This window comes from Musca vetustissima, unplaced genomic scaffold, assembly GCF_032173495.1.
Source record: "Musca vetustissima isolate MV318-11 ecotype Yass unplaced genomic scaffold, APGP_CSIRO_Mvet_v1 utg21051, whole genome shotgun sequence".
NCBI lineage: Eukaryota > Metazoa > Arthropoda > Insecta > Diptera > Muscidae > Musca > Musca vetustissima.
In genome coordinates this window covers 64,823-136,911 of record NW_026877149.1, presented here as the reverse complement: position 1 = coordinate 136,911, position 72,089 = coordinate 64,823, and the positions used below count along the sequence as shown (strand labels likewise).

Here is a 72,089-nt window from a genome sequence, read left to right as displayed (position 1 = left end):
AAAAAATAGTACTTTATATAAAAACCAGTGAGCAGTATAGTTGGACGGGGCCGACCATACGATACCCTACACAACTACCACGGAACTCTATCTTTTTGCTGATGTTTATTCCGAGCATGGGCAATATTTCGTGATATTTGCCCTCTCTTTCCCGATTAGAGGTCAGCACAGCACCTCTTCCTTACACTGACATATATTCCGAATTTTACGAATATTCAGTATAGCCCTTCTAATTACTTGTCCAGATTTCCTTTACCGTGAGTTGTGTTGTGGTGTTCTGCTTATAATTATGGCCTGTAGATAGAGTCGAAAACAACACAAAAAATTAAGTTTTCGACCCACTTCATCCCAAAATTATTATCTGATCATCGCGGAAAATTATAGACCCCAACTGGAATCTTATGGAAAATTTCAAAGCGATCAGCGCAATGTTTCCACCCTCTAGTGTGACAATGGGTTACTAAATAATATCTCAGTACGTAAGCACCTGTAAATATATAAGAGAATATAATTGGTATCATTATAAAGGTCAACTAGGCCTTCATTGAGTAGAATCCATCATACATGCATTTAGTGAAGATTGGTCCATAACTGTGGCCAGTATTAAAAATATGGACAGACGGACGGACACACATGTCTAGATCGACTCAGCTGGTCGAGATATAACGATCGGTATACTTAGGTGGGCCTAGGACCAATAATTCGTGGCGTTACAAACTCTTGGGGCTGCACAAAGCTATAATATCCTGACAACATATTTGTGTAGGGTATAATTATATGTTTCATTAAAAAATGTTTTTTTTTCAAAATATCTGTTCGTAATATTTTTATAGTTCTCGCAGTGGTTCTCTGAATATATCTATATATATATAAAAATGGAGCCAAAAAAATGTATACTAACGCATCAATTGAGAACGGCTGGACCGATTTGACTCAAAATTGTTTTCAGTTGTCGGTAATTACGGTGGGAGAAAAATCCGCGAAAATCTTGCAAAAATTATTTTAAAGAAACGGCTGGACCGATTTGACTTAAAGTTTCTGTTAGTAGTCTGTAATTGAAGTGGAAAGGTTTTAATGAAAGAACATTTTAAGAAAAATCCGCGAAAAAGTTGCAAAATATATTTTGAAAGACATTAGCATTTCCACACATTTTATACCGAACATTTATGGTTTCATCTCTTCGTAGTTCTTTTTGGACATATTTTGGTCAAAAATGACAGCGTATATCTTTATGTAATTGTCAGTTATGGAAAATATGTTAATTTTCTACAATCAATTGGATTGTCTTTGACTTGAAAAAAGTTGCTGTTCGTTAGTCTCGCTAAAACTCGAGTACGGCTGAGCGGATTTTTCTTATCTTAGTCTTCAAATGTTCGTGGAGCTTCAGGGAAGGTTTAAAAGGTGAGAAAAAATCGAAAACCGCAAAGCATATGAAGCATATTTGCATTTCCACGAATTTAGTATCGAGCTATTATGATTGCACCACGTCGTAGTTGTTATTTTGAGATATTTGGTCATTTGTCAATTATTGAAAATTTTGATTTTTTCCAATGGTACCATTATATGGTGGTTATATGCCTAATCGTTGGTCAATGCCTTTGAACTCATAAACACAACACCTCGCATATATCCGATACCACAAATGTGTATCACAGAGAAAACTAATATACGATGCCACTTTCTGTGAAAAATTCATTAAGTATATATCAAAAAAACAAGTGATGTTTTTTTAGTATTGAACCTGTGACTATAAAATTGCAAATACCTTAATATATCAACTAAACTTAAACTTAAATCTAACTTTTCATATCTTCTAATATGTAGATTACTTAAATGGTTTGGGACATTTATATGGGAACAATGTTACAACACTATGAGATAGTAGGTTGCCCATGCTCTTTAAAAATAATGTACAGACACTCAGGTTGGAAAAAGGGTTAAGAACTTCAAATATGTATGGCGCCTTTTTAATACTTTAGACCAACTCTATGAGAAAATTTTGACCAAATAAAACATTACTACCACTTTGGTTGACACACTGGAACCAACTCCCCAAAATACCGAATATTTTGGGTACCGTTATATGGGAGCTACCTCAAAGAGTGGACCAATATAGATACTTTTAGTACGATTCATTCTACCAAATAAAACAACCAAATTACTGCCGATTAGATTTCAAAATTATATGAGGGATATTTGGAAGCTTGGGCGAATAAAAAATTTCAGCCAAATACCGAATATTAAGGGATATATATATGGGAGCTATCCGAATACTTGGGTCAATATTGATATTATTAATTATGGAGATTTTCTGCTCAATAAGTATAGCTAATATAAAATTAGAAGCAATTATGTTGAATATTGGGGGTACCGTTATATGGAGGCTAACCTTAAAAGGGAACCAAATGTTAAATTTTCAATATCAACTATCATATAAGTAGAACGCCGAAAATTATACATCAACAATATTGCTAGGCAAGACAACGTTAGCCGGGCCCGCTAGTTGTTTATATAAAAATTATATGTTTTATTACAAAAATTGTTTCTCAAAATATCTCTTTAAAATAAATACTAAATAAAATATTTTCTAAAAGTAGAGAATGTCAGCTTTCATATGGTACCTTTATATCAGGTGTATCTTTTATAATTCCCGCACAGTGGTTCTCTAAATATATTGCACTTAAAATTCTATTTTTTTGAAAAAAAAAATAATTATTTTCTCAAAAAAAAAAAAAAAAAAAAATTCTTTAGTTTCTCCAAATTTCTGTTTCAAAAAAATCTGAATAAAATATGTTCTAAAAATAGAGGAGATCAACAACTTTCATATGGTACCTTCAGATCTTTATTATGAATATAATTTTTTGTGGAAATGGTTAAAACAGTTATGGTAGATTATTAGCTCCTGATCGATGTTACGACTGCTAACGTGAGTAAAGTGCTAAAAATTGAGGATATGAGCTTTCATATGGTACCTTCAGGTCAGGCGTATCTTTCATAGTTCTCGCGCAGTAGTTCTCTGAATATATTGCCCTTAATTATTTTTTTTTTTTTCAAACAATAATTATTTTCTCCAAATTTCTGTTTCAAAAAATTCTGAATAAAATATTTTCTAAAAAGTAGAGGAAATCAGCTTTCACATATGGTACCTTCAGATCATTATTATGCATATAATTTAAATTTTAGGTTGAGAAAAAATAAATCCATTATTTTTTATTTATTTATTTTCGTGTAAATGGTTAAAACAGTTATGGTCGATTTTTAGCTCCTGATCGATGTTACGACTCCTAACATAAACAAAGTGGTAAGTAATGGAGATGAGCTTTCATATGCTACCATCAGATCTGGCGTATCTTTTATAGTTTCCGCACAGTGGTTCTCTGAATATATTGCCCTTAATTTTTTTGAAAAAAAAAAAAAAAAAATATTTTCTCTAAATTTCTGTTCCAAAACAATTCTGAATAAAATATTTTCTAAAAATAGAGGAGATCTATAATTTTAATATATAATTTCATAATAAAAATTAATTTAGTTTCCAGAGTCCAGAGTATTACAAATCTGTTATACTGAACACATTCACACACACCTACTGGTTTGTGTCTTTGCTAGTGAAATTCGAATAATCCCTCCTGTCTCAAAAATTTATTTGGCTAGATTTATTTTTTTTGTCCCATGTCAAGCTCAAAATATCCAGAAAAACAAAAATTACCACCGTTCCCAAATGAAACCCCTTCTGTTGCACAGTGACACCAACCACCATTTGACTGCATTTTGTTTGCGATTGGCCACATTAGCCACAATAGAGCAATTAAAGGCGAACAACCAAAACAATGGCAATAAAATAAAAAAAGGTTATTGCCTTAACGATATGCTAAATACAACGACCAACAACGGCCAACAACAAATACATAAATTGCGCAATAAATGTTACACTTAATAATAATAACAACAACAACGATAATAACAACAAAAAACCCATAAAAAATAAATTAACACCAGGGTGTTAAGATTTAAAAGAAATAGAAAAAATAATAATAAAAAATTGACATATAATAAATGGGCCCAAGCAACAGGTGTGGGTTGTTCAGACCAACAATTGTTATATTTTAAAACATCCTATATAGATTGTTCCAGTTATTTCCGCGGATTTAAAATTGTTAACGATTATATTATACGATAATTTTTTTGTGATGATTTTAAAGTTTTTAAAAGAACCTGGAAGAAATTAAAAAATGGTGCAAAAAGAGTTTAAAATGTGCTAAATTGGCAACATTGTTCACCAGACAGTTCCCATGTATCCCAACCAACAAATAGTGGTTCAGGATCCCCTCGACATATCCAGAAGGACATCAAGCGATATAGAAACGACATCCATGAAGTCATTTCATCTGACATCGATCGATTGTCTCTAGCTGAGCACTGTTCATTCTCAGACAGCTCTGCAATCTGTCAACGAGCATGAACCGAATCGTGTTATTAACGGTGAACCTCCAGCGGTCGCCGAATCATTTTAGCGCAGCTTCGGTCAGAATTCTCACACATCCTAAATGTGTATGATGCAGACCATTTATTTGCATGCCTAGTTCAGGCCACAGATCTTCGTCCCATTGATCTGTGATCGAGACCAGAATTGTTTACAGCTGCCAAACTAACAGAAGACTTCCCATTAATCCCACCACTCCATAGATAAACCAATAATCTTTCATAATTTTTCACATACACACACTTATCATCCACATTCAATTCTGCATCCAGCATCCGATCCCATTTAAAATCAAATGGTAGACACATGTTAAAAATAAAACCAGTAAGAGAGTAGTAAAGTCGGACTGGGTCATGGGAGCTATATCGAAATCTGAACCGATTTTCACGAAGCTTAGCACACATCATTCTGGACCTAATTCAGTACGCTATGCCAAATTTCGTGCAAATCGAAAGATATGTAGGGACTTTGGAGCCCCATTTACATAAAATCGGACGAAAATATATATGGGAGCTGTATATAAATCTGACCATATTTCCTCGAAGCTTGACACATGTTATTCTAGACTCAATTCAGTACACTATGCAAATTTTTGTGCAAATCGAAAGATATATAGGGACTTTGGTGCTTCATTTAGATAAAATCAAAAAGAACTATATATGGATGGGAGCTATATCTAAATCTGAACCGATTTCCACGAAACTTGGCACACATCATTCTGAACCTAATTCAGTACTCTATACCAAATTTCGTGCAAATCGAAAGATATATAGGGCCTTTGGTGCCCCATTTACATTAAATCGGACGAAAATATATATGGGAGCTATATCTAAATCTGAACCGATTTTCACTAAACTTAGCACACATCATTCTGGATCTAATTCAGTATTCTATGCCAAATTTCGTGCAAATCGAAAGATATATAGAGACTTTACCCCATTTATCTTAAATCGGACGAAAAATTTACATTAAATCGGAATCTAAATCTGAACCAATTTCAACAAAACTTCAAAGACATCAAACTGGACTGAATTCAGAACGCTGTGTAAAATTTTTGTCTAAATCGGACAAATATTGGGAGTCTAGTGCACCAATTTACATTAAATCGGACGAAAATATATATGGAAGCTATATCTAAATCTGAACCGATTTTCTCGAAACTTGATACAAGTCATTAATTTATTATTTTTTATACCCCACACAACTATGTTGTCAGGGTATTATAGCTGTGTGCAGACCCAACTGTTTGTAACGCTGCGAATTATTTGTCCTGGACCCACCTTTAAGTATACCGATAGTCATATCTCGACTAGCTGAGTCGATCTAGACATGTGTGTCCGTCCGACCGTCCGTCTGTCCATTATAATTTGTAAACACGATACATAACAGAGTTATGGACCAATCTTCATGAAATTTTGCAAAATTTTGCCCAATGAAGACCCTTATTGTGTTTTGTAAAGATCGGTGGGGATCCAGGTATGGTCATGGACAACGCCTATAATTTTCGCTGATGATCAGATAATACTATTGGGATGAAGTGGACCGAAAACTTAATTTTTTTGTTTTTTTTCAAGTCGATCTATAGACCACAATCGAAAGGCGAACATCACAACACAATACACGGTGAAGGGAATTCTGGACAAGAAATTAGAAGAGCTGTACTGAGTATTAGTAATATTTGTTGACCTCAGACGGTCAAGAGGATGCAAATATCGCCAAATATTGCCGAAGTTTAGAATGTAGTACCACAGAAACTTAGATTTTCGTGAAAGTTGTGTCGGTCGGCCTCGTCTGACTATACTGCTCCGCTCACTGGTTTTAAATTGAATATTTTGGTATCTTGTACGCAAACTTTTTCTACTGAGTGTATTTAGAAAATGTCATGCAACTGCAATTTTCTAGCTCCCTGTATTTAAGTGTCATATATATTGAAAATCGCTTCTATTTATTTTCTCAGACATCTATGATAACAAAATCTAGTAGATTGAAATATGAGATTTTTTTTCGAATATAACCATGTTTTGTTATTGTTTTTCCCCCTTTACTCTTTATCTATTATTAATTTGTCGAGTATTTTTGTTAACATTTTTTACCACTTTCCTTCTATTGTTATTGTTTTTCTTGACGTTGTTTTTTATTTCTATCTTTCACCAACAATATTCGCCACTTGTTGGCGGCTATCTTTAAACAAAACAAAGCAAAAATTAAGTTTAGTAACCCGCACAACTCAATGCAGTTCGTTAGGCAATTTGTACAAACAAAAAAAATAATTAAAGTAATTTGTCAAAAAAAAAAAGCAACAACAAAAAAAAACAACAAACAAAAATTGTATAAACTCTGTTAAGTGAAAATACAAGGAAGCCAAAGTGAAAGACCCGACCAGATACATTATTAGATTTCTTCCTCTGCTCAGGCTGTTACTTCTACTGTCGGCCATTGGCAGAAACTTGTTGCTGGTATTTTTATTTCCCACTTATATTAGCCTCCACGTCAACATGGTCATACTTCATTGGTATTGGAGTTGCACGCTCCACCTGCCAGACTGAAGAAGAGAAGGGAACAAATTTCAAATTTAACCAGCCATACAATTCATGCCGAAATTAATGGTTGGATTTTGATGGGTCTCTAAAAAAAATACCGATCCAAAATTTGTTTCTCTTTTTTTCAAATTATTTTTGTACCTCGCTTTGTAAGTATTTTTGTTTAAAATTAATAAAACAAAACAACGACCATCATTAAAACGTAACGAAAAAAAAAATACCATCGGGACAGCAACAACAACACTACCTGCTACTATTTGTGCAGACTTACTTCGTACCTCTATTAGAAATATTCGAATTTGTTTTCATTTCACTTCTTTATTTTTTTGACGAATTATTATTTTTCGTTGTTTTCGGTGAAAGTATTTCCCAAAAAAATATAGACAAAAAAACAACAACAAGACAAAAATAATAGCACGCCATAACCACCATTCGTTTCAGTACACAAGCAAATAGTAAAAACATAATTGTTTTTGCTATTTTGTTGTCGTTGTTGTTTTTGTTCGGTTTCATGACGTTAATTGTGATTAATTCAGTTGAACTGTAAAGTGTCATCATCAGCAGCAACAACAACAGCAATATCGGTAAAAATTGTTCAATATGCGGAACCAAGTGATAGGAGGGACAGTGGGTCCAACAATGCAGAACCAATATTTTTTAAACAACAACAATTTTTATAAGAGAAATGCGTGAATTTTTGTAAGACATAATATATATATATAAAGCAACAACAATAAGCATAGATTTTTTTTAAAAATCGTGTTGAAAAAATATACACAAGATTGGTTACACCTTGAAAAATTAATTTTAAAAAATTCACTCCTTTGGTTACACCTTGATTTTTAATACCCTACACAACTATGTTGTCAGGGTATTATAGCTTTGTGCAGCCCCAAGAGTTTGTAACGCCCCGAAATGTTGGTCCTAGATCCACCTTTAAGTATACCGATCGTCATATCTCGACTAGCTGAGTCGATCTAGACATGTGTGTCCGTCCGCCTGCCCTCCCGTCTGTCCATTATAATTTGTAAACACGATACAGGCCACATTTATGGACCAATCTTCACGAAATTTTGCATGTAGGATGGGTTCTGGCCAATTAAGACCCCTATTGTGTTTGGTAAAGAATACTTATTTTTTGACCGTTTTACTGGTCGCTCCAGGGGTCGCAATTATGGCCCGAACGTCGCGAAATTTTACATGGAGAAGGGGATCGGGCCAAAGAATAAGCATACATGTTTTGATAAGGATTGGTCAATATTTAGCGGGCTAAATGGACCCTGACTTTTGTGTGAAAAATGACAAAATTTGTATTCTGTAGCGTATATATTTACCCTTGAAGGACATAGACCTGAGAAGTTGATAGTATGTCCAAGAGGAGTGGTTGGCCTTTAAATTGATACCAATTATATTGTCGTATTATATTGTCGTATGTGGGAGTTCCAATTAAATATTTACAGGTGGTTACGTATTCATATATTATTTAGTAACCCATTACCACACTAGAGGGCGGAAATATAGAGCTGATCGCTTTGAAATTTTCCATGAGGATACTATAATTTTCGTTAATGATCAGATAATAATCTTGGGATGAAGTGGACCGAAAATATAATTGTTTGTGTAATTTCGAGTCGACAAGGGGTAACGGGAATCTGGGCAAGTAATTAGAAGGGCTGTACTGAATATTAATAATATTTGTTGACCTCTAGTCGGCCAAGAGGGTGCAAATTTCGCGAATGTTGGACTTTCGTGGAAGTTGTGTAGGGTATCATATGGTCGGTATCATATACTGCTCCGCTCACTGGTTTAAAATATTTTTCAAGCCCCCACAAATAGGCGTTTTTTATACCCTTCACCATACTGTGGTACAGGGTATTATGTCTTTGTGCATATGTTTGTAACAGGCAAAAGGAAACGAGATAGACCCATGGTTCCTTTTGAGAAAATGCATAGAATCACTTTCTGAGTCGATTTATGCATGTCCGTCCGTCCATCTGTCCGTCTGTTGATGTTAAATTGTAAAGAAAGTACAGGTCGCATTTATGATCCGAATTGGATGAAATTTGGCATAGCTAATTTATTTGGCCCAAGGACGAACCCTATTGAAATTGGGAAAAATCGGTTCAGATTTAGATATAGCTCCCATATATATTTTCGTCCGATTTAATGAAAATGGTGCACCAAAGTCCTTATTTATCTTTCGATTTGCACGAAATTTGGCATAGCGTAATGAATTAAGTCTAGAATGGTGTGTGCTAAGTTTCGTGAAAATCGGTTTAGACTTAGATATAGCTCCCATTTCTATTTTCGTCCGATTTTAGGTAAATGATGCACTAATGTCCCTTAATATCCATCGATTTACACGAAATTTGCAATAGCTTACTGAATTAAGTCTGGAACGATGTGTGTTAAATTTCTTGAAAATCGGTTCAGATTTATATATAGCTTCCATATATATTTTCGTCCGATTTTAGGTAAATAGTGCACCAAAATACCCATATATCATTCGATTTGAACGAAGTTTGGCATAGCGTACTGAAATGAGTCTAGAAAGATGATTGGTAAGTTTCGGGAAAATCGGTTCAGATTTTGATATATCTATCATATATACTTTTGTCCGACTTTATGTAAATGGTACACCAAAGTTCCTATATATCCTTCGATTTGCACGAAATTTTGCATAGCGTACATAAATGAGGCTAGAAAGATGATTGGAAAGGTTCGGAAAAATCAGTTCAGATTTCGATATAGCTCCCATATATATATTTTCGTCCGATTTAATGTAAATGGTGTACCAAAGTCCCTTAATATACTTCAATTTGCACGAAAATTGCGATAGCGTACTGAATTAAGTCTAGAACTATGTGTGTTAAATTTCGTGAAAATCGGTTCAGATTTATATATATATATATTCGTCCGATTTTAGGTAAATAGTGCACCAAAGTCTCTTTATATCCTACGATTTGCACGAAATTTGGCATAGCGTACTGAAATGAGTCTAGAAAGATGATTGGTAAGGTTAGGGAAAATCTGTTCAGATTTCGATATAGCTCCCATATATATTTTCGTCCGATTTTAGGTAAATAGTGTACCAAAGTTTGGCATAGTGTACTGAATCAAGTCTAGAACGATGTGTGTTAAATTTCGTGAAAATCGATTTAGAGTTAGATATAGCTCCCATATATATTTTCGTCCGATTTAAGGAAAATGGTGCACCAAATTAGGTAAATGATGCACTAAAGTCCCTTAATATCCCTCGATTTGCACGAAATTTGCAATAGCGTACTGAATTAAGTCTAGAATGATGCGTGTTAAATTTCCTAAAAATCGGTTCAGTTTTAGATATAGCTCCCATATATATTTTCTTCCGATTTTAGGTAAATGATGCACTAATGTCCCTAAATATCCCTCGATTTGCACGAAATTTGCAATAGCAAATTAAGTCTAGAACGATGTGTGTTAAATTTCGTGAAAATCGGTTCAGATTTTGATATAGCTCCCATTTATATTTTCGTCCGATTTTAGGTAAATGAGTCCCTTAATATCACTCGATTTGCACGAAATTTGGCATAGCGTACGGAATCAAGTCTACAACGATGTGTGTTAAATTTCATGAAAAGCGGTTCAGATTTAGTCCGATTTTAGGTAAATGGTGCACCAATCTCTTAATGTTTGTCCTATTGACACGAAATTTTGCACCACTTATAAAATTGAGACTGGAATGGCGTTATTGCATTTTATTGAAATTGTTGCAGATGCAGACATGGCTTTGAAGGGATGTCCGATTGAAATTATCAAGTGGACTATAAATCAATTTCCGTTAATTTGTCCCATTGCACGCAAAGGACTCTAAATCTGCCTGAATGAAATTAATTTTAGCATATGTTGCAGAAAGACATGAGTGTGTTCCTTCGAGGGAATATTGACATGAAATTATTAGGATAACTATGTACAATATACCCAAATTTGTGAAGGGTATCATAAAGTCTTCGACGTGTCAAGATCCATTTGGCCGACTCTGTCTACCAAAAGAACGCCCTCACTGAGGAACGTACAACCTTGACACGTAACACATCTTCTGACTGATTCCTATAGCCATCGATCTTAATTCCAATCTTACCTTTTTTTATATATTTCTGTAAGCTTCTCATCTCCCTTTATTTCCCCTTCTCCCCCTATAGATCTGTCCTTATCTCATCTCTTCTCGTGGATGATTACAACGGACCTAACCGGTCTTAGAATGCTGCAACCACATAAGTGACTGCACATCCACAAACCTAACCTGTCATATAGTCCGACTTTACTACTTTCCTTACTGTTTTTTTTTTTATTAAAGACAATGTTGGGAAAAGTATTCCCCATCTAATTTTTCACTATGGGTCTTCGAATAGAACTTTTCTCGAGACCTAATGCAAAGCTATAAAATATCTCCCTGAAAATGAGTTTCATAAAAAAACACTGGTTTCACATTCTACCCATTTCCCATAGTAAAGCCCATAATCTACGCAAAGGTATCACAGTGCGTGTTTATTTGTTGACCTACATTAAATTTAGTATCCTGCGTAAATATGTCAAGGATATTAACTGTTCAAATATTCTGTGGCCATAAAAAAGAAATTATCAGTTCTAATTTTAATTGGCTTGGCTGGCGGATTGATTGATTTCTTTTATTTATTGTAACAGCCGCCAGCTTTTTTTATGCCGGCTAATTGGATATTGGATTTTCATGGTGGCGTTGTTATTTTTTGGCTCTCAACAAAATTTTTGTTGGCCAAGGTTATGCGGTATAATAGGTGGATAAAATGTGCTACCGAATTTTTTTGTTATTTGTTTTTTTTTTTTTGATATAAATATGATGCCAAAACAATAACCATTGAATTTTTTCCCCGCACTTCCCTTTTATGTGTTGTTTTTGTTGTGGTCATTGTTACCAAAAATTTATAGCTTTCATTGTTTTGTCTGCCACTCTTCGTTTTGTTTTTTCACTGAAAATGAAAGGTGTTTCCAAAAAAAGTTGTAATCATTTAAAGCTTCATTCATGAAAGGTTTTTTGGGGCCAGGTGCGCCATTTATGTCACTCTTTTGGATTTTGATTTAATAATTTACTGAACAACTCTCGATTGTTTTATTATTGTATACATTCTTACTTGCTGGCTATTTGGCATGGTGCCGCTGACATTCAGTATTGGCTGGCAAGCATTTGGAGACCGACCCAAACACCACATGCCATTGGAACGGGGTCATTAACAAAAAAATGTTTATATTTAAAAATATTATGGTTTGTTTTCAAATTCGAAATTTTTATTAACTGTGGAAGGGAAATGAAAAAATGTAAATTTTTTTAGAGGAATTTTGAGAAAAATTATCGTAATCTTAATTAACCAAAATTGAATTCAAATTTCCAACAATTTTCCAATTTTCCCTTATCTAACTTCTCATTCTTTCTCTTCTTACAGATTCCACAACCAAACCATAGCTCATATGGCACCCTAGTAGCACATCGATCATGTTAAAATCAATATAATTTTCCAAAATTTATAAAAATTTGGAAAAACCCCATAACTTCAACCACACATTAAATAAGGTTCCTTAGGAGTATCTAAAAATTACTCCGGTTCTACAAACAACCAACTGCTACTTGGTCTTCAAACAATTAACAACAACCAGGTCAGACCGCAAGAAAATCCCGGCAATGACCCTAACAACAGCATCAGCCACAACTGCCGCCACAAATCAACCCACCTCGCTACCACTAACCGATACGACGACAACAAACAATAAAAAAATGGACATTAAATGTCCATCAAATGTTGCTGCTGCCGTTGTGGCTGAGGAAAATCTACCCACCTCTGAAATGGATCTCTTAGCAAAATTGGAAGCTGCCAATAAATTAATTGAAAGTGATGCCAAGTCATTGAATTCGTTGCATTCAACGCATAGTCGCAAAAATTCCGATACCAGTCAAATAAGTATTACAAGTCAGAGTGAGTTTCGAATTCGAAATTTAATTTCATTTGTTTTTCATTTCATTGGTTATTAATGTTGATTGTGTTTTTACCTTTCAGATGGCAATTCGGTGGCCGAGGAAGACATTTGGACCACATGGGCCACAATTCTAAACGATTGGGATGGTGCATTGAAACGTAAAAATCCATGTGTTCGTGAATTGGTGCGACGGGGTATACCGCATCATTTTAGGTGAGCATTAAAAAATGTCCCTGATGATCACAGAAAATATTCAGGGTTGCTTCTAGCATTAGATTGTCTACGAAAGACTCCATGACGAATGAATCTACAAAAACTTCCTCCATCTTGTCTATAAAGACTCCCTCCATATTTTCTATAAAGACTCCTTCCAACTCTTTATAAAGATCCCCCGAGCTCGTCTATAAATAATCCCCCTGATCGTCTATAAAGACTCCCTCTAACTCGTCTACCAACAGGTCTTTAATTCTCATTCAAAGACGCCCTGGAGTTTGTCAATAAAACTCCTTCATAAAGACACCCTTCAGCTCCTCCATAGGGGCTACAAATTGTCTACAAAGACCCCCTTCAGATGTTCTATAAATATGCCCTACGCATGGTTTATAAAGACTTCCTTCAGCACGTTTATAAAAATTGCCTTCAGCTCGTGTATTAAGACACCCTACGGCTCGTCTATGAAGACTTCCTTCAGATCGTCTACAAAGACTCCTTTTAGCTCATCTTTAAAGACTCCTTTCAGCTCGACTAAAAGACTCCCTTCAGTTCGCATATAAAGACTCACTTTAGTCCGTCTATAAAGACTGCCATCAGCTTGTCTATAAAGACACTCTTCAGCTCCTCCATAGGGACTACAAATCGTCTACCAATACCCTCTTCAGATGGTCTATAAATATGCTCTTCAGCTCGTTTATAAAGACCCCTACGGCTCGTCTATCAAGACTTCCTTCAGCACGTCTATAAAGACTATCATCAGCTTGTCTATAAAGGCTACCTTCAGCCACTCCATAAGGAAATCCTTAAGTTCGCCTATCTTCTATAAAGATTTCCTTAAAATCGTCTATAAATAACCCCCTCTCCTCGTCTACAAATACTCCCTTAAGCTTGTCTATAAAGACTCCCTCCAGCTCGTCTTTATACCAACCTAACCTAAGGCTATAATATATACTCACCCGTTTAAAATCTTCCTTCAGTGCTGTAGCATATTCTTCAAACCCACAAAATATTTTGGAAAACCATCCGTAAAGGCTATAAACCGATCCCTTGAAACCAACAAGATTAGAATCCTAGCCTACATCTCTAACAGACCCTTGAAAAATCAGCGATTACGATTTTAATAGCCCTTGTATATTTTTTATATAAATATACCAATAACAATATTTTCCTCATCCCCCATTCCAGAGCCATTGTTTGGCAACAGTTGTGCGGTGCCAGTGATGCCGATAAAAAACAATATGCCGAATACATAAAGGCCACATCGGCTTGTGAGAAAGTGATACGACGTGATATTGCACGTACCTATCCTGAAGTTGATTTTTTCAAAGAAAAAGATGGACCCGGCCAAGAGGCTCTGTTTAATGTTATCAAAGCCTACTCCTTGCACGATCGTGAAGTTGGTTATTGTCAAGGTTCAGGTTTCATTGTTGGTCTACTATTGATGCATATGCCCGAAGAGGAAGCGTTTGCCGTTCTGGTACAAATAATGCAACAACATCGCATGCGTGACATGTTTAAACCCTCAATGTCAGAGCTGGGTTTGTGCATGTATCAATTGGAGAATTTGGTACAGGAACAAATACCCGAAATGCATATACACTTCCAGCAACAGGTAAGGGGATAATTTTTTGCAAGATTGAGTTTACTGGATTTATTTGATTTTTTTCTTTTTCTTCTTGCAGGGATTCCAAACCACCATGTATGCTTCCAGTTGGTTCCTTACATTGTATACCACATCATTAAGTTTAAATATAAGCAGTCTTATTATGGATGTATTCCTTAGCGAAGGCATGGAATTCATTTTCAAAGTTGCCTTGGCCTTATTGTTGCTGGGCAAGGATACTCTGTTGTCATTGGATATGGAGGCTATGTTAAAGGTGAGTTTTAAGGCATTCTAAGGAAGAGGTCTTCTGTACATATGAAATATATTCAGTATAAAGAATATCTGAAGAGGTCTTCTATACAGAGACGAGATCTCTTCTATGTATGTAAGAAGTCTTCTATGCATGGAGTACATCTAATATCCAAAACAAATATTCTTAAAAAATGCACTATGGTATATTAACTCTACCTTGATATCGTCTTTATAAACTCCCTGTACCTCGTATATAAATACTCCCTCCTTGGACTCCTTTCAGCCCGTCTATGAAAGACTCCCTGACTTAATTTTTTTCTATAAAGACTACCTTCATCTCGTCTTTAATATTCCCTGACACCAGTCATGAAAATACTCCCTTACTTTAGCGCGTCTATAAAAGACTCCCTGACTTTAGCGCGTCTATAAAAGACTTCATGCTTCAGCTCGTCTACGAAAAACTCCCTCCAGCTAGCCCAAAATTACTCCCTTCAGGTCAACTATGAGAGACTCTCTTCAGCTCCTCTATAAAGACTCCCTTCAGCTCGTCTATAAAGACTCCTTTCAGCTCGACTATGAAAGACTCTCTGCTTCAGCTCGACTATGAAAGACTCTCTACTTTAGCTCGACTATAAAAGATTCCCTGCTTCAGCTCGTCTATGAAAGACTTCCTGCTTCAGCTCGTCTATGAAAGACTCCCTACTTCAGCTCGTCTATGAAAGACTCCCTACTTCAGCTCGTCTATGAAAGACTCCCTACTTCAGCTCGTTTATGAAAGACTCCCTGCTTCAGCTCGTCTATGCTTCAGCTCGTATATGAAAGACCCGGCTTCAGCTCGTATATGAAAGGCTCCACTTTAGCTCATATATGAAAGACTCCGCTTCAGCTTGTCTATGAAAGACTCCCTGACGTGTTCACGAAAGACTTCATGCTTCAGCTCGCCTATGAAAGACACCATTCAGCTCGTCTATATAGACTGCCTGTAGCGAGTCTATAAAGACCCCCTTCAGCTCGTCTATAAATACTCTCTCAAGCTTGTCTATAAAGACTCCCTCCAGCTCGTCTATAGATACTCTCTCCAGCTAGTCTATAAAGACTCCCTCCAGCTCGTCTGTGAGAGACTCCCTATCTTCATGTAGTCTATAAAGAATCCTTGACTCCAGCTAGTCTATAAAGAATCCCAGGCGTAAGACTCCCTTCAGTTCGTCTATAAAAGACTTCCTTCAGCTCCTCTGTCTACAAAGACTATATCATCCACCTCGTTTATTCCTATATACCCTTAATATAAAATATATTTGTTTCTATTTTTTTCAGTATTTCCAAAAAGAACTTCCCAAAAAAGTTGAGGCCGATCCCGATGCATTCTTCCAACTGGCCTATTCCATAAAAATCAATACCAAACGTATGAAAAAAATGGAAAAAGAATATCAAGATGTAAAGAAAAAAGAACAAGAAGAAATGGTCGAATTGAGACGTCTACGAAGAGAAAATCGTTTGCTTAAACAACGTAATGATCTTTTAGAGGCTGAGTCGGCTGAATTGGCCGATCGTTTGGTTAGGGGCCAGGTATCAAGGGCCGAGGAGGAAGAAACAAGGTGAGTTATCAAATTAAATATTTTTGTTTATTTAATATGTAATTAATTTGCGTACCTTTGCCTTCAGCTTTGCTATCCAAACCGAGCTAATGCAGTTGCGTCGCTCTTATTTGGAAATCTCTCATCAATTGGAAAATGCCAACGAAGAAGTTCGTGGTTTAAGTTTACGTTTACAGGAAAATGTAAGTTTTGGCGAATTGATATTCGTTTTTTTTTTCATTTTATTAATTTTTTTCTCCCTTAAAAATTCAATCATAATATTGTGCTCACACCCCTTTACCCCAAAAACCTTTTTTTTGATATCATATTCAATCATTCATTTTCATAATGCTGTATCTAATCACCAAAATTTAAATAAGAAATCAAAAAATACTTCCAATTGTCTGGATATGGCTAAACAATTTTTAAATGAAAGAAGTTGCAAAAGAACAAGGTTATTATGTTTATATAATCAAACGAAGTTAGAGTTTCCAAAAAATCGTAATGACCTTTTTCGTTTTGTACTTTTTCCTCACCCTTTGTGTATTTGTTTTTTAATACATTTCCTTATTTGTATTCCTTCTTCTTTTTTTGTAACAAATCAAATAATCTGGTTGTGGTTTACATTTTTATCTGTATATGTTATTTATAAAAACAACAACAACGAACACACTTTTTATATAACAAATACATACACAACATGAAATTCCAAAAAACGTAAAATACTTCAAATCAAGCAGAATGATCCAATGGGAAGCGTAAGTATATAATATATATGTCGGAACTGATTTCTGTGGAAGAAATACTTCCTCTTCTCTTTATGTTTAAAAAGCATGTATTTTTTGTTGTTGTACTAATCTATACAAAATTAACCCTTATGTGTAAAAAAGTGTAAAATTAACCCTTTGTTTTATGTTAATAAAGTCTGAAAGGAGATATCCCGGAGGAATTAAGGAGTCTTTTATATAACCGATAAGTAAGAGGGTTTATAGAGAAAAACTAATAAGATGTCAGGGAATATAAGCCAGCAAAGCCAAGTAAGCTTTAATAGACTATCAGAAGGGAGTTGTTATAGAGGAACTGAATGGGGTCTTAGAGCTGGAGGTAGTATTTTATAGAAGAGCTGAAGGGGGTATTTTATAGACGAGCTGATGGGAGTCTTTATAGACGAGCTGAAGGGAGTCTTTATAGACGAGCTGAAGGGAGTCTTTATAGACGAGCTGAAGGGAGTCTTTTATAGACGATCTGAAGGGAGTCTTTTATAGACGATATGAAGGGAGTCTTTACATACGAGCTGAAGGGAATGACTTAATAGAGTCGTTATAGACGAGCTGAAGGGAGTATTTACAGACGAGCTGAAGGAAGTCTTTATAGACGAGCTGAAGGAAGTCTTGATAGACGAACCGCATATTTATAGATCATCTGAAGAGAGTCTTTGTATACGATTTTTAGTCGCTATGGAGGAGCTGAAAGGTATCTTTATAGACAAGTTGATGGGAGTCTTTCATCAGCAGGGAGTTTTTCAAAGACGAGCTGAAGCAGGGAGTTTTTCAAAGACGAGCTAAAACAGGGAGTCTTTCAAAGACGAGCTGAAGTAGGGAGTCTTTTAAATACGAGCTAAAACAGGGAGTCTTTTAAAGACGAGCTAAAGCAGGGAGTCTTTCATAGATGAACTGAAGCGATGAATCTGTCATAGACAAAAAATAGAGCGTATTTGAATGAAGTCGTTATAGTCCTACTTACGGCAGTCTTCGTAGTCGAGCGGAAGGAAGTCTTAACAGACCATCTGAGAGATCCTCTTAATAGTCCAGTTAAAAGAATTATTTATAGACAAGCGGGATGATCTTATTATAGACGAGCAGAAGTTATCCCTGACGGACGATCTGCAAAAAGTATTTACAGATGAAGCAAAAGGAGTCTTTGTAGGCGAACTGAAGTCAAAAAATATAGGTTTTATGGAACAGTCGAAGTTATAATCCTCGTAGGCGAACAAAACTCAGGGAGTCCTTCGGAATATCCTTTCCTTTTTCAGTCATTTATTTTTTAAGAACTAACCTTATGTATTTACTAAAAACCTATGTTTTATGTAATCAATTATATTTAATATTGTTGTCCTTAGAATGCTTTAATCATAACAACACAACTCATGTTTGTAATAAATAATAACCTAAAACAAATCTTTACCTCAAATAATAACAAAAAAATAAAAATAAAAAATTATAACCCCTCTTTGATTGTTGCATGTTTTATGTTTTCTATTAATATCCTTTAAATTCCCTAATGACCACATCATCTAATCTCTCCCTCTTGCCCTTCTCTCTTCCTCCTCCACATTTAGAATAATTCCCGCCAGTCATCACTCGATGAGCTGTGCATGAAAGAAGAAGCTCTCAAGCAACGTGACGAAATGGTCTCATGTCTTCTCGAAGAATTGGTTAAGGTACGACAGAGTCTAGCCGAAAGTGAAGATCAAATTCGTAACCTCAAAGCCAAAGTCGAAGAGTTGGAAGAAGATAAAAAGACACTACGTGAAACAACACCCGACAACTCCGTTGCACATTTACAAGATGAACTAATAGCCAGTAAATTGCGAGAGGCCGAGGCCAGTCTCTCGTTGAAAGATCTCAAACAAAGGGTACAGGAATTAAGTAATCAATGGCAAAGGCAATTGCAGGAGCAACGTAACGATCACAATTCCCACCCTGTCGATTCGACTCCAAAGAAATTATTAACCAATCTCTTCGATTCGTCGAAATCCAATGAACACACCCAAAAGCTGGAAGAAGAACTGATGACAACCCGCATTCGTGAAATGGAAACTCTAACCGAATTAAAAGAGCTGCGTCTTAAGGTCATGGAGTTGGAGACACAAGTCCAGGTGTCGACAAATCAACTGCGTCGTCAGGATGAAGAGAATAAGAAATTGAAAGAGGAATTGGATGCAGCTCTAATGCGTGAAAAGGAGATGGCCAATAAGGCCAGGGAACAACAGCATAGGTGGGTGATGAAAATATGTTAGATAAGACATTTATAATTGTTATTGTGTTTCTTTCTTCTTCTTTTTAGATACTCTGATTTGGAATCTCGCATGAAGGATGAATTAATGAATGTTAAAATTAAATTCACCGAACAGTCACAAACAGTGGCCGAATTGAAACAGGAAATTTCCAGATTAGAAACTAAGGTATGATTTGAAATGGTATTTAATTTGAGGAGTGATATTTTTTCGAGATAAACATGCAAATTTTGAGTTTTCCTCCCCGAGTTCAGTTCATATTAAATTCTCAAAGGCTTTCAGATTCGGTGGTCAATAAAACAGACCATAAATCAAATCGAACATCCTTACATATTTGTGATGCTCGTTAAAATCATCTGAATTGCTCAATCTGCTTCAGATTTAATACGATTTTGAGCTTTATAACGCCTACAAAAACGATATCAATCGTCTAGTATTTTAATTCTCATTTCCGCTGTTTTCAGTTTTGCTCGTCAATGAAATTTCCCTGATTCAGCTCTTCCTTAACGATTCCCTATCCCTATCTAAACTCGTCTATAAAATTCACCCTTCATTTTTTTCGAACTCTTTTTAAAGGCTTTCCATGACAGCAGACATTCTGCTCTTCCACAGTAATTTGATTTTAAACGTAAAGAAAAATACCTTCTGGTCTTCTGTCGATGACTTTTGACATTTTTGGTAGCTACTAAAGTCTGCGGCTACTGCTAGCTAATCGTTGGCTGCTTCTGAAGTGCATGTTGTCTTTTTAAGTCTCCCGAGACTTTCCTAAATTCCTGGGGAATTTTTGAAGCCACTTTGTAAATCATTTAATTATCTGAAGTATCCTTTGACATATTAAGCATTTGGAGGTTTTTCTAAGTCTACCGACCTTATCATATCCCAGGATAAGTATATTTTCATGTCTCTGTTCTCGTTTGCCTCTGAAGTCTTCGGCGTTTTTTTAAGTCTTCTTGACTTCAAGCTACTAAGGTCTCCAGCGACTGCTTCAGCAGTGTTTGCTGACATTTGAAGTCTCCGGAGACTTTTTTAACTTCTGACGGCTAATTTTCTCTGGTCTCTGACGACTTGAGATTTTGGAAGTCTTTGGCGATTCCTTCCGTCATTCTAATAAAAAAATATCGACCTTTTGATATCTCAGAAGAAGTAGATCTTCAGGTCTCTGTTCTTGTTTCCCACTGAAGTCTTCGGCGTTATTTAAAGCTTTGTGAACTTCAAACGTTCAGAAAAATACCTTCTGATCTCCTTTGGTCTTCTGGTTTTAAGAAGCCTATGTCAAAGACTTTTAACGGTTTTGGTAGCTACTAAAGTCTCCAGCGACTGCTTCTGCTGTGTTTGTGGACATTTGAAGTCTCCAGAGACTTTTTGAACTTCTGTCAATTTTTGGATTCTCTGATGCATCTTGCGACTCATAAAGCCTCTGGAGAATTTGGAAGCCTTTGACGAATTCTGAAGCCTTCCGGCATTCTAACGAAACATACCATACCTTATGATATCTCAGAAGAAATAGATTTTCAGATCTCTGTTCTTGTTGTTCACTGAAGTCTTCGGCGTCATTTAAAGCCCTCTGGACTTCAAACGTTCAGAAAAATACCTTTTGGTCTCCTTTGGTTTTTGGTAGTTATTAAAGTCTCTAGCGACTGTTTCTGCAGTGTTTGTTGAAATTTGAAGTCTCCAGAGACTTTTTAACTTCTGAGGGCTAACTGTCTGCCAATTTTTGGATTATCTGAAGCCTTCCGGCATTCTAATAAAAAATAACTTGTGATATTCCAGAATTAAATCTTCAGGTCTCTGTTCTCGTTGATCTCTCTTCAGCGTTTTATAAGCCTTCTTGATTTTAAACATCAAAAAAGTCCTTTTGGTTTCCTTTGGTCTTTTGGCCTTAAGGGGACCCCCCCCCATTCTCGGGGTCAAAAAATTGTTGATTTAATTCGAATCTACATTAACTCAAGAGTGTCCCTACAAAATTTCAAGTGAAAATCTCAAGAACTCTTGAAGATATAGCCGATTTATTGTGTCAGCATCAAGTGATGGCTAAAGGGCTTCTCCAACTTTAAACGCGTTTTTCTCCTTTGCGAATGGCGTGAACGATAACTCAAAAACTAATAACCCAATCGATTCCAAATTTTTACACGTTTCTCTGTGAGTGTATAGCTATCGTATGAAGCCAATCGGTGAAGATCTTCCCTATTTGTTAACTTGGTTTTTGGTCAAAAATCGGCGATTTTCCAAAAATATTTTTTCAAATGTCCGCCATTTTGTTAATTTTAGAGCCAAGTCAGTAATCCTATCATGCCCGCCATCAAAAATAAGGACTTTTCTTTAATTACAAAAAACATCAACAAAACAAGGACTTTTCTTTAATTACAAAAAACATCAACAAAACAATAACAAAAAATTTTTGTAAATTATTTTTCTTCTCTCTCAATTATATATGTGCAAAGTTACAAACCTTAACAAGCACTGGTATTGATTTACCAGCCCATTGAAAATCTTGAAAAATTAAAATCGAGAATGCGGGGGGAGTTCCCTTAAGAGGTATCCGTTGATGACTTTTGCGTTTTTGCATGTTAACTATTGAAGTATACGGACATTTTTTTAACTTCTGGCGACGATCTGGATCTGGGGACTTTTGAAGTCCTTAGCGATTTTTGAATACTCAGCAATCCTTGGATTCTCTGAAACATCTTGTGACTTATTTTGGATGTTTTCGGCGAATTCTGAAGCCTCTAAAAGTTTTTGAACATATGAAACTTTCGATAACGTTTCTGGCTCATTCCTAACTCGTTGACGACTTCTAATGTCTTTGACAACTTCAAAGATTTTGGCAAAATCGGAAGCCACTGATCATTAAAGTCAATAATGACTTTTGAAGCTACTAGCAGCTGATGAAATCTATGGCAATTTCTGAAGTTTCTGCCAAATAATTAGAGCTTGAAAGATTCTACAATAAATAGTCGATAATGAAGTTCCTACAACTCGTTTATAGAGATACCCATCAGCTCATCTTGAGAGTCTCCCTTTAGCTCGTCTATGAAAGCTCCCTTTATCTCGCTCATAAAGATTTCCCATCAGTTCGCCGGCAAAGGCTTTCTTCAGATCGTTCATAAAGACCCCTTTTTGTGCGTTTATAAATACACCATTAAACACGTCCATACAAAAGACGTTGAACTCCCTTTGGTTCGTCTATAAAGTCTAGGGCCATTTCTGAAGTTTCTGACAAATACTTAGAACCTGTGAAGGTTCTATAATAAAAGACTCGATTATGAAATGCTTCCTTCAACTCGTCTATAGCGATAACCTTCAGCTCATCTTGAGAGTCTCCCTTTAGCTCGTCTATAAAAGCTCGTTCATAAAGACTCCCATCAGTTCATCGGCAAGGACTCCTTTCAGGTCATCTACAAAGACTCCTTCAGTTTGTCTATGAAAAACTCCCTTAAGCACGTCTATGTCAGACTCCCTTCATCTCGTCTATGACAGACTTCCTTCAGCTCTAATTCCACTCTAAGGACTTCCTAATTTGTTTTATATCTTCTGTTTTGTTCCCCATTAATCCAATTTTTCTATTTTCTTTTAGAATTCTGAAATGTTGGCCGAAGGTGAACTACGTTCCAATTTAGATGATTCCGATAAAGTACGTGATCTGCAGGACAGAATCGCCGACTTGAAAGCAGAGGTAAGTTTGCAAAATTTCCAATCAATAAAATGTGGATTGTATGTCCCAAAGAGTAACTACCCCCACCAACCTTTTTCATCCAAATATGTTTTGAGTTTGTTTTGTTTGTTATGTCCTCTACCCAAAACAAAAAACAACAACAATTGCAACATTACACCCATGTTGTATCGTTATTTTTGTATATAATACAACTAAAAACATAAAATCACTCACTCTATTCACTCACTTTACAACAACAACAACAAAAACTAAAAATAAAATTGGTTTTGGGTTACATTTGATACTACACTCACTACTACTACTACTACTGTCATTACAACAGTTATTGATGCTATTACACACTCAATACATCCCATCAAGTCAATATCACCAATTAAAAAAAAAGAAAATCACCAAAAATTTCACCATTAACAGATCATTTATTTCATTATTATTATATTCATAATTCAAATATTCATAACACACAGTAGATATTGTTTATAACCACCTTCAAGAAATAACAGAAAAATAAATTTGTATCGGTCGAATTAAGTTGGGGAACCTTTTTCCCCAATGATTCCAATCATTAATTTCCAAATATAATTAATTGTTGTTTTTATTAACCATGTTCGTTGGTTATAAACATGTCCTACTGTATTTGTAATTTTTTGTTAGAAAAAATGCTTTCAAAGCCTCTTTCCAATTCACTCAGCAGAATTTAAGACACCGTATTATATACACAAAATCATCCCGCAACTATCCTTGAAATACAAATTATATTAAATCCAACATTTCGTTTTAAATTTTTTATTTCCAAAAATATGTAATTTTAATTTTTGAATTAATCACCCACCCACACAGCAAATTGAAACAACCCCCACGCATAATCACACCAATGTATTTCGTTTTTTCTTTCGAAATTATATTTTGAGTTTTTTTTTTTTTTTGGTTTCCAATATAATTTATCGCTATATACTTTGTATTTATATTTTTTCGTGTGTGTGTTCTTTATTATAGTATACTACGCCCATAACAAGTCCCGATACTGAACCTTGGAAGTGGATAAGTTAAACAAACTTGTATTCGAAATTTTAATGAAAACCAAAAACAGTAATCCATACGCACTTCACAACCGTATCAAAAGCAAAACACAAAAAACAGATCAGGTCATTATAACATGCAATTTGTTTTGTCTTTCAAAATTTATTCAGCAGCAACAACAACAATCTGTCATATGTTTTCTTTTTTTTACATATATATTTATATGATAAGTATCCTTTAACAGCCCGTAATGTCGAATGCGTAACATTTCATGTTGATACGATATGTTTTCATATTAATTTTCTTTTTGTGTTTTCTTCAAATAATCGTATCGTATATACTCGGTCGTTCGATTTTTTTTTATTTTTTGCATGATTGTTGTTATACATACATAATATATACATATTAATTATATTCGTGTTTAGACAAGAAAAGGGATATTTAATTGAAATATATTTTTTTATTTTTCATTATTAATGTTCTTCGTTAAATTATGAATTTGAGAATTATTATAGATCTCATCAACATTATTTTTTATTTTGTGTCATTTAAAATTAGATCGGTTCTCTTAGAGCGATTTTGGTAGTCAATCAATCATTCATTGAAGATCGATAATGTATAAAACCAAAAACAAATCTATTTCAAATATTTAAATAATAAAAACCCTAAAATTTCTTTAGAAATATTTACTTCAAACATTTTATAAAAAATCCGATCTTAAAAGTCCAACATAAGTTTTGAAGTCCTACATGAAAATTGAAGCCTAATTTTTTTACTTGAAATCCTCGCCTTAATGAATTACCAAACCAAGCCCTTGAAAGTCATTCAAAAAATTTGGTTAACAAACGATTTGGAGTCCTTCGAAAAGGATTTAAACTCACTAATGAAAGTCTTCAAAAATATTTCTAAGGAATCGAAAGAGATTTAGAGTCCTTGAAGGAATCCAAAGAGATTTAGATACATTCAAAAATCCTCTAAAGATATATTTTTTAAATCCAAGCCCCTTAAATTTTTTTAGACTGTATCAAAGGAGAGATTCGATTTGGAGATTTTATTATTTTTCCTCGGAATCTTGCACGACTTTTTGTGATTTTCCAAAAAATGGAGGACCCATAAAATTCAAAATTCTATCAGAAGGATGTTGTTTTTTGTGTAGGACTCTCTCCCATTCTCGGTGTCAAAAAATTTAATTTAGTTTTTTGATTTCATTCGAATCTACACAAATTCAAGACTGTCCCTACAAAATTTCAAGTGAACATCTCAAGAACTCTTGAAGATATATATCCGATTTATTGTGTCAGTATCAACTGACGGCAAACTTCAAACGCATTTTTCTCGAAAAATGGTTTTTGTGAATGTTCCCTCCAAAAACTCATAACCCGATTGGTTCCAAATTTTGAAACGTTTCTCTGGGAGTGTCTGGGAGCTATCGTATGAACTAGGACAAAACCAATCGGTGAAGAACTTCCTTATTTTTAACTTAGTTTGTGGTCAAAAATAGCCGAATTTCCAAAAAATATTTCAAAGGTTCCCCATTTTGTTATTTTTGAGCTTATCCTTCTTCTCTTTTAAATCTACAATTATATACATAAAGTTACAAACCTTAACATGCATTGGTATTCATTTACCAGCCCAATGAAAATCTTGAAAATTTATAATTGAAAATGGAGAAGGTCCCCTGCATATAATTTGGTTGATTTTCCTTAATTTGATATAATTATATCCTACACAACTATGTTGTCAGGGTACTATAGCTTTGTGCAGCCCCAAGAGTTTGTAACGCCGCGAAATATTGGTATAAGTATACCGATCGTCATATCTCGATTAGCTGAGTCGATCTAGACATGGGTGTCCTTCAGTCTGTCCATTATAATTTGTAAACACGATACAGGCCACAGTTATGGACCAATCTTCACGAAATTTTGCATGTAGGGCCGGTTCTGGCCAATGAAGACCCGTATTGTTTTTGGTGAAGATTGGTTAATATTTAGGGGATGAAATGGACAAAATACTTAATTTTTTTTTCGGTTTTTCTGGTCGCTCCAGAGGCCGCAATTATGGTCCAAACATCGCGAATTTATACATAGAGATTTGGATCGGGCCAAAGAATAAGCATGCATGGCATGATAAAGATCGGTCAATGGACCCTGACTTTTGTGTGAAAAATGGCAAAAAAAAACTTAAATATTTACAGGTGCTTACGTATTCAGATATTATTTAGTAACCCAGTATCACACTAGAGGGCGGAAATATAGCGCTGATCGCTTTGAAATTTTCCATGAGGTATGGTCAAGGACAACGCCTATAATTTTCGATGATTTTCAATGTTATTATCTTATCATAACATTGAGATGAAGTGGACCGAAAACATATTTTTTTTTTGTATTTTTTTCGAGTCGATCTATAGGCCACAATTGAAAGCCGAACATTACTACACAACCCACATTGAAGGAAATCTGGACACGTAATTAGAAGGGCTGCACTGAATATTAGTAATAATAATATTTGTTGACCTCTAGTCGGCCAAGAGGAGGGTGCAAATATCGCGAAGTATTGCCCAAGAATGTAGTACCACAGAAAGTTAGATTTTCGTGGAAGTTGTGTAGGGTATCATATGGTCGACCCCGTCCTACAATACTGCTCCGCTCACTGTTTTTTTTATAATTCTCTTAAGAACCCTTATTTATTTCTATGAACTTCTTAGAAGCATTTGACTTTTAAGACCAAACAATTAATAAAAATAATCAAATTTCCTGGAAATAACGAACATTGAACTTTTCTTCAAGCTATTTTCCTAATGACCAAAATCCTTTTTACTTCACCAATATGGATCTTTCATCTATCGATTTGGTCGGTTCCAATGGTGCTACTCGTTTGTACCATGTTCACACTGAAAATGCAATAATAATTGTAAAAAATGGGTCTTGAGATGAATGTTTCCGCGAGCCATTAATTGTTATTATTAATTTTTTTATTCAAAATACGCCAATATTAAAATAAATATAGAACATATTTTTGTAAAATATACTATCCTTTCATTCGTCATTTTTCATCTCATATATTTACTTGCCATGCCATTTCACTAATTTTGTATACAATGTTTAACGTTTTTTTATTTAATGTACGTAGTTTATGTTGTAAATATTGGATATTTAATGTTTATTAGTATTTAACTTCATATATATATATATATATATATATATATATATAAAATATTAATACTAACCGCAATCATATGCACTGAAACTCTCTAATTCCTAACAAAAAATACTAAAAAACAATTAACAAATAAATGTTGCACTATTTTCATTAACACAAAAAAAAAACATTAAAAATAGTAAACTAACTACTAACACCTAAACTATGCATTTTTCTCGACATAAATGTTTTTTTTTTTTCATTTTTTTTCGTAAAAACTATATAAAAATGTAGAATATGGTTATAAAAAATGTTAACGAAATATATTTAACTTTTTTTCATCGGTTAAAAAAAAACGAATTATGTACATGATTTTAAAAGAGCTTTAATGCCATTTAAGAATAAACATAATTTAACAATTTCAATATTTATGTTTTTTCATTAATGGGAACCTAGCCACAAGGCCAAGATCGTTTCCAAAAACCCCTATACATTTTCAGTTGAATTTATGGATAGATTTCTATATTAAATTTATTAGTACATAAAATAAATTATTTAAAATAATAAAATAAATTTAATTTTTACCATAAATGTATAAATTTTCCAAATTTAATTTATTCATCTCTAAATTTAATCTCCAAATCAATTTTATAACCATGTTCTTCTTTTCAAAAATAAAAAAGTTTACCTCTCCCGAAAACCAGCATGCGTTTTCGTCATCATTGTCTATAGAAATATTTATATAACACTTTTTTATCAAAAAAAAACTAAATAATTTATTTTTTAAAAACACTTCCAGTTAACAGCATTAAAAAGTCGAGGAAAATTCATACCAGCCTCCAAACTAAGAAGTTCTTCAATACAATCCATTGAATCGGCCGAAAGTGATTTCAATGACATCATAAATATGCGCAGAGAAAGCACCGAATTATCATCATAATATTTAAAGAAAATTAAATATTAGAATTAAAACAACACAAAAAAAACTACACATACTCTCTTAATTATTATTAAAAAATTAGAAAAAAAATATTAATTATAATTTTAAAAACACGTAGTATTTAAGGAAGGAGAAAAAACAACCATAACGAATGAACCAATTTTGGAATCCTTTGAAGAGGGAATGCTTTGATATCTTCCCCCCTACCCCCCATTTCCACAAATAAAAATATGTGTTTTAGTTATAGAATTAAAAAGAAGAAGAAAAAAACAATTTATAGTAAAAATATAATTTTTATATAAATTATTGAATTTAAAAAAAAAAACAACAAAAAAAAGAAAAAGAATTACATGTTTAATTGTAAGTAAGATTTCAAACTAAATGTTTAAATTTCAAAAAAAAAAAATCTTTATGCATATATTCTTTATTATAATTAAAAAGAAAAAAAAAACAATTTTTTTGTATATGTATGTAAATGTATATTAAATGTAATTTTTTTTAAATATATATAAATACCACAAATGATTCTTTACATCATTTCCAAAATTTTTCCTACATATTTTTTTTGTTTTTTTAATATTTTGGCTAGCTCTCAATCATTCTCTACAATACACATAATTTTCCCTCAAGTTATACTTTTTGTTATAAATATGTCTTTTTTGTTTTGTTTTTTTAACTTTACATTATTTATTTGTTTTTTTTTTAATAAATAGTTATAGCTATTATTATATTAAGTATTATATAAAAAAAATGTATTTACACTTACCACATATTCCTCCCATTAAGTTAACTTCCATTTAGTTATAGATTTTTTGATATTAATATTGTATTTTTTTTTTAATTTTGTTGTAGTAGAAAAAAGAATATAACATTCTCTCTCGCTCGCTCGATATGAAGACAAAACGTAACACTAAATCATAGGGCATTAACAGGTAGACAAAGAAAATATTAATATAAAAAATATTAAAAATAGTAGTTATTACGATAACAACATCATACGAATTGTGAATTTTATCAAAAATCGAAAATATATTTCACCAACATATACTGGCCGTATTAAAAATTAAATTTTTGAAAAAAATTAACTATGTAGATTATTAAAAAATATTCCTGTAGGAAACAACAATTGCATTTGTTTCTTTTATTATTTTTACAACAACAAAAGAAATTTAAACAATATCGAATGTTGTTAAATTTCATTTATTTTTTTCAATACAGCATTTAGGAAAAACAATAAATCTTCCAATGTCTTTGAAAAGACCAATTGAAATTTATATAAATCACAGGACTTCGTAAATACCATAGATCCTTATAAAGAAAAATCGTCCTGTATAGAACTTCACCGGTTTATAAAGACCTATTGGTCTGTATAGCACTGGACTTTATAAAGCCCGATTGGTCTGTCCAAAAACCACGGATGAGTAACTTTCCAAATTTTTTTCACGATTAAGATTTCTGGACACATTTTCCAACCGAATCGATTATAGTTTGCCACTTTCGGTTATGTTGAGGTGAGAAATCATAATATAAAACCAGTGAGCAGAGCAGTATAGTCGGACGGGGCCGACCATACAATACCCTACACAACTACCACGGAACTCTAACTATCTGTGGATTTTTTCCGAGCCTATTCAATATTTCGTGATAGTTGCACTCTCTTGCCCGATTAGACGTCAACAGCATCTCTTCCTTACAATGACATATTTTTCGAATTTTACCTTCACGGTGGGTTCTGTTGTGACATTCGGCTTATAATTGTGGGCCTATATATCGACACGAAAAAAAATACAAAAAATTAAGTTTTCATACCAAAATTATTATCTGAACATCACTGAAAATTATAGGCGTTATCCTTGATCATAACTGGAACCTCATGGAACATTATAAAGTGATCAGTGTGGTAATGGGTTACTAAATAACATCTGAATACGTAAGCACTAAAAAATTATGGAAAAACCAAATTTTTCACAAGCGAGATTTCTCCCTAGCGATTATTCAGAATAGGGCAGATTACCTATATTGATCCTACTAAAGGTATAGCTGCTATAAATTGGTACCACACATTTTTTTCGGTATTTTGAAATGTTTAGGACATATTCGTATCAAAAGTGGCCGCCGCTTATTAGCCTATAGGAATGAATTTTAATCACTCATATTATTTTCTCATCTTATAGGCGTAAATGTTTTTTTTTTAATATTCTTCTCTACAACATAGGGACTTAGATTTTTTAAATAGTTTTCTCGACCGCATTCTATTATATTGTATTCTCAATCGGGTTTTTCTCGGCCACCTACATTTTGTTTATAAATTGCAATACCCCTGTTATTTTAAAGTTACTGTGCAGTAAGCAAGTTCAATTTTATAATAAGAATGCTAAGGCTCTGCAGAACATAACGATCAACTTTAAGATATGGTCAGCAAAGCTTTAACACATTAAGGACCGCAAAGAAATCTGTAAGGCATACGCCGGGGACCGCACGTTTTTGGACAAAGCAATTTTTGTGAAACTTTCAGAAATTGTATAATAAAATGCATGCTATGTATTATTGAAAAAAGTATGTTTTTAAATAATTATAATAACTTTTTTTAATAATTATAATTGTCATTTCTAAAAGGGCGAGGAACTTGAAGAGGAAGGCTATTCGAATCACCAAAATGGAATGCAACGTGTCGAATTCTTTTTGAGACTAAGACGTTTTTATTTTGCGTTTGTGCATTTCTACAGTTTTTCGTAGCTTGTCCATTCGTAACAGACGGAACGTGAAACACGAGAAAACTCGTTAGCGGCCCTTAATATGTTAACATTAACAAACAGTAAACACATAATTTGTTACATAACTGCCGTACTACAAGACTATTTTCTTGAAAATCTATAGAAGAGGTTTTTTAGAGCATTTCATACAAGTTGACATTTAACAAGGTGCTGCCTATTGGAAGGCCTAGAAAAATGATTCTTTAAAAAATCCATAGCTCTGCTGCTAGAACTGAAAAACTATTCATTAAAAAATTCAGGCTAGTGATAGTCCTTGAGCAAAAATCCTACACATCCTGGCTATCTAATCTTCTATAGGGTCTTACACTATATTTCGATAAGATGAAAAAAAATCCAAAAAAAATTTTCAATACCCCAAAAAACTTCAAAAATCCAAACTTATTATAAACCCTGGTTAATATATTTTTTAATAAATCCAAACCGAAAACATCTTTAAAACAACAAAGAGTTTAAAATACCTTGAAAATGTATTCTTTAATAAGTGAAAATCTATAGAAGAGGGTTTTTATAGCATTCCATACAATTTGACATTTAACAAGATGCTGTGGCTGTTGGAAGGCCTAGAAAAATTATTTTTAAAAAAATCCATAGCCTTGCTGCTAGAGCTGAAAAACTATTCATTATCATCAAATTTAGTCTAATGATAGTCCTTGAACAAAAATCTTACAAATCCTGGTAATCTAATCTTAAACAATATTTCAATAAGATGAAAAAAATTTAAAAAAATTGTCAATACACCAAAAAACCAAAATTATTGTAGATTCTGGAAAGTATATGTTTTTAAATCCAAACTGAAAACATTTTCAAAACAACAACGAATTTAAAATGCCTTGGAAATGTATACTTTAATAAATGCCGTCACTTTAGTTGGAAAATGCGTCTAGGCCCTTCAAAATGTTTTGCGTAGCCCCACATATTTCTATGAAGAAATATTATTTGATATTCATAAAAAATGTTCGTTTTAACAAAAACTTCAAAAAATCCAAATTTATTGTAGACCCTAGAAAATGTATTTTTTTAATAAATCCAAACTGAAAACTTCTTCAAAACAACAACGATTTTAAAATCCCTTAAAAGTGTATTCTTTAATAAATGCAGTCACTCTGGTTGGAAAATGCGACTAGATCCTTCAAAATGTCTAAACTGAGGTGGGAATGTTTTGTGTAGCTCCAAATGATTCTATGAAGATCCATAAAATCCGGCAACCTCGGTTATTTCAATTACAATAAAAGTTTAGAGACCTACATGTATTGAAACGTTTTTTAAGAAAGTCAAAATACCTATCCTGAGGTGGGAATGTTTTAATTGGATCCACATGTTTCTGTGAAGATCCAGAAAGATACAGCAAGCTCGTTTATTTAAATTACAATAAAAGTTTCTACACCTACATGTATTGAAACTTTTTTTATTAAGGTCAAAATATCTAACCTGAGGCCTATATTGAAAACGTTTTTTAAGGAGGATTTCTTCTAAAAATGGAAATGTTAAATTGAAGCCAAATGTAAAATCGAAATTTTTTACATCTAATCTATGCGTGGTAGTCAAAAATTTCTATTATTTTTAATATAGCCAGTATTACGCGACCACTTTAAATTATATCAAGAACAAATTTTTTAAATCCACAAAAACAAGAAAAATTTGTCAACATTTTGATATTAATTTATTTACAAAGTATAGTTTTGCAATACCAAATAAAGAGAAAATTATGCTGCTATGAAATAAAATTCATAATTAGCAAATATTTGATTTGAAAATAGAGAGAGGAAAAAAATATTCTCTGAATAAAAAAAATACATTTTCAATAGCTTACATAATTTTAATAGAATAAATTGCAATTTAATTCGATTTAAATTTTGATTGCTACCAAATGAAAATTATGTGGATGTTATGTTAAAATCCAGCGTTTTCATAGAAATCCAATAATGGATTTTTTTAAATAAAAAAACAAAATTTCAATTAAAAAGAATGTCTAAAATTTAATCAGAGAATTTTTTTCCATTTTAATAAATTCTTATATATATTTTGCGTTCTTAATTTTACTCTAAATGATACGAGATATTACTTATTAACAACAAATAAAAAAAAAACAATTTTTTTAGCATAAAGTAGTGAAATCAATTATAATTAGTCTAAAAAAACAAATTAGAAGAAGAAGAAAATATAATTAAAATCGAAAACAAAAACAATATTATGATGCGCTATAAATTACACAAAATACAACAATTACAAACATAAAAATGAATTTCGAAACAATGTTGCCAAATTATTTGCGAAATAGAAAATTAGAAAAAAACTAACAAACAAATACATAAATAAATAATTTTTAAGAAAAATGAAATAATTAAATAAACAAATTAAGACACACAAATTTAAAAACAATATTTGTATTTTTTGTTAACAGTCAAATTATTTAAGATTCCAAATTAAAAAAAATTGAAGCAAACATAAAGAATATCCATTTAATTCCAGAAACCAATTGGCTGCTATTTCCATAAGCAATTTTTTTTTTAATTTTTTTTTTTTATATTTTTTCTTTTTCCTTATAACACCATGTGCAATATTAAAAAAACGATATAATACTATTTTAATTTCTTAAAAAACAATATATACCACATGTTCCATTTAGTTTTATTTATTAAGTATTGGTTTTAAGTAAGCGCACAATTTGCTTAAACATTATTTGTTTATTTTTATTTAATATTTTTGTTTTGTTTACATTTTTATTCAATTAGAACTAAAATTTTGTTTGTTCATTTACAAAAATATACGTCCATTATTTAGTTTTAATTTATTTTTTTTTTTTTTAAGTAAAATATATATGTAAATTTTAAACTATGTGTGATTTGTCATTAAATTGGGGAATTCATGTGTAAAAAATAATTTAAAAAAGGCATTGGATAAAATTAATTATATTTAAAGAAATCATTATACAACTTTTTATTTTTAAATTTAATTAAACGAATTTTAGTTAAATTTTTAATTTATGCATATAAAAATTAAAATAAATTAAAATAATAATTTTTAATCATGTGTTATTTTTTCCAAATTTTATCCCTACATACTTTTCCGAATTTAATCACCCACAACATTTCAATCCTCGCTCATAGACATGACCTTGCTTAATGACATTTTACATTCATTGTTGTTGTATGTTTTAAATTATTATTTTTATTTTATTATTATTATTTTTTTATTATTTTTTAATTTCTTATTTTAAAAATTAAAAAAAAAATTTAAATAAATTAAAATAAACAATTTTATTGCATATTTTAAACATACATTTTCATATTAATTTTTATTTAAATTTATTTATTTTTAGATACATTTCATTACTATTTTATTTTACCTTTATGTTTGTTTCATTTAATTTTGTATTAATTATTTTTGTTTTTACCAAAAACATATCCCCGACCAACAAAATTTCATTTAATTTTAAACTAAATAAAAAAATAACAAAACATATATTACAACAGTATATCTACCTATCTACATACAACAACAGATGAATTGGCCAATGTGCCAATTAGAACCGATAAAAATAATGAATAATAATCATCTACAGAAGTTTTTTTTTAAATGGAAAAATAAAAATGTGTAACAACAACTAAAATGAATAAACAAATAAATATTCAATATTTTATAGTATTTTAATGAAAAAAAAAAACAAAATTATGAAAGAAAAACATTCAAAAACAACAACAACTTATAAATTTATTCAAATAAAATTTATAAATAATTAAAAATACAAAAAATAATAATAGTAGTTTGAAATTGTTAATTTTGCCAAGGTAAATATTTTTAGGCTTATCTTGGTCTCTCTTTCATCTCAATTGTGGACACTGACCTCTCCGCGGTGTCAACTGGGGTAGCTATTTCACCATCCATTGAAATAGTGAGCTAATATGCCGCGAGTTCACCCATAAGAAATATAAAACCAGTAAGGAAAGTAGTAAAGTCGGACGGGGCCGACTATATGATACCCTTCACCACTATGGGTATATTAAACAGGACTATTAATATATATGGAAGCTTTATCAAAATATTAAGCGATTTCAAACAAACTTGTCACAGGTTAGGTTATACTAATTTCAGAACGTTTTGTTCCTATTGGTTCCTTGGTGCGTCAATTACTTAAAATCAATCTATTATCTAAATCTAGGCCGATTTTCACGAAACAAGGCAGACATCACTGTAGGCTCAATTCAGTACGTTATGCCAAATTTCGTGCAAAACGAAGGATATATAGGGACGTTGGTGGACCATTTACATGAAATCGGACGAAACTATATATGGGAGCTTTATCTAAATCAGGACCGATTTTCACGAAACAAGACAGACATCACTCTAGGCTCAATTCAGTACGTTGTGCCAAATTTAGTGCAACTCGAAGGATATATAGGGACTTTGGTGCACCATTTACATAAAATCGGACGAAACTATATATGGGAGCTATATCTAAATCTGGACCGATTTTCTTGAAACTTGGCAGACATCATTCTAGGCTCAAGTCAGTACGTTATGCCGAATTTCGTGCAAATCGAAAGATATATAGGGATTTTGGGTCACCATTTACATAAAATCGAACGAAACTATATATGGGAGCTATATCTAAATCTGGACCGATTTTCTCGAAACTTGGCAGACATCACTCTACGCTCAATTCAGTACGTTATGCTAAATTTCGTGCAAATCGAAGGATATATAGGGACTTTGGTGCACCACTTACATGAAATCGGGCGAAACTATATATGGGAGCTATATCTAAATCTGGACCGATTATATTACATAAAATCGGACGAAACTATATATGGGAGCTATATCTAAATCTGGACCGATTTTCTTGAAACTTGGCAGACATCATTCTAGGCTCAAGTCAGTACGTTATGCCGAATTTCGTGCAAATCGAAAGATATATAGGGATTTTGGTGCACCATTTACATAAAATCGAACGAAACTATATATGGGAGCTATATCTAAATTAGGACCGATTTTCTCGAAACTTGGCAGACATCACTCTAGGCTCAATTCAGTACGTTATGCCAAATTTCGTGCAAATCGAAGGATATATATAGGGACTTTGGTGCACCATTTACATGAAATCGGGCGAAACTATATATGGGAGCTATATCTAAATCTGGACCGATTTTCTTGAAACTTGGCAGACATCATTCTAGGCTCAAGTCAGTACGTTATGCCGAATTTCGTGCAAATCGAAAGATATATAGGGATTTTGGGTCACCATTTACATAAAATCGAACGAAACTATATATGGGAGCTATATCTAAATCTGGACCGATTTTCTCGAAACTTGGCAGACATCACTCTACGTTCAATTCAGTACGTTATGCTAAATTTCGTGCAAATCGAAGGATATATAGGGACTTTGGTGCACCACTTACATGAAATCGGGCGAAACTATATATGGGAGCTATATCTAAATCTGGACCGATTATATTACATAAAATCGGACGAAACTATATATGGGAGCTATATCTAAATCTGGACCGATTTTCTTGAAACTTGGCAGACATCATTCTAGGCTCAAGTCAGTACGTTATGCCGAATTTCGTGCAAATCGAAAGATATATAGGGATTTTGGTGCACCATTTACATAAAATCGAACGAAACTATATATGGGAGCTATATCTAAATTAGGACCGATTTTCTCGAAACTTGGCAGACATCACTCTAGGCTCAATTCAGTACGTTATGCCAAATTTCGTGCAAATCGAAGGATATATATAGGGACTTTGGTGCACCATTTACATGAAATCGGGCGAAACTATATATGGGAGCTATATCTAAATCTGGACCGATTTTCTTGAAACTTGGCAGACATCATTCTAGGCTCAAGTCAGTACGTTATGCCGAATTTCGTGCAAATCGAAAGATATATAGGGATTTTGGGTCACCATTTACATAAAATCGAACGAAACTATATATGGGAGCTATATCTAAATCTGGACCGATTTTCTCGAAACTTGGCAGACATCACTCTACGCTCAATTCAGTACGTTATGCTAAATTTCGTGCAAATCGAAGGATATATAGGGACTTTGGTGCACCACTTACATGAAATCGGGCGAAACTATATATGGGAGCTATATCTAAATCTGGACCGATATTCTCGAAAGTTGGCAGACATCACTCTAGGCTTAATTCAATACGTTATGCCAAATTTCGTGCAAATCGAAAGATATATAGGGACTTTGGGGCACCATTTACATGAAATCGGACGAAACTATATATGGGAGCTATATCTAAATCTTGACCGATTTCACGAAACTTGGCAGACATCATTCTAGACCTAAATGATTAGGCTGTACCAAATTTCGTGCAAATCGAAAGATATATAGGGACCGTTTATATTAAATCGGTTAAATATATATATGGGAGCTATATCTTAATCTGAACCGATTTTTCCCAATTTCAATAGGGTTCGTCCTTGGGCCAAACAAATGAGCTGTGCCAAATTTCATCCAATTCGGATCATAATTGCGACCTGTACTTTGCTCACAAAAATACATGGACAGACGGACGGACGGACATGCATAAATCGACTTAGAAAGTGATTCTATGCATATTCTCAAAAGGAACCATGTGTCTATCTCGTTTCCTTTTGCCTGTTACAAACATATGCACAAAGACATAATACCCTGTACCACAGTGTGGTGAAGGGTATAAAAATGGGTTGAGGCGTCGGGTTAGTTGCCCACACTCGAAAACCCCTCTTACTATGAAAATGCAACGAAAAGAAAAGAGTCCTCAGTCGGACCTGAGGACTCTTTGTGGAGACGAGGTGTGAATCTCTGAGGACTCTTTTATCAATAGAAAAAAGACTCCTCAGTCGGACCTGAGGATTTTTTTTCTATAGAAAAAAGATAGGAGAATAAAATACCTCGTCTCCCGATTCACTCCAGTAGATGAGCGAATTGATATAATCCGCATAAAAGCGAAGTTCTTCTACATCAGTCTTATATGCGCCCATGTTACGACGCCAAGACAAAGATGAACAGACCTAAGACATTTTTACGAGCGCCTAGAAACTGCATATGACCGCTGTCCTTTAATGCAAAAACCGGAAAGGAAACTATTTTTGGTCCTCCACGAAGGAACATCCTACAACGACTTGAGGTTGTGTAACTTCGCGGCAGCAAAAAACATGGTACATAGTTAGCCGCCCCAGATTCAAGCATCTCGATATACACAAGGCCACCTGGATTTCTCCTGATCAAGCAATGAGAAATCAAATTGACCATGTTATGATAGACGGAAGGCATTCATCCAGTGTTTTAGACGTCCGATCAATGCGGGGGCGAATATCGATTCGGACCATTACCTTGTGGCAGCCAAGGTACGCACCCGTCTTAATGTTGCAGCAAAGGTGCGATCTAATACAACACGGAAACTCGACGTCGAAAAGCTGCAAACACAACAGGTAGCAGAGGCCTATTCCGCTCAACTTACCCACCTGCTTGACGAAAGCACTTCTTGTCCCGATAATAGAATAGAAGCACAATGGCAAAGAATTGCCCACTTCCTACAAACTGCAGCAAAAGCAAAAACCACCATCAAGAAATCCTTGGTACGATCATGGTGTCGTAATGCTACTGATATGAAAAACGCAGCGTATAGGGCAACCCGGCGGACAGTAGCAACACGTAATGCGATGGAGAACTGTCGGGAAAAAAGGAGAGGAGGAGAAGGAGTATTTTCAGAAAAAATAAGAAAGAACAAGAATAATGTGCGCGTGAGCAAATCGAGATGTACCGGAGTCAGAATGAAGTCCAAAAATTCTACCAACGGCTAAAACACCAAACTGAAGGCTTTGGTGCAAGCACATCCTCCTGTAGAGATGAAGAAAGAAACCTGGTGACAGATACAGACAGCGCGCTGAGGATCTGAAAGGAGCATTTTGAAAAACTTCTGGTATCAAATAGTAGCGGTGAATAGGATACCCCAGAACCAATAATAGATGACGACATAGAGTGTATACCACATAGCCAAGATGAGGTTAGAATAACAATCAATCGGCTGAAGAATAATAAAGCAGCAGGTGCTGATGGGTTACAAGCCGAAATATTCAAGACTGGTGGTCAGATGCTGGTAAGGAGCATGCACCAGGTGATTAGTACAATTTGGCTAGATGACTGCATGCCCAATGATTGGAACCTCAGCATTCTGTGTCCCGTGTACAAAAAAGGAGACAAGACGATATGTGCCAACTATAGAGGAATAAGTCTCCTTCCCATCGCATATAAAGTGCTATCCACCCTACTGTGTGAACGGACTGAACCCAATGGTCAATGACATTATTGGACCATACCAATGCGGCTTCAGACCTGGCAAGTCCACCAATGACCAGATTTCCACTCTGCGCCAAATCCTGGAAAAACCCACGAAAAACACATCGACACATTCCATCTATTCGTCGACTATAAAGCCGCATTCGACAGCCCTATCCGTTCAGAGATGTTTAAAGCCGTTTGGCATTCCTGCAAAATTAATTCGGCTATGCAGGATAACATTAACTGGCACAAGATCAGCAGCGGAAAGGACCTCTCGGAGCCCTTTAATACCGAACGAGGATTCAGACAAGATGGCAGTTTGTCGTGTGACCTTTTTAACATCCTCCTGGAAAAGGTCATACGAGAGGCAAAGGTGAGCAGAAATGGCACTTTGTACACCAATAAACACATGTTACTCGCCTACGCCGATGACATCGACATTGAGAGCGGTAACAGCCACCTTTGAACAAATTGAGAAGGAGTCTGCCAAAGTGGATCTGGCAGTAAACGGCGAGAAGACCAAGCTGCTGATGGTATCAACGCGCAAGACTTCCAGTAGATTCGGCCCAACTGTGGAACTTGAGAACTACAGCTTCGAGGTAGTCAAAGATTTTATAAAATTTTTTTCAATTTTTTAGACCTTCCGAGGCTTAGGCGTGGATTTTTTAAATAAATTTTTTCAAAGACCTTCCGAGGCTTAGGCGTGGATTTTTTAAATAAATTTTTTCAAAGACCTTCCGAGGCTTAGGCGTGGATTTTTTAAATAAATTTTTTCAAAGACCTTCCGAGGCTTAGGCGTGGATTTTTTAAATTTTTTCAAATTTTTTCAAAGACCTTCCGAGGCTTAGGCGTGTTTTTTTTAAATAAATTTTTTCAAAGACCTTCCGAGGCTTAGGCGTGGATTTTTTAAATAAATTTTTTCAAAGACCTTCCGAGGCTTAGGCGTGGATTTTTTAAATAAATTTTTTCAAAGACCTTCCGAGGCTTAGGCGTGGATTTTTTAAATAAATTTTTTCAAAGACCTTCCGAGGCTTAGGCGTGGATTTTTTAAATAAATTTTTTCAAAGACCTTCCGAGGCTTAGGCGTGGATTTTTTAAATAAATTTTTTCAAAGACCTTCCGAGGCTTAGGCGTGGATTTTTTAAATAAATTTTTTCAAAGACCTTCCGAGGCTTAGGCGTGGATTTTTTAAATAAATTTTTTCAAAGACCTTCCGAGGCTTAGGCGTGGATTTTTTAAATAAATTTTTTCAAAGACCTTCCGAGGCTTAGGCGTGGATTTTTTAAATAAATTTTTTCAAAGACCTTCCTAGGCTTAGGCGTGGATTTTTTAAATAAATTTTTTCAAGGCCATATTTTTTAAGGCCTGGATTTTTTAAATAAATTTTTTCAAAGACCTTCCGAGGCTTAGGCGTGGATTTTTTAAATAAATTTTTTCAAAGACCTTCCGAGGCTTAGGCGTGGATTTTTTAAATAAATTTTTTCAAAGACCTTTTTTAGGCGTGGATTTTTTAAATAAATTTTTTCAAAGACCTTCCGAGGCTTAGGCGTGGATTTTTTAAATAAATTTTTTCAAAGACCTTCCGAGGCTTAGGCGTGGATTTTTTAAATAAATTTTTTCAATGACCTTCCGAGGCTTAGGCGTGGATTTTTTAAATAAATTTTTTCAAAGACCTTCCGAGGCTTAGGCGTGGATTTTTTAAATAAATTTTTTCAAAGACCTTCCGAGGCTTAGGCGTGGATTTTTTAAATAAATTTTTTCAAAGACCTTCCGAGGCTTAGGCGTGGATTTTTTAAATAAATTTTTTCAAAGACCTTCCGAGGCTTAGGCGTGGATTTTTTAAATAAATTTTTTAAAAGACCTTCCGAGGCTATTTTTTAAATAAATTTTTTCAAAGACCTTTCGAGGCTTAGGCGTGGATTTTTTAAATAAATTTTTTCAAAGACCTTCCGAGGCTTAGGCGTGGATTTTTTAAATAAATTTTTTCAAAGACCTTCCGAGGCTTAGGCGTGGATTTTTTAAATAAATTTTTTCAAAGACCTTCCGAGGCTTAGGCGTGGATTTTTTAAATAAATTTTTTCAAAGACCTTCCGAGGCTTAGGCGTGGATTTTTTAAATAAATTTTTTCAAAGACCTTCCGAGGCTTAGGCGTGGATTTTTTAAATAAATTTTTTCAAAGACCTTCCGAGGCTTAGGCGTGGATTTTTTAAATAAATTTTTTCAAAGACCTTCCGAGGCTTAGGCGTGGATTTTTTAAATAAATTTTTTCAAACACCTTCCGAGGCTTAAATAAATTTTTTCAGGCGTGGATTTTTTAAATAAATTTTTTCAAAGACCTTCCGAGGCTTTTTTTTTAAATAAATTTTTTCAAAGTGTGTCAGGCGTGGATTTTTTAAATAAATTTTTTCAAAAAATGGATTTTTTCAAAGAATTCCTTGAAACATTAGGCGTGGATTTTTTAAATAAATTTTTTCAAAGACCTTCCGAGGCTTAGGCGATTTTTTCAAATTTATTTTCCGACACACAAATGATAGGCGTGGATTTTTTAAATAAATTTTTTCAAAGACCTTCCGAGGCTTAGGCGTGGATTTTTTAAATAAATTTTTTCAAAGACCTTCCGAGGCTTAGGCGTGGATTTTTTAAATAAATTTTTTCAAAGACCTTCCGAGGCTTAGGCGTGGGGCTTGGATGTTTTAAAGAATATTTTTTCAAAGCCTATAAGAGGCGTGGATTTGTTAAAGAATATTTTTCAAGACCTCTATGAGGCGTTGATGTTTTAAAGAATATTTTTCAAGACCTTTATAAGCCGTGGATTTTTTAAAGAGTATTTTTCAAGACCTCTATGAGGCGTGGATGTTTTAAAGAATATTTTTCAAGACCTCTATGAGGCGTGGATGTTTTAAAGAATATTTTTCAAGACCTCTATGAGGCGTGGATGTTTTAAAGAATATTTTTCAAGACCTCTATGAGGCGTGGATGTTTTTAATTACATTTTTCAAGACCTCTATGAGGCGTGGATGTTTTAAAGATTATTTTTCAAGACCTCTATGAGGCGTGGATTTGTTAAAGATTATTTTTCAAGGCCTATATGAGGCGTGGATTTGTTAAAGATTATTTTTCAAGGCCTATATGAGGCCTGATGAGGGTCTTCCTTTCTACTTACACCAAACTCTTCGGCAATGCGATGCAACAGGAATCTAGACATCCACAAGTCATCACCAATTGAAATGCCAACACATGGTCCCACCTGATATTCCCATTGGGCAGGCATTACCTCAGCATTGGTGCCCGATACCTTAATACCAGCATACAAACAGGCTCTGTAATGGGCATCGACAACATCACGGGCATAGACCTGTAACAAAAATTACATTTAAATATAGTCAACAAAATATATTCTATTTTGAGTCCACCCCACCTTATTAGCACCCACACCACAATAGTAGGGTCCCTGTGGTCCGGGGAAACCATTCTTAGGCCATCCCAACGGATAACCATCAAAATCAAGGAATGTATATTCTTGTTCAATGCCAAACCATGGCTCTTCATCCAAACACTTGTTGACAACCTCCAGACATGATTTGCGATGATTTGTCTCGGTGGGAGTGCCATCGAACTTATAGGTATCACACATTACCAAAATGTTATTACCACGACGGAAGGGATCCTTGTAAATGGCCACCGGATGTAAATAGGTATCCGAATTGGAGCCCAAGGCCTGATAACAGGAACTACCATCGTAATTCCAAATGGGAAGATCTGTAATGAGAGGAAGACAAAATTGAGAATGAATTTAAATATTGGAAAAAAATTAAATAAATATAAAATAATATTTTTTTTAAATCCGAAATTTTTTTGAAAAAATGTAAGGTCTTGCAGAGCTTAGAAATGTATTTTTTGAAGTAGGCAGTGGATTTTTGAGCAATATATTGTAAAGTCCTGCAGATCCTGGATTTAAAATTAATACTTCTTTAGATTCAGCAAAATATTTTTGAAACATCTCCATATCTTTGGATTTTTTTAAGATACTACAGACTCTAATTTTTTTAAATAAAATATTTGTAAAGGATTAAAAAAATACGAATCTGAAGTCTATGAGGCGTGGATTTTTTCCAGACATCATCAGTACCAGGATATTTTCAAGATCCTGCAAGACGTGGATTTTTTAAAGAATATTTGTCTAGGCCTTTCTGAAGCGTGGATTAAAAAACGTGAATTTTTTGCAGACATCATCAGTACCAGGATATTTTCAAGATCCTGAAAGACGTGGATTTTTTAAAGTATATTTTGTGGAGGTTCTGCAGAACGTGGTGGGTTTTATACTGGATATTTAAAAATAGATCCTACAAAATAGTGAAATTTAAGAAATGTTTTTTATAGATCCTGCAGATTGTGGATCTTGTATGAAATATATTTTTGAAGCTCCTGTAAAACGTGGATTTTTTACAAATAGGTTTATTTGAAAATCTTTAAAGAACATGAATTTTATTGGAAACAATATTTGAAGGTCCCGTAGGGCGGGAAAACTTTTTGAGTAATATTTGTTTGAAGTTCAAGAGATCGTGATGGATTTTTAAAGGTTCCACAGAGCGTTTTTTGAGGTGTTGTAGAGAGACGGTAGGTTTTAATTCATTTTTTAAAAATATTTAAAAGACCTTTTTATACCCTTCACAACACTGTGGTACAGGGTATTACGTCTTTGTGCATATGTTTGTAACAGGCAAAAGGAAACGAGATAGACACATGGTTCCTTTTGAGAATATGCATAGAATCACGTTCTACGTCGATTTATGCATGTCCGTCCGTCCATCTGTCCATGTTAAATTGTAAACAAAGTACAGGTCGCATTTATGTTTCGAATTGGATGAAATTTGGCACAGCTCATTTATTTGGCCCAAGGACGAACCCTATTGAAATTGGGAAATCGGGTCAGATTTTGATATAGCTCACATATATATTTTCGTCCGATTTAATGTAAATGGTGCATCAAACATCCTAAATATTGTTCGATTTGCTCGAAATATGGCACAGCGTAATGAATTGAGTCTAGAATGATGATCCGTTCAGAATTAAATATGGCTCCCATATATATTTTTCTCCGATAAATGGTGCTCCAAGCTCCTAATATTTGTCCGATTAACACGAAATTTTGCACAACAGTATCAAATTGAGACTTGAATGACGTTATTGGGTTTGGTTGAAATTGGTGCAGATGCAGCCATAGCTTCCATATGTATTTCGAACGGGTAATAGATTGAATTAAATATTTAATAGTGCTGCGTACCAAATAGCGTGTATCAATTTTACTATAAATTGTTTTTCATAAATTTGTCCCTTGGTACTCAGACGACTCTAAATCGGCCTGAATGAAATTAAATTTATCATAGGTTGCAAAATGACATGAGTATGTTCCTTCGCGGGAACATTGACTTGCAATTGTAAGGATACATGGTACAATATATCGGAAGTGGTGAAGGGTATCATATAGTCGGCCCAGTCCGACTTTACTACTTTCCTTAATAGTTTAGGTATGTCTCTTTGAAGTTCCAGAAGAAAGTCTATGTTTTAAGGATATTTTTAAGACCTCCATATGCGTGGGTTATTTTAGGATTTTTTGGAGCTCCTTGAAGTGGTTGGATGTGTCGTTTTCAAAGCACATTTATTGGAGGTCCTGCAGAGTTTGATTTTATTAACGATTTTTTTGCATGGTACTGGGGAGCTCTGTATCACAGTGTGGTGTAGGGCATAAATACATGCCCAAAACTAATCGACTCAGGAAGTTATTCTTCGGTATATCTTCTAATAAGAAACTATGGTTCACTTTTGTATGTTACAAACATCTGCATCTACTCTACACAACTATGTTGTCAGGGTATTATATCTTTGTGCAGCCCTAAGAGTTTGTAACGCCGCGAAATATTGGTCCTAGGCCCTCCATTAAGTATACCAATCGTCGTACCTCGACTAGCTGAGTAGATCTAGACATGTGTGTCCGTCCATCTGTCCATTATAATTTGTAAACACTATAACAGACCACAGTTATGGATCAATCTTAACGAAATTTTGCATGTAGGGTAGGTTTTGGCCAATGAAGACCACGATTGTTTTTGGTAAAGATCGGTTAATATTTAGGGGATGAAATGGATCAAATACTTAATTTTTTGTTGTTTTTTCTGGTCGCTACTGAGAACGCAATTATGACCCGAACATCACGAAATTTTACATGGAGAAGGGGATTGGGTCAAAGAATAAGCATGCCTGTTTTATAAGGATCGGTCATTATTTAGCAGGTCAAATTACTGACTTTTGTGTGAAAAAGAACAAAATTTTTATTCTATATTGTATATATTTACTCCTGAAGGGCATATATCCGAGAAGTTGATAGTATTTTCCAAGAGGTTCTAATTATGGTCAATGACAATGAATGAAGTGGACCGAAAATTAAATTTTTTGTGTTTTTTCGAGCCGATCTATAGGCCACAAGCCGAACATCACAACATAATTTACGTTAAAGGGAATCTGGATGAATATTGGGAATATTCGGAAAATATGTCAGTGTAAGGAAGATATGCTTTTGTTCTCTAATCGGTCAAGATAATTTTCGGTGATGATCACATAAAAAAAAATTGAATGAAGTGGATCGAAAATTTAATTTTTTGTGTTTTTTTTTCGAGCCGGTCTATAGGCCACAAGCCGAACATCACAACATAATCCACGTTGAAGGGAATCTGGATGAATATTTGGAATATTCGAAAAATATGTCAGTGTAAGGAAGATATGCTTTTGATCTGTAATCGGTCAAAAAGGTGCAAATATCACAAAATATTGCCCAGGCTCGAAACAAACATTCCTAGAAAATTAGAGTTCCGTGGTAGTTGTGAATGGTATCGTATGGTCGGCCCCGTCCGACTATACTGTTCTGCACACTGGTTTTAAATCCGAATTCGCCTTCTTATAAGGCAAAAAATAGATTTTTCCAAACTTTTTTAAATTCAAATCCAGCTTTTTTAAACCAAGATCACATTTCATAGATCTCATCATAATTTATTATAAAGTAAAGAATAAAAGTTCTTTAAGATTTTTTTATTATATATATTTTTAGTTTTATTTTACTATGGGCTACGAGCCAAATTAGCAACAAATTGTCTGTTATTTTCTTTGATCACAAAAAAATGTAGCCGGAAAAACAAATCGCAAGTGCGAACAAAGCAACAACAACACTTTACAATTACTTGCATATTTTTTTCTGTATTACTAAATTGTTTATTTACACAAACAAAAGTGTGAATGAAAAACAAAAAAATCGAATTCAAAATAGAATCAAAACAAAAAGAAACAGAAGAAGAATATTCAAGTGCAGGTATTTGTCACAATTACCACTTGTCTGTCTGACTGTCTGTCCATCTCTATTTGCCGCGCAGATAAATCATTTGTAATTATATTTTTTGCAACAACAATAACAAAAGATGAGGAAAATAAACTAAGGAAAACACATTTATGGTAATTATAAGACGACACAGCGGGAATATAGGCAAACACACATACATACATATATGGTATATTCACACACACACTGCAAGTGCATGCATGCAAAATTAAAGTAAAACAAAAAACAAAACTTGAATATGCCCATTTGTGGCAATTATGAATTAGAAGTGTTTGTTGTTGTAAGTAGCTAATTGGGTGAATGGGTACTTGAATATTTTTGTTCTGGGAAAAATATTGAAAAAAAAATTACAAAAAATTGAAGATATCATCCATCAACCCTGTGATACCCTATACATGGAATCTAAATATAATATGATGGTCATTTTTATAAACTTCTTTATAAGGTTGAGTATATATACAAATTTGTCATTTGTATCACCAAAAAATATTCACCGTACAACCAATTTTTTCGGATGAGGAAATAGATAACTAATAGATAACGTCATGGAAAATTAGTCCATATAAGTCCATGTTGACGCATAGCTCCCATATAAAAGTCACACACACATCCATACCATTTTGGGTATTACAGAGGTCATAGCTGATTTTTCCAGTTCAGTATACGTATCTTTGCAACAGACATAATAAAACTAAATAGATTCTTGTTTGCATAGAATCACTTTCTGAATCGATTTATTCATGTCCGTCCATCCGTCCGCCCGTGATGTTAAATTGTAAACAAAGTACAGATCGTACTTATGATCCAATTGGGATTAAAATTGGCTTAAGGGAAACCCCCCCCCTTCTCGATTTTAATTTTTCAAGATTTTAAATGGGCTGGTAAATGAATACAAATGCTTGTTAAGGTTTGTAACTTTGCACATATATAATTGAAGATTTAAAAGAGAAGAAAAATAATTTACAACAAATTTTTGTTATTGTTTTGTTGTTGTTTTTTGTAATTAAAGAGAAGTCCTTATTTTTGATGGCGGGCATGATAACTCCTCACTGGAACATCGGAATCCGAAAATTCCAACGGTGTTAGAAAGAGTATATGTCTGGCTCTCGTATGAACTAGGATTATTGACTTCGCTCTAAAATTAACAAAATGGTGGACCTTTGAAAAAATATTTTTGGAAAATCGCCGATTTTTTACCAAAAACCAAGTTAAAAATAAGGATCTTCACCGATTGGCTTTATCCTAGTTCATACGAGAGCTATACACTCCCAGAGAAACGTTGCAAAATTTGGAACCGATTGGATTATTAGTTTTTGAGTTATCGTGCCCGCCATTCGCAAAAATTGTTTAGAGAAAACCGCGTTTAAAGTTTGAGAAGCCCTTCAGCCGTCACCTGATGCTGACACAATAAATCGGCTATATCTTCAAGAGTTCTTGAGATTTTCACTTAAAATTTTGTAGGGACATTCTTTAATCAGTGTAGATTCGAATTATATCAACAAAAATTTTGACCCCGAGAATGGGGGGGTCCCCTTAAGTCACTTATTTGGCCCCAGGGCGAATCCTATTGAAATTGGAGAAAATCGGTTCAGTTTCAAATATAGCCCCCATATATATTTTCGTCCGTTTTTATATAAATGGTGCGCCAAAATAATAATATTTGTGCGATCCAGACATAATTTTGCACAACGTACTGAATTAAGTCCAGTTTGATGCCTGTGAAGTTTTGTTGAAATCGGTTCAGATTTAGTTGTAGCTCTCATACTTATTTTGTAGCTCTCTCTCAATAAGAGGTAATATTTTGTCATGTCTGTAGCTCCGATATATTCACCCGATTTTATGCAAATTGTGCACCGATTATCCGAATAATGTGTGTCAAATCGGTCGAGATGTACTTAGATTTCTAAATATATACATTTGGACAATTATATGTTTGCATACGAATATGTTTGCATATCCAGTCATCCTGATACTCAATTCCAGAGAGATTGGTGTAGCGTATAAATAAAATTTCAAGTTCAAAAACACTTTTCAATGTGTCAAGTTTGTGTTAGCTTTTTTGTAGCGATCATGAGCAGTTGTCCAGTAGTTATGCGACGTCATTATTTTGTGCACATTACCGTGTTATACGCCATATGACTTCTAATAATAATTAGCAAACGAGTGTGTATGATTGTGTTTTTTTTTTCAATTCTTAGAAAAAATAAAAATGAGGGCCTTTGTTTTTCATTTACAGTGGCTCACAAAAAATAATCGCACATATTCAGCTTCAAAAAAAATTATTCTCTTCAAAATCCACTGCAGGACTTTAAAAAAATATGTTTTTAAAAACTCCTCCCTCAGGACCAGCCATGCAAAAAAAATTGAGTTCACGGTGAAATTATGTCCAGAATAAGGTTGATCATTATAATCTTTAATTTCGTTTCTTTGAAATATTAATTTCATTTAAATAAAAAAATATATATCATATTTGTCGCCTAATTTGTTTTACAAACAAAAATTCCACTCTAATAATTTTCATTCTGCTGCTTTTCCATTTCCCTCTTTTACCAATCCCTCTCTTTCCCTCGTCACATGACAGTAACCTAAAACATCTTCTGAGGAGAGAATACCGCCATTTATATTTTGCATTTGAGGCGTTTAATTGAAATAAAATGGAAAACTAATTTTAATTGAGACGAAAAAAATAAAACAACAACAAAAAACATATTTTTTGCAACATTTTTCCGGCCAAGCAGCAAATAGTGGTCAACCCTTGCAGTAACGACCAGAAATGAAAATATGAAAACACGTTATTAGGAGTGGCGTTAAGTAAACACGCAAAACAACAAAAATAACAACAACAATTGTAGTCATATCAAATTTTCAAAAAATGTGGAAAATGCATATTGTGGTCCAGAAGAGAGCTTATCTAAAATTACAAAATCTACAGGCACTTGTTGCTGTTGTTGTATTTTCTTGTTGTTTTTGTTATTGTGGTTTGTTGCCTGTAAAACGTGCACACTTTAATAAATTATCATACTAATTATATTACAACAAGTATTTATAGCAAATGTGTGTTGGGACAAAAACAGAATTACAACAAGTTTGTTTTTCTTTTTTGTTGTGAAAATGGGCAGCAGTAACGTAGCTAAATTCTATTTCGAGATTGGGTATTGAAATATAAGTTAGTAGAATTTGATTTTTACTTTGCTGAATTAACTTAGCTTAATTGATTTTTATATAAATAAAGTTGGCTGAATTACATTTTTCCAAAGAAAAAATTAGCGGAATTGAATTTTTCTCTTAAAAACTGTTGCTGAATTAGCTGAATTGGGTTTTTATATTAAAAAAGTTAGCTGAATTGAAAATTTCTATAACTAATGTTGGTTGGATTACGTTTTTCAAAAGAAAAAATGAGCTGATTTGAGTTTTTCTCTTGAAAATTGCTGCTGAATTTAGTTTTTATATTATTAGAAAAAATTAGTTTAAATGAATTTGTATTTTAAAAAATAGCTGACTTGAGATTTTTCATAACTAACGTTGTCTGAACTACGTTTTCCAAAGAAAAATTTAGCTGAATTGAGTTTTTCTTTTGAAAACTGTTGCTGAATTTAGTTTTTATACAGAAAAACTTAGCTTAATTGAGTTTTTATATAGAAAAAGTTAGCTGAATTGAGATTTTCCATAACTAACGTTGGCTGAATTACATTTTGCCTATAGAAAATTAGCTGAATTGAGTTTTTTTCCTAAGAACTGTTGCTAAATTTAGTTTTTATACCGAAAAACATAGCTTAATTGAGTTTATATATAGAAAAAGTTAGCTGAATTGAGATTAGTTAGTTATGGAAAACTAAAGTTAGCTGAATTACATTTTTCAAAAGAAAAAATTAGCTGAATTGAGTAATTCTTCTGAAAATTGCTGCTGAATGTAGTTTTTACACAGAAAAACTTAGCTGAATTAAGTTTTTCTTTTGAAAACTATTGCTGAATTTAGTTTTTATACAGAAAAACTTAGTTTAATTGAATTTATATATAGAAAAAGTTTGCTGAATTGAAATTTTCTATAACTATCGTTGACAGAATTAAGTTTTTCTAAAGACAATGCTTGCTGAATAAAGTTTTTCCAGAGAAAAACATTTAATTTTAATATTTCTGTAGGAAAAAATGGCTAAATTTGTGATCTCTGTAGAAAAGATGTGCTGAATTGAGATTTTCCATAACTAACGTTGGCAGAGAAAAAATATTTCTGTAGGAAAAAATTGCCGAATTTTTGGTCTGTATGGAATTGTGCTGAATTTATCTCAAGCAACGTTGGCTGAATTGCTTTTTTCCCATAGAAATAGTCAGCTTAATTTAAAAATCTGTTGCAGAATTTAGTTTTTCCATAGACAACACTTGCTGAATAAAATTTTTCCAGAGAAAAAATATTAATTTAAATATGTTTCCGTAGAAAACATTTGCTGAATTTGTTATATCTTTAGGAAATGTTAGCTGAATTGATTTTATTTGCAATATAAAAAAAAATAAATTGCGTTTATCTATAAAAATAGTTATCGGAGTCGAGGTTCGTCATAGAAAAATCAGCTAAATTGCTATTCCCCAGTAGAAAAAAAAATTGTTGAATTGTAATTTTTTGTGGAAAGTTGTATTTACTTTCTCTCATGTTGCCCACCACTGTGTTTTCCACAAAACCACAAGAAATATATATTTTTTTAAATTAAAATGACACGCCGCCAGCCACTGTCTAAGCATCTGCTGGTCGGATCAGAATATTTAAATTCCACATCTGTCGGCAGTTGTTGTTTTGAATTACACGTTCGGCCATAGATGTCCATGTAATAACGCCGTGATCATTGGAAATAATTAAGCGGCGGCCGCTCTATCACTTGTGGTTGGAAACTGGAATTTCATTCCCTGTGTGATAATAAAAAAAATGTTTCTATTTTACATCGTATTGAATTAAATTAGGCTAATTTTTTGTGCCATGCCCGGAATAGATTTGCTAGGGGTTTACTCTGCCCATCAACAAATTTTTGGTATGAAATATAAGATATAATCGCATCATGCTGAAGGTAGCACGAATCTTAGGGTCATTTAAGTGCTGTATGTATAGGTCAAGGGTGCGTATGCGAAATATACATGATTTTCATATACACCACATACGTCACCATGGTCCTATGTTAGCATATTCATCAAATAATATTTGCTAATTTAAATTGAACAAGTGAAAAAAGCGTTAAGTTTGGCCGGGTCGAACTTTGGATACCCTCCACCGTAATTATACTGACAGCGACATGCAATGAAAATATAGGGAACATACCAAAAAGTGGGCATATACCGATAATTCTACAAAACAATTTATGTAAACCATTATGTACACCAAATACAAACTTCAGCAATATTTAATGGGGATTTTCCTAAAATCTGTAAGTTCCAAAAGGGGGACTGATACTGATAACGCATGGTAGAGTATAAAATCCTCAAACTACTGTAATTTAGATAGAGGCTATGCCTAAAGAGGGACCAATATTCATTACATAGTGTAGGAAATAGTGAATATTTCGGGATATCGTTATATGAAGGCTATGCCTAATTAATGACCGGTATATGCCAATTTTGAACCCAATATTTTAATTGTTTATCGCAATTCTTTCCTTCAGGAGGTATCACTACATTGAGGAGATGCCTAAATGTCTGCCGATATATTTCATTATCGTCATATTTGAGTTTTTTATCACAATATCTTTATAAGGCGGAATGCTTGCAACAGATGGCTAAATAATCTTTGTAGGGTAAAAATTGACTAATCCCCGTAACTACTAACCAACCGTAACACACAGAACAAATCAGATAACTATTTTAATATAAAAATCCACCTTTTTTATATCAAAGTATGAGGACTATTTGAGTTTTTTATCACAATATCTTTATAAGGCGGAATGCTTGCAACAGATGGCTAAATAATCTTTGTAGGGTAAAAATTGACTAATCCCCGTAACTACTAACCAACCGTAACACACAGAACAAATCAGATAACTATTTTAATATAAAAATCCACCTTTTTTATATCAAAGTATGAGGACTACCCCTAAAAAGTGGTGAATATTTATAATTTTTGGTGGGGAGATTTTTTACCATATACGACTACAAAATTTTATAATTCGACCGATATTTATAATTTTTGGTGGAGAGATTTACTACCCAATAAGAACTCAAAATACCAAATTTCAGCGAATTCGGTCGAAAAATGCGATCAAACCCCCCAAAATACCGCAAAATTGGGGGGGTACCCTTTTATGGGGGCTATCCGAAAAAATGGACCAATATTTATAATTTTTGGTGGGGAGATTTGCTACCCACTAAGAACTCAAAATACCAAATTTCAGCAAATTCGGTTGGGGGTACCCTTACATGGGGGCTATCCAAAAAAATGAACCTATATTAATAATTTTTGGTGGAGAGATTTGCTACCCAATAAGAACTCAAAATACCAAATTTTAGCAAATTCGGTTGAAAAACGAGATCAAAAACCTCAAAACACCGAAAATTGGGGGTACCCTTATATGAGAGCTATGCCTAAACGTAAACCAATATATCCCATCTTCGAACTTGCATGCAGACTCTATGCTAAATTTTGGCGATCTATCTCAATTCGTTTAGACGCTAGAGTGATTACAACAGACGGACCGACGGACATGCTTAAAACGTCATAGAATTTTACTAAATTTTTCTATAAAAAACTTTTTAACTTGAATTAATTTTTTTTTAAATAGCTTTTTAAATCAATATAAAAAAATTAATTTTTTTCGGCGAAAAAAATCTCATAATAACAAGTGGTCTCATTGAAATCCATCGGCACTCAACTACGTGCGATAATTACCCTTTTATATATCGACTCTTACTTACTACATAGTTAGATAATGCAATTCGTGTTAATAATTATTATGTCATAGTTTTTGAATAATTTTCAATGTGTCATTATTGACAATCAAACGTTTGCAATACGCCTCAATAATTTGCTACTCAATTCAGCGGCTTCATTATTTTCGCTAAGGGTTTACAAAACATCGTCAACGAAATTTACCTTCAAACTGTTTGTTGTTGATTAATGGGTCATAATATTTCCTGGCTATTACAGTGGCACGAATAGTCAGATCTACTTACTCAATTTACGTTTATAGACAATAACAACAACAACAAAACCAATACCAATACATGCATGTACATATGTATTTATTTATATTGTCATAGCTAGAGGACTACAAAAACTATTATGATTTGCAGTGCAACCTATTTCGTGTGTGTGTTTTTTTGTTTAGAATATCAAACGGCATGAAATTAATCTGCCATTCTCAAAACCAACCACTCTTCTTAATTAGAATGTCAAGTTCATTCTTGCTTTTAATTTCATGAGGGTCTTAACCAGTTCCAAAGCACACTCGGCCACATGCTGTCACCAATAGCAAGCAGTATATAAATATTTCACCGAAAGGAAAAAGACTTCGTCCGTCCATTTTTATTTGAGTAGCAAGTGCCCTACCCCTCCCCTGCACCCACCCCCGATTATGATTTGCATTTCAAATCGACTGCTTGACAAAATTTAAATTGTCCATCAAATGAAATTGTAATGAGCAATTTTGATGATTACTGGGAATTAGAGGGATTTGTTTTTGTACTTGATACTAAAATTGTGTCACACACACATATGTATATATCTACATCTGTGTGTGTATCTAGTCTACAAAATGTGGTACATATAAGAACGATATCTGGGTCATATTTGAAAGGGTTCCGAATGTACTTTGCTTAATTTTTTTTTTAAATATATTTCCCTGTCTTTTTCCTTGACTTCCTTCAGTATATAATTCGCTGAATTGATTTTTTTAAGTAGAAAAGCTTAGCTGAAGTGACATTTTCTATAGAAAAAGTTAAGTGTGTAAACAAATGTTAGCTGAATTGACTTTTTCTGTAAAAAAAAAATTAGCTGAATTTACTTTTCTTTGAAAAAAAAAAATTAAAAAATTAAAAAAAAAGAAAAATTAATTAAGATTTTCTATAGTGAATATTAGCTGAATTGAAAATGTCAATAAACATTTGAATTTATTATAGCTGAATTATAGTTTTTATAATAAATAGTTAGCTGAATTGACTTTTTATGTACAAAATTGTTGTTCAAATGACTTATCTAAAAAAAAAAATATTTAACTGAATTGGGTTGTTTTGTAAGAAAATGCCACAAGAACGATAAAAAAAAACGTTAGCTGAATTGAGTTTTTCTCTACGAAAACTAAACTTTTACTATAGAAAGTGTTTGCTGAATTGAGCTTTTTTTTTGCTGAATTAGGTTTTTCTACATAGGAAGTTGAATTGAATTTTTCTCTACGAAAAGTAAACTTTTACTATAAAAAAGTTTTGCTGAATTGAGTTTTCATATATTGAAAAGTTTTCCTGAAATTATTTTTCAGCTGAATTTTTATTTTATATTGAAAACTAGTTTTTTCTTATAGAAAATGTTGGCTGAATTGAATTTTTCTTTGTTGAATTATTTTTTTTAAGAAAAAAAGTTAGGTGAATTGACTTCTTGTATAGAAAAAGTTTGCAAAAGAAAATTTTTCTATAAAAAATTTAGGTGAATTTGTTTCTGGATAGAAAAATCAATCTGAATTGACTTTCTGATGGAAAAGTGTTGTTGAAAAGTCATTTTCTGTGGTAGATGTTAGCTGAATTGAATTTTTCCATAGAAAAAAATTCTCAGAATTTCATTTTGTTTAAGTTAGCTGAATTTTTCTATAAAAAAAGTTAGCTGAATTGACTTCTTCTATAGAAAAAGTTTGCAAAAGAGAATTTTCCAAAAAAAAAAATGTTAGCTGAATTATTTTCTGCATAGAAAAATCAATCTGAATTGACTCTCTCATGGAAAAAGTTTGCGGAATCGTCATTTTCTGTTGTAAATGTTAGCTGAATTGTATTTTTCAATAGAAAATGTTTGCTGAATTGGTATTTTTCCATAGAAACACATAGCTGAATTAAGTATTTCTATAGAAAAAGTTCGCTGAATTGACTATTCCTATAGTACAAGTATTTTTTGGGGTTTACAATATAAAAAAGCTTTCTGAATTGAGTTTTTTTCTGTTGTAAATGTTAGCAGAATTGAAATTTTAAATAGGAAAACATTGCTGAATTGGTCTTTTTCCATAAAAACACATAGCTTAATTAAGTATTTCTAAAGAAAAAGTTTGCTGAATGGGTTTTTTGTATAAATAAAGTTAGCTGAAAGTCATTTTCTATTGTAATGGTTAGCTGAATTGACTATTTTAAGAAAAATAAAATTGCTGTATTGACTATCTCAGTACAAAAACTTAACTGAATGCAATTTTTCCGTAGAAAAAACTAGCAGCATAGATTTTATCCACAGAAAACTTAAGCTGAATTAATAAGTTATATAGGAATAGTTCGCTGAATTGCATTCTTGTATAATAGAAGATTAGCTGAAAAGCCATTTTACTATGAAAAAAGTCAGCTGAATTGACATTTCTATTTTTACTTTTTGTCATTCTATTTTTTTATTCTATTTTTATTCATTCAATTTTGTTTTCCACAATATGCAAGAATATTGTGTTGTGGAAGACCACATGACATTTATTTTCAATTCCTTTCTATTGCAATTTTCATTACAAAAATTATTACCAAAACTGCTATAATTTTTATTATTATTTCTTTTTTGATATATTAACATTATTATGACACAAATTGGCCATAATAAAAATCACTTTTACATTTAACAATAAAAATTATAATAATAACAAATTGCTAACAATTTGTTAGATGCCATAAAATAATCGCATCACATATCGTCCCACTTATAAAAAAATTCATTTCCCTTTGTAGTCGGTGGAACCCGTCAAACACGTCGTGCCCCTACCATCTAATCATCGTGTAACATATCTATTAAACGGCACTACGAGATCGCAAAACATTTTTAGGACGCATTTTAATCGGTGATACCACACGAAAATAACAACAGCAACAAAAACAAAAGGTAGAGACGCCAATTTTTACACCACGACATGATTGACATCTACTGGATGTGGCCACTGGATGGATCGGTCTACTGTTATTCAATACAGGTTATCTTTTTTTCAACAATCGGATCCACACATGCAAATTCAATATTTATGAGAGATGTAAAAAAATATTATCACATTAGTTTTTTAGCTACAGTAAAACCTCTCAAGTGTGAATTCCTAAGATGTGTGTTTATTCTCACACACAATAAAGTGTGTTTCCTAAGGAGAAGATTTCACACACATAAATTCATTTTTTGTGGTGCATAATATAGAGGTTTGACTGTAAAAATATTATCGTTATTTAATTAATTTGATATTCAATAAAGGTAATTGTTTGAAAATTATTGTTACAGAATTAGTAATAGCCGATACGGTTTTCGTGCTGTTGTTGTTGTAACGTGAAGCATTTATTGTAATTTCGAACTGTTGTTATTTTTCAATGAGCGAAAAGGGTTATAAGAAATACTCATTATTTTTAGCAATGCTTGTTTTTTTTTAATATAAATTATTGATTTTTCTTAAAAGAAAATTTGCTGAATTGACATTTTTTATATTAAAAGCTAACGGAATGAGTATTCATATAAAAATAGTTAGTTAAAATTGGGATTTTATAAGTAAAACGTTCACCGAAATTAGCTGAATTGAAATTTTCTAAATATAATTGAATTTTTTTCAGCTGAATTGAGTTTTTGTATAGACAAAGTTAGCTGAATTAGTGTTTCATATAATAAAAGTTTGCTGAATTGAGATTTTTAAAAGGAAAAATTAGCTGGATTTAGTTTTTCTATAGAAAACGGTTGGCTAAATTGACTATTTTAAAGAAAAACTTTGCTGAATTGACTTTTTCTGTTAGCTGTATTATAATTTTCAGAATAAAAACATAGCTAGATTGTTGTTGTCCGTAGAAAACGTAAGCTGAATTAACAACTTCTAGGGAATAATTCATAGAAATTAGCTGAATTGAAATTTTCTAAATAAAATTGATTTTTTTTTTCAGATGAATTATGTTTTTGTATAGAAAAAGTTAGCTGAATTGGCGTTTCATATAATAAAAGTTTGCTGAATTGAGTTTTTTAAAAGAAAAAGTTAACTGAATTGACAGTTGTTATATTCAAAGCTAGCTGAATTGAGTATTAGTATAGAAATAGTTAGTTAGAATTTAGCTTAATTGAAATTTTCTAAATATAATTGATTTTTTCAGCTGAATTGAGTTTTTCTATAGAAAAAATTGCTGAGTCAGGTATTTGTATAGGAAAAATGGGACAAATTAACTTTCGCCATCAAAAAAGTTAGCTGAATTGAGTTTTACTATAGAAAATGTTAGCTGAATTGATTTTTTTTTTCAACTGAATTCAGTTTTTGTATAGAAAAAGTTAGCTGAATATATATATGTATAAAAGTTTGTTGAATTGAGTTTTTTAAAAGAAAAAGTTAGCTGAATTTAGCTTTTCTATAGAAAAATTTGGCTGAACCAATCATTTGTATAAAAAAATACAACAAATTAAGTTTTGCCAAAAATAAGTAATTGAATTGATTTTTTAGCTGAATTGAGTTTTTGTATAGAAAAAGTTAGCTGAATTGGTGTTTCATATAATAAAAGTTTGCTGAATTGAGTTTTTCAAAAGAAATAGTTAGCTGAATTTAGTTTTTCTATAGAAAAAAGTTGCTGAATCTGGTAGTTGTAAAGAAAAAAAAAAACGAGAAATCGAGTTTTGCCAACAAATAAGTAGCTGAATTGTTTTTTTTCAGCTGAATTGAATTGAAAAGTTTGATGAATTGAATTTTTCCGTAGAAAAAATTGCTGAATTTATTTTTTCTATAAAAAAGTTGCTGTATTCAGTACTTGTATAGAAAATAATAACATATTAAGTTTTACCAACGAAATATTTGTATAGGAAAAATTGGGAAAAAATTAAGTATTATCGAAAAAGTTAGCTGAATTAATGTTTACTATAGAAAATTTAGCAGAATTTAATTTTTTCAGCTGAATTGAGTTTTCCAAAAGGAAAAGCTAGCTGAATAGAGTTTTCCTATAGAAAAACATTTGCAAAATCATGTATTTGCATATAAATTGAGTTTTACCATCGGAAAAGTTAGCTGAATTGAGTTTTACTATAGAAAATTTTAGCTGAATTGATTTTTTTCAGCTGAATTGAGTTTATATATGGAAAAAGTTCGCTAAATTGGTGTTTAATATAAAAAAAAGTTTGGTGAATTGAGTTTTTCGATAGAAAAAAGTTAGCTGAATTGAGTTTTCAATAGACAAAGTTAGCTGAATTGAATTTTTCAATAGAAAAATGTTTCCTGAATTAGGTATTTGTATAGAACAAATAAACTGCATTAGTTTTACCATACAAAAAATTTGATGAATAGAGTTTTTGTATACAAAACTAAAGTTTTACTATAGAAAATGTTTGCATGACTGAATTTTTTCAGTTTTTTGTAGAAAAAGTTAGCTGAATGTTTGCAAAATCATGTATTTGAGTTTTACCATCGAAAAAGTTAGCTGAATTGAGTTTTACCATATAAGATGTTAGCAGAATTGATTTTTTTCAGCTGAATTTCTATGGAAAATTTTCTATTTTCTATGAAAAAGTTCGCTGAATTGGTGTTTGATATAATATAAGTTAGCTGAATTGTGTTTTTCGTTAGAAAAAGTTAGCTGAATAGAGTTTTTCAATAGGAAAAGTTAGCTGAATTGTATTTCTATTGATTTTTTCTATAGAAAAGCTAGCTTAATTGAGTTTTTCTGTTTTTTTTTTCTAAAATAAAAATTCGCTGAATAAGGTTTTTCTATACAAAAACTGATTTTTCAACCAGAATAGGTTGCAAACATTTATTTTTCTATAATAAACATTTGCTGAATAATGTTTTTCTATACAAAAACTTTCTTTTCTATCGAATTAGTTTGCAATTTATTTATCCAAATTATATAAAATTTATAAATATCCTTGAAAAATATTCTTTATAAAATCCACCCTATAGAGTCCTATTATAAAAACAAATTTACAGCTTTCAATAGTTCTACCAAAAATAGTTTTAAAATATTCTCTCTTATAATGTTCCAGGAAAAAATGATTTTTAAAAAAGAAATCCATTTGTATTGGTCGTCTAATGTTTTTGTTTAAGTTTCTTTTTACTAAGAAATTCAATAAAAAAACAAATAATCCCACATGTTGTTATTGTTTTTTCAAAAGAGGGATTTTTCTCTGTTAGCTTGTCTAACAACATAAGGTTTATATATGAATAACAGATTCTATAATAAATTATTTATGACTGTTTAAAAGTAATGAACGTTAAGGTATTGAAAGGTCAAAGGGAAGTATTGGGATAGATTCAATATAAAACATTTTTAGACCCACAAGACGAATATGCACTTTTTAATTAATAGAGGACCTAAACACAAAATCCGATTCCTTTTATTTCCATATCCTTCTAGAGACCCCAAGAACAATATTCTATTTTTTGGTTTTTAATAAATAGCGAGACTAATTGCCATAATATTCAATTCCCTTAAATTAAATATTATGTTCACCTGACCAATATTCTCCAACTAATTACCATTCAAACTTCCTTCCTCATTTAACAGAAAAAAGAACCCCCACATTAAATAGAACATAATTGCATTTTTTCACTTAATTTATTTACAAAAGGTAAATAGATAAATAATAAAAAAACTAACTATCAACAATCCCTAATGAATCAATTCGTCGTAACACTTGGCTATCTTTCAAATATTTACGACTATTTATCTAATTTCCCAAAAGGTAAATAAAAAAACAAACCGATCACAACAACAACAGAAATAGAAGAACGAAAACAATACCACCGGCGTCATTCAATTATTGGCATTGTTGTCTAAAATTCAGACACTGTGTCTGGCTAGCTCTTCTTCTCATTTCAAATTGTAGAGTGGGGAGAGGATATGGGCGATTTTTGTTTACTTACCACTTGGCTTCGATGGTATAAAATCCAAGGTACGATCTTTACATCTCAAATCTTCACCGGTACCATCGATCCACACATAGGTGGCCTGAACGATATTCTCCTTTACCGGCAAACTGAGGTAACGATCCAAAATGGTCTTGTTGATGTGGGCATTGGGGGAATCTTCCAAAATTCTGTTCGACATGCTGGAAAATAAAGAAAATTGGAAAAAAACAATTAATTTAACAATTAATGTTTAAGTAATATATATTTTATAAATTTTTCCTTAAAAATATACTTTAAAATAACCAAGGTGTTATGGACTTAAAAATCCAGAGCTAATAGTCCTTTGATAAAAATCATCTAATCGTCCTTCATATTTCAAGAAAAAATATTTAGTTTTAATCCACGCCTTGATATTTTATGAATTTTTTTAAATCCACGTCTTGATATTTTATGAATTTTTTTAAATCCACGTCTTGTTTTTTTTTTTTTTGATTTTTTTTAATCCACACTTTAATATTTTATGAAAAAAATATTTTTTAAAATCCACGTCTTGATATTTTCTGAAAAAAATATTTTTTTAAAAAATACACGTCATGATAATTCTTGAAAAAATATTTTTAAATTTTTTGAAAAATTGTTTTTATTTAATTAATTCTTGAAAAACTATTTAAAAAAAATTATATTTTTTGAAAAAAAAAAAAATTTAATCCATGCCTTGATATTTTTATACCCTTCTCCACACTGTACCACATGTCTTATGTCTTTTGTTTGCAACAGGCAAAAATCGAGATAGACCCATGGTTATGAAAATATGCATAGAATTACTTTCTAAGTCGATATACGCATGTCCGTCCGTCTGTCCATGTTAAATTGTAAACAAAGTACAGGTCGCATTTATGATCCGAATTAGATGAAAAATGTCCACAGCTCATTTGTTTGGCCCAAGGACGAACCCTAATGAAATTAGGAAAAATCGATTCAGATTTAGATATAGCTCCCATCAGCAACGTACACAGGATTTCATTTCGGGGAGGGCCCGGTAGTTCAAAATGAAAAAATTCGCTGTTGCAAACATAAATTTACTGTGAAAAAATTCATTACAGGGGGGGGTAATGTAATGAATTAGGTCTAGAATGATGTGTGTTAAGTTTCCTGAAATCGGTTCTAATTTAGATATAGCTTCTATATCTGACCAAATGAAAAAATAGTATCGGTTGCAGAAAGACATGTTTATGGATCCAAGTTCATTTTACTGGTCCTTTAAAATGCGACGTCTGTTAGGATTCATCTGTTAAATTTTCCCAAAATGGTGAAGGGTGTCATATAGTCGGTCCCGTCCTACTTTACTACTTTTCTTACTGGTTTAAATCCACGCCTTGATATTTTTTCCAAAAAAATATTTATTTATTTATTTATTTTTTTTTTTGTTGAAGGAAAAAATTTTTAATCCACGCCTTGATATTTTTTTTAAAAAGGCAACGTCTTCACAATTCTAGGAAAAAATATTTTTTAACAAATGCACGCCTTGAAAGACATTTTTTTTTTTGAGAAAATCTAGTGGGTCCTTGACTAGTTATTTAAAAAAATCTAAACACTGGTGATCCTCCGAAACATATTTTTTTTTATTTGGCATTTGAAAAATCATTTTTCATCATTGGTTCTTAAAAAAATTTTGGTTCTTTAAAAAAAATATTTTTTTTTTAAATCTTCACTCTATTGGTCGCTAAAAAATATTTTTTAACAAAATGTACGCATTTTTAGTATTTTTTTAAAATTTTTCTTATTAAAATATATTCATATATTTTTTACTGAAAGATATTTAGACATTGCAAAGGATCTAAAAAGAATTCGTACGAAGGAGAGATCCTTTCACTTCATTCGTGTATTCAAAGGATTTCAGTTTTCAAAATTATAGCTGTTCACTTTGTACAAAAAGGTTTATATTATTTTCAAACTTTGACATTTTATTTTTTATATATATTTTTTTAATTTTAAATTTATTAATTTATTTAAAATTTATACTTTTTTATAAAAAAAATATTTACTTTCACTAGTTGTTGATAAAAATCTACGGAATGTTAAAATTTCGTTGTAAATAGCTTTATTTAGCGCACTTTTATTTCAAATAATTTTTTGAAATTTTTATTTTGAATATTTTTTTTTCAAATTTTTCTTGTTAGTCGTTATTCGCTCAAACGATACTGGAACTCAACTGGGCTGGAAGTGATTTTTGAACAGATTTTATAACGTGAAATTTTTGGTTCGCTTGTAATGCGGTCGATGGCGACCGACAACGTTCCGACATCCGACAACGGGGGTATTCTCGATTCTAGCGTGCTGCTAACGTTCTGTAACGTTGTTAGTTGTTGATGATGATTTTGCACAACAACAACAATCATGAAGAATATTGCTGTTACACACACATACAGAGAGACACATCCAATGGATTCAATGTAAACATTCTCAATTGGTTTGTTATGGGACAGTTGGTTTTCATGACTCTTTGTTGCTCTTAATTTCTGGCGACAAATAAGAGTCGTATTGGAAATATTAGAAGAGAAATGTCTCTGCTTGGAATGGATGGCGTATTGAAAATAAAAGCAAATTTCGTTAAACGATCAGCCTATGATCTTTCGCTGCATGCATTTTTCCCAACGCAGTATTTTGCGTTCAATAATACCCAGTAGGAGAATTTGTCGTGAAAATAATCGTTAGAAAATCCAAGTTCTTTTTTAAAATCCACCCGTTGATACTTTATAAAAAAAAATATTTTTTAAAAAATCCACGTCTTGATGTTTTATGTCCTTGAAAAACTATTCTTTAAAAAATCCACACATTTCTTTGTCCTTGAAAAACTATTCTTTAAAAAATCCACACCTTTATTCTTTAAAAAATGTTTTGGTCCTTGAAAAAATATTCTTTAAAAAATCTACGCCTTGATAGTTCATGAAAAAAAATATTTTTTTCAAAAAATCCACGCCTTAATAACAATCCTCGTTCAAATGATTCTTGATCCTGTATTTCACAAATGTTTCTTGATCCTGTTTTTCACCTTACTTTTTACTTACTTACAGATATTTTTTAAATATATTTTCCATATTTTTTCCAAAATTCACAGATTGTTAACTTAAACTACCGCTGTTGTTGTTGTTTTATCCTATAAACTTAAATGAATACTCACCTTTGTTAAAATTATTGAAATTTTATAGATTTTTAAATGTGGTTGAGAGGTGCTAATTTTTTTTACTTATTCTCGTCTTACAGGTGAATATTCTTTTTATATGGGCTTACCTTCGCACGGTAGTCATAATAAATTTCAGTTGCAGATTTCTGTTTTTTTGTAAATGACGTCATAGATAGCGGAAATATAAAAGCATAATAGGTTGGATCTTCCTAAATTTTTCGAAAAATATTTTTCAAGGATCACATACGATGTAGATTTTTAGAGAATATTTTCTTCTTCTTTTTTAAAGAATATCTAAGGCGTGGATTTTTTAAAGAATATTTTTTCAAGGGTCATCTAAGGCGTGGATTTTTTAAAGAATATTTTTTCAAGGGTCATCTAAGGCGTGGATTTTTTAAAGAATATTTTTTCAAGGGTCATCTAAGGCGTGGATTTTTTAAAGAATATTTTTTCAAGGGTCATCTAAGGCGTGGATTTTTTAAAGAATATTTTTTCAAGGGTCATCTAAGGCGTGGATTTTTTAAAGAATATTTTTTCAAGGGTCATCTAAGGCGTGGATTATTTAAAGAATACTTTTTCAAGGGTCATCTAAGGCGTGGATTATTTAATGAATACTTTTTCATGGGTCATCATACAAGGCGTGGATTTTTTAAAGAATATTTGGATTTTTTAAGAATATTTTTTCAAGGGTCATCTAAGGCGTGGATTTTTTAAAGAATATTTTTTCAAGGGTCATCTAAGGCGTGGATTTTTTAAAGAATATTTTTTCAAGGGTCATCTAAGGCGTGGATTTTTTAAAGAATATTTTTTCAAGGGTCATCTAAGGCGTGGATTTTTTAAAGAATATTTTTTCAAGGGTCATCTAAGGCGTGGATTTTTTAAAGAATATTTTTTCAAGGGTCATCTAAGGCGTGGATTTTTTAAAGAATATTTTTTCAAGGGTCATCTAAGGCGTGGATTTTTTGAAGAATATTTTTTCAAGGGTCATCTAAGGCGTGGTTATTTTAAAGAATATTTGGCCAAGGGTCATCTAAGGCGTGGATTTTTTAAAGAATATTTTTTCAAGGGTCATCTAAGGCGTGGATTTTTTAAAGAATATTTTTTCAAGGGTCATCTAAGGCGTGGATTTTTTAAAGAATATTTTTTCAAGGATGACCTAAGGCGTGGATTTTTTAAAGAATATTTTTTCAAGGATGACCTAAGGCGTGGATTTTTTAAAGAATATTTTTTCAAGGATGACCTAAGGCGTGGATTTTTTAAAGAATATTTTTTCAAGGATGACCTAAGGCGTGGATTTTTTAAAGAATATTTTTTCAAGGATGACCTAAGGCGTGGATTTTTTAAAGAATATTTTTTCAAGGATGATTTTTTAAAGAATATTTTTTCCTAAGGCGTGGATTTTTTAAAGAATATTTTTTCAAGGATGACCTAAGGCGTGGATTTTTTAAAGAATATTTTTTCAAGGATGACCTAAGGCGTGGATTTTTTAAAGAATATTTTTTCAAGGATGACCTAAGGCGTGGATTTTTTAAAGAATATTTTTTCAAGGATGACCTAAGGCGTGGATTTTTTAAAGAATATTTTTTCAAGGATGACCTAAGGCGTGGATTTTTTAAAGAATATTTTTTCAAGGATGACCTAAGGCGTGGATTTTTTAAAGAATATTTTTTCAAGGATGACCTAAGGCGTGGATTTTTTAAAGAATATTTTTTCAAGGATGACCTAAGGCGTGGATTTTTTAAAGAATATTTTTTCAAGGATGACCTAAGGCGTGGATTTTTTAAAGAATATTTTTTCAAGGATGACCTAAGGCGTGGATTTTTTAAAGAATATTTTTTCAAGGATGACCTAAGGCGTGGATTTTTTAAAGAATATTTTTTCAAGGATGACCTAAGGCGTGGATTTTTTAAAGAATATTTTTTCAAGGATGACCTAAGGCGTGGATTTTTTAAAGAATATTTTTTCAAGGATGACCTAAGGCGTGGATTTTTTAAAGAATATTTTTTCAAGGATGACCTAAGGCGTGGATTTTTTAAAGAATATTTTTTCAAGGATGACCTAAGGCGTGGATTTTTTAAAGAATATTTTTTCAAGGATGACCTAAGGCGTGGATTTTTTAAAGAATATTTTTTCAAGGATGACCTAAGGCGTGGATTTTTTAAAGAATATTTTTTCAAGGATGACCTAAGGCGTGGATTTTTTAAAGAATATTTTTTCAAGGATGACCTAAGGCGTGGATTTTTTAAAGAATATTTTTTCAAGGATGACCTAAGGCGTGGATTTTTTAAAGAATATTTTTTCAAGGATGACCTAAGGCGTGGATTTTTTAAAGAATATTTTTTCAAGGATGACATAAGGCGTGGATTTTTTAAAGAATATTTTTTCAAGGATGACCTAAGGCGTGGATTTTTTAAAGAATATTTTTTCAAGGATGACCTAAGGTCAGCTCCAATGAAACCGTGTATCCATCAATGCGAGAGTTTGTAAAAATATTTTTCAAGATTCATCAAGATTTGGATTTGGATTTGGATTTTTTGTAACTATTTTTTTCTGAATGTATTATGATTGAGTCCTCTCCACATACAAACATTATTATGGATAAACGCAGCCTAGTATACCCTATGACATTACATAACTATTTGATTCGAATGTGTCATGAGAATTGATTCGATTTAAGTGGCTCGGCACAAAAAACTCATACCTACCCACAAATAAAAGGTGTCATAAAAATTGAGATTATCATTAGAGGTGTAATTTACATTGGTATAAATAATAAGATGAGATATGGAATAATATCAAGCTTGACTTGACATTAGACCATAAAGTTTAGGATGGTCTTAAAAAAATGCATTCCTTGTTTTGGTCCTTGAAAAAATATTCTTTAAAAAAATCCACGCCTTTTTTGGTCTTTGAAAAAAATCCCTTGAAATCGATCCACGCCTTGTTTTGGCCCTTGAAAAAACATCCCTTGAAATCGATCCACGGCTTGTTTTGGCCCTTGAAAAAAATTCCTTTGAAATAGATACACGCCTTGTTTTGGTCCTTGAAAAAAAATCCCTTGAAATTGATCCACGCCTTGTTTTGGTCGTTGGAAAAAAAAATCCTTTGAAAACGAGCCACGCCTTGTTTTGGCCCTTGAAAAAAAATCCCTTGAAATCGATCCACGCCTTGTTTTGGTCCTTGAAATCGATCCACGCCTTGTTTTGGCCCTTGAAAAAAATCCCTTGAAATCGATCCACGCCTTGTTTTGGCCCTTGAAAAAAATTCCTTTGAAATCGATCCACGCCTTGTTTTGGCCCTTGAAAAAAAATCCCTTGAAATCGATCCACGCCTTGTTTTGGCCCTTGAAAAAAATTCCTTTGAAATAGATACACGCCTTGTTTTGGTCCTTGAAAAAAATCCCTTGAAATCGATCCACGCCTTGTTTTGGTTCTTGAAAAAATGTTCTTTAAAAAATCCACGCCTTGTTTTGGTCCTTGAAAAAAATCCCTTGAAATTGATCCACGCCGTCTTTTTGGTCCTTGAAAAAATATTCTTTAAAAAATCCACGCCTTGTTTTGGTCCTTGAAAAAATATTCTTTAAAAAAATCCACGCCTTTTTTTGGTCTTTGAAAAAAATCCCTTGAAATCGATCCACGCCTTGTTATGGTCCTTGAAAAAAAATCCCTTGAAATTGATCCACGCCTTGTTTTGGTCGTTGGAAAAAAAATCCTTTGAAATCGAGCCACGCCTTGTTTTGGTCCTTGAAAAAAATCCCTTGAAATCGATCAACGCCTTGTTTTGGTCCTTGAAAAAATATTCCTTTGAAATCGATCCACGCCTTGTTTTGGCCCTTGAAAAAAATTCCTTTGAAATAGATACACGCCTTGTTTTGGTCCTTGAAAAAAAAATCCCTTGAAATCGATCCACGCCTTGTTTTGGTCCTTGAAAAAAAATTCCTTGAAATCGATCCACGCCTTGTTTTGGTTCTTGAAAAAATATTCCTTTGAAATCGATCCACGCCTTGTTATGGTTCTTGAAAAAATATTCTTTAAAAAATCCACGCCTTGTTTTGGCCCTTGAAAAAAAATCCCTTGAAATCGATCCACGCCTTGTTTTGGTCCTTGACAAAAAATCCCTTGAAATCGATCCACGCCTTGTTTTGGTTCTTGAAAAAATATTCTTTAAAAAATCCACGCCTTGTTTTGGCCCTTGAAAAAAAATCCCTTGAAATCGATCCACGCCTTGTTTTGGTCCTTGAAAAAAATTCCTTGAAATCGATCCACGCCTTGTTTTGGTTCTTGAAAAAATATTCTTTAAAAAATCCACGCCTTGTTTTGGTCCTTGAAAAAAATCCCTTGAAATTGATCCACGCCGTCTTTTTGGTCCTTGAAAAAATATTCTTTAAAAAATCCACGCCTTGTTTTGGTCCTTGAAAAAATATTCTTTAAAAAATCCACGCCTTGTTTTGGTCCTTGAAAAAATATTCTTTAAAAAAATCCACGCCTTTTTTTGGTCTTTGAAAAAAATCCCTTGAAATCGATCCACGTCTTGTTTTGGTATTTGAAAAAAAAAATCCCTTGAAATCGATCCACGTCTTGTTTTGGTATTTGAAAAAAATCCCTTGAAATCGATCCACGCCTTGTTATGGTCCTTGAAAAAAAATCCCTTGAAATTGATCCACGCCTTGTTTTGGTCGTTGGAAAAAAAATCCTTTGAAATCGAGCCACGCCTTGTTTTGGCCCTTGAAAAAAAATCCCTTGAAATCGATCCACGCCTTGTTTTGGTCCTTGAAAAAAATCCCTTGAAATCGATCAACGCCTTGTTTTGGTCCTTGAAAAAATATTCCTTTGAAATCGATCCACGCCTTGTTTTGGCCCTTGAAAAAAAATCCCTTGAAATTGATCCACGCCTTGTTTTGGCCCTTGAAAAAAATTCCTTTGAAATAGATACACGCCTTGTTTTGGTCCTTGAAAAAAAATCCCTTGAAATCGATCCACGCCTTGTTTTGGTTCTTGAAAAAATATTCTTTAAAAAATCCACGCCTTGTTTTGGTCCTTGAAAAAATATTCTTTAAAAAATCCACGCCGTCTTTTTGGTCCTTGAAAAAATATTCTTTAAAAAATCCACGCCTTGTTTTGGTCCTTAAAAAAATATTCTTTAAAAAATCCACGCCTTGTTTTGGTCCTTGAAAAAATATTCTTTAAAAAATCCAAGCCTTGTTTTGGTCCTTGAAAAAATATTCTTCAATAAATCCACGCCTTAAAGGACCTTGAAAAAATATTCTTCAATAAATCCACGTCTTAAAGGACCTTGAAAGAATATTATTTAATAAATTTACGCCTTAAAGGACCTTGCAAAAATATTCTTTACTAAATCCACGTCTTAAAGGTTCTTGAAAAAATATTCTTCAATAAATCCATGCCTTAAAGGACCTTGAAAAAATATTCTTCAATAAATCCACGTCTTAAAGGACCTTGAAAGAATATTATTTAATAAATTTACGCCTTAAAGGACCTTGCAAAAATATTCTTTACTAAATCCACGTCTTAAAGGTTCTTGAAAAAATCAAGGACTTGTTTTGGTCCTTGAAAAAATATTCTTTAACTAGCATATGCCCGCAACTTCGTTAGCGAATATAGGAAATATTTAAATATGTTTTAACATATTATTTTATTTACACAGCAAACTGTATATGTCAGAAAAAAACAATGCTCACATTAATATCGACCTTAAATTAAATTTGAGTACCATTTAGTACCAAATTTCATGATTCGAGCTCTAAAGGTTCACCCAAATCCAAATTTTCCATTTAGCACACATTATTTCCACAAGTACCCTGTTTAACCATCCAACAAAACTTCATGCTTACCCCGATCCTACACCCACAATGATTCGAAATTCAAATTTCAGGATTTCCAACTCCATAGTTTCACCCACAATTCAAATTGTAGCAAATCTTGTACACAGTACCAATTACAAAACTTCCTATATACCCCAATCATACACCCCCACTGTGATCTTAAATCCAAGTTTCAGGATTCTAACTCTATGGGTTCACCCACAATTCGAATTGTACCAAATTTAGTACACAGTAGTACTTATTTCCAAAACCTCCTTCCTACCCCAAACCTACACTCCCACAGTGAACCTAAATCCAAGTTTCAGGATTCCAACTCTATCGGTGCACTCACAATTCAAATTGTACCAAATTTAGTACACAGTAGTACGAACTTCTAGTACTTCCTCCATACCCCAATCCTACACCCCCACAGTGATCCTAAATCCATGTTTCAGTATTCCATCTCTATCAGTCCACCAATAATTCAATTTGTATCAAATTTAGTACACATATCCAAAACCTCCTACTTACCCCAAACCTACACCCCCACTGTGATCCTAAACCCAAGTCTCAGGATTCCAACTCTATCGGTTCACTCACAATTCAAATTGTACGAAATTTAGTACACAGTAGTACCAATTTCCAAAATTTTCTACATACACCAATCCTACACCCCCACAGTGATTCTAAATCCAAGTTTCAGGATTCCCCCTCTATCGGTTTACCCACAATTCAAATTGCACCAAATTTAGTACGCATTAGTAAAAATTTTTAAAACTTCCTACATATGTCGATCTTAAACCCCAACAGTGATCCTGACTCCAAATTTCATGATTCTAGCTCTATTGGTTCGCCTAAAACTCAAATTGTACCAAATTAAGTACCATTTAATACCCATGAATATAAATTGCTCAAACTGAATCCTGACCCCAATCCTACACCCCCACAGTGATCCTGACTCCAAATTTCATTGTTTTCGCTCTTTTGGTTCACCCAAATCGTAACAATTACAGTACGATTTAGTACTTTTCGTACACATAAGTAACAAATTTCCAAAACAACGTACATATTGTTACGTTCTTGGACTTCACTTATTCCCGTGTAGACGTTGTTTTATTTCCCGATACAGTTCGTACCAAATAAAACGCGGGTTCGTTCTGATTACGATTATTACAATGACTTTATTCACACAACTTTACTTTGCACTTTACTTTACACGACGGTTTCAATTCGCGATCTGATTCACAACTGACTCACTGCCTTTCCATTCCCTCTATTTATATGAGCCCTGCCTGTCGCTACAGAAGTTTCTAGACGATCTGGTAACACCTAGATCACGAACAATCTACCAATGCAACAAACACATTGAGTAACAATAACAACAACAAACTTACTGAGTGAACAATAACAACAACAAACTTGAGTAAACAAACTTACAATAACAACAACACATATACAGGCGAGAGAGTAACAAAGAAAGATGAATTAAGCGATCATCAATGATGACGTTTAACAAGAATTATACGACAATAACAAAATAGAAAATTAAAGAGGAAATGGAAGGATGTAGAAAAATCTATACAGTAGTTGTTGTTGTGAAGTTATTCAAATAAACTGCGTAGTAGAAATTTACGTTACAATTCAAATTCTTAAATTAACGGAATTAATCTAAATTAACTTAAATCTAAAGTTATATTCGTAACATTGCCCCCCGCTTAAGCCTGTTCGTCCCGAATAGGCACAGTTCCCGTTCCGTAGGGGGTCAGCCGCTCCAAATGTACAACTTTCATCTTCGACCTGGGACTGTCGCTCCTCTGGATGCGATAAACGACGTCATTTATTTTCGTGACAATCTTGTAGGGTGCTTCCCAGTGCGTTTGCAATTTGGGGCATAGTCCTTTCTTCCGTTGTGGGTTGAACAATAGTACCAGTTGCCCTTCTTGAAACCCATCGGTATTTGCCGCTCGATCGTACCTTGCCTTCATGCGGTTGCTAACCATTTTTATTCGATGGCGAACTGCATCGTGGACTTTACTAAAAGAGTTTTGACTGTCTTCATCTTGGTTCACATCGTCGTTTGGGGTAGCGCCGAATATCAAATCGCCAGGTAGCTTTAATTCATTTCCGAACAGAACTTTGGCTGGGGTCCGGGATGTGGAATCATGAATGGCCGATCTATAAGCCAATAAAAACTTTGGAATATGCTCATCCCAGTCTCG

At 32.8% G+C, this 72,089-nt stretch overlaps 2 protein-coding genes across 3 annotated transcripts; one reads left to right on the top strand and one right to left on the bottom strand.

Annotated features, from left to right (window-relative positions):
* The first annotated feature begins 12,801 nt into the window (after positions 1–12,801).
* LOC133321725 (ecotropic viral integration site 5 ortholog) lies at positions 12,802–28,469 on the top strand. 2 transcript variants are annotated; one of them, XM_061530806.1, is made up of 10 exons: positions 12,802–13,004; positions 13,086–13,218; positions 14,404–14,830; positions 14,901–15,095; positions 16,388–16,668; positions 16,736–16,850; positions 18,986–19,644; positions 19,714–19,831; positions 23,238–23,336; positions 28,294–28,469. In XM_061530806.1, exons 1-10 carry the CDS (start codon positions 12,806–12,808, stop codon positions 28,432–28,434), a joined length of 2,367 nt encoding a protein of 788 aa, XP_061386790.1. In that variant the 5' UTR covers positions 12,802–12,805; the 3' UTR covers positions 28,435–28,469. The 2 variants fall into 2 exon arrangements, with proteins under 2 accessions (XP_061386790.1, XP_061386791.1); XM_061530807.1 differs by lacking the exon at positions 28,294–28,469 and adding an exon at positions 24,333–24,410.
* Positions 28,470–42,614: 14,145 nt separating this feature from the next.
* LOC133321729 (glutamine synthetase 2 cytoplasmic) lies at positions 42,615–62,950 on the bottom strand. The gene is made up of 4 exons (XM_061530810.1): positions 62,911–62,950; positions 60,881–61,065; positions 42,915–43,255; positions 42,615–42,851 (listed from the first exon to the last, which is right to left on the bottom strand). Exons 2-4 carry the CDS (start codon positions 61,062–61,064, stop codon positions 42,615–42,617), a joined length of 762 nt encoding a protein of 253 aa, XP_061386794.1. The 5' UTR covers position 61,065; positions 62,911–62,950.
* Between the last annotated feature and the right edge of the window lie 9,139 nt (positions 62,951–72,089).

Coding starts and splice junctions, on each gene's coding strand:
- LOC133321729 (XM_061530810.1), bottom strand. CDS start 61,064: ATGTCGAACAGAATTTTGGAAGATTCCCCCAATGCCCACATCAACAAG. Junction 43,256..60,880: donor TATACCATCGAAGCCAAGTG/GTAAGTAAACAA, acceptor CTCTCATTACAG/ATCTTCCCATTTGGAATTAC. Junction 42,852..42,914: donor GTGGTGTGGGTGCTAATAAG/GTGGGGTGGACT, acceptor TTTTTGTTACAG/GTCTATGCCCGTGATGTTGT.
- LOC133321725 (XM_061530806.1), top strand. CDS start 12,806: ATGGACATTAAATGTCCATCAAATGTTGCTGCTGCCGTTGTGGCTGAG. Junction 19,832..23,237: donor TTTCCAGATTAGAAACTAAG/GTATGATTTGAA, acceptor ATTTTCTTTTAG/AATTCTGAAATGTTGGCCGA. Junction 23,337..28,293: donor TCGCCGACTTGAAAGCAGAG/GTAAGTTTGCAA, acceptor AAACACTTCCAG/TTAACAGCATTAAAAAGTCG.